At 56.2% G+C, this 68,764-nt stretch overlaps 4 protein-coding genes across 5 annotated transcripts in view; 2 read left to right on the top strand and 2 right to left on the bottom strand.

Annotated features, from left to right (window-relative positions):
- INAFM2 (InaF motif containing 2) overlaps window positions 1-351 on the bottom strand; it is a 2,956-nt gene extending 2,605 nt beyond the window's left edge. The window contains exon 1 of the mRNA XM_082648825.1: window positions 1-351. This exon is cut by the window's left edge and continues 2,605 nt beyond it. Coding sequence (XP_082504951.1) covers window positions 1-67 — 67 coding nt within the window. The 5' untranslated portion in view covers window positions 68-351.
- A 12,850-nt stretch (window positions 352-13,201) lies between these two features.
- On the top strand, window positions 13,202-32,420 carry PLCB2 (phospholipase C beta 2). Its single transcript, XM_082648280.1, is given in 34 exon segments — window positions 13,202-13,305; window positions 16,582-16,659; window positions 17,307-17,375; window positions 17,965-18,105; window positions 18,231-18,310; window positions 18,393-18,446; window positions 18,553-18,628; window positions 21,001-21,101; window positions 21,282-21,448; window positions 21,528-21,674; window positions 21,842-21,999; window positions 22,280-22,362; window positions 22,634-22,718; window positions 23,320-23,482; window positions 23,621-23,730; window positions 23,853-23,949; window positions 24,919-25,003; window positions 25,137-25,261; window positions 25,777-25,931; window positions 26,480-26,644; window positions 27,224-27,323; window positions 27,738-27,842; window positions 28,011-28,105; window positions 28,234-28,309; window positions 28,571-28,615; window positions 28,725-28,956; window positions 29,043-29,208; window positions 29,319-29,395; window positions 29,486-29,581; window positions 30,143-30,200; window positions 30,875-30,961; window positions 31,329-31,505; window positions 32,051-32,129; window positions 32,132-32,420. Coding segments are annotated over 34 exon segments (3,771 nt in total). The 5' UTR covers window positions 13,202-13,221; the 3' UTR covers window positions 32,287-32,420.
- Window positions 32,421-37,726: 5,306 nt separating this feature from the next.
- Window positions 37,727-38,881, top strand: ANKRD63 (ankyrin repeat domain 63; the record flags this gene model as incomplete). Its single annotated transcript, XM_082649636.1, has 1 exon — window positions 37,727-38,881. One exon carries the CDS (start codon window positions 37,727-37,729, stop codon window positions 38,879-38,881), a length of 1,155 nt encoding a protein of 384 aa, XP_082505762.1.
- A 5,400-nt stretch (window positions 38,882-44,281) lies between these two features.
- LOC309818908 (serine/threonine-protein kinase PAK 6) lies at window positions 44,282-55,184 on the bottom strand (the record flags this gene model as incomplete). 2 transcript variants are annotated; one of them, XM_082648890.1, is made up of 8 exons in its annotated part: window positions 44,282-44,449; window positions 45,863-45,997; window positions 46,479-46,604; window positions 46,705-46,831; window positions 47,198-47,331; window positions 47,454-47,951; window positions 53,477-54,112; window positions 54,981-55,184. In XM_082648890.1, the coding sequence occupies 8 exons, from the start codon at window positions 55,182-55,184 to the stop codon at window positions 44,282-44,284; spliced, it is 2,028 nt and encodes a 675-aa protein (XP_082505016.1). The 2 variants fall into 2 exon arrangements, with proteins under 2 accessions (XP_082505016.1, XP_082505017.1); XM_082648891.1 differs by lacking the exon at window positions 45,863-45,997.
- Between the last annotated feature and the right edge of the window lie 13,580 nt (window positions 55,185-68,764).

Below are 68,764 nucleotides of genomic sequence, written 5' to 3'. Positions count from 1 at the left end.
CCTTCTTGTCCCCGGTGTAGGTGGCCGGCTTGCCCCGCTCGGCCGGGGCCGCGTCGCGCTCCTTCATGGGAGGGCCCCGGCCTTTGCCCCGGTGCTCCACGGCCCCGGCTGGAGGGGGCCTGGCGGCCTGCAAGGACTGGGCAAGGGGCGGCCCGGTGCCCTCGGTTCCCGGCCACTCGGCTCTCCGCCGCCGCTCCTCACGCCGCCAGCCCGCAGCCCGCCACCGTGTCGCTGCAGCCGCCGCCGGGGCCTGGACCAGTCACCGCCGCCAGCGCCGCCGCCGCCGCCGGCCCGTCAGCTGCTTCCCCGCCGCCGCCACAGCCACAGCCGCCACAGTCGCCCGGCTCCGAGTCCCCATCCGCCGCCGCCGCCGCCTGCCCGGCCGCCGGCCGCCCGGTCTCCAGTGGCCGCGCGGACAGCGCTCTCTTCTCCTGCCCGGCTCCCCCGCCTCTCGCGCCGGCAACAAGGGGCGGGAGAGGGCGCTGCTGGGGGCTGCCTCTTAAAAGGGCGACGGCGGGGTCCGGAAGTACCGCACGGGGAGGCGGTCTGCAGGCGGGCGCCGCGAGCCCCGCCGGGACGCCCCGTTAAGAGAGAGTTAACGGAGGCTGGCTCTTAAAAGGGCAACGTCGCCGCAGCCCCTTACGGGCTGGCGCGGCGACGGTGGGAGCCCGGGGCGCTTCTTTAAAAGGGGAACGGCACCGTTTGGGGCGGAGTGGTGAACTGGAATGGGGGCGGGGAGGGGCGGTCGGAGCGCAGAGCTGTCAACTCTGGCGCCTCCCCTCTGTGTCCAGACTGTCCGAAGTGACAGGTGGTATAGCAGCAACGGCTTCCGCTCCCAGGCCCCAGGCCTCAGTTTACCCCCAGAAGTGGGAGTGATTTCACGTTGGTGCTCTCGACTCGCGCCCCGTTCCACGTACCCGCCGGGCGGGGCTTTCAGACCCCTTTACACCTAGCGAGTCTGGACCATGTCGTCTGGCGTAGGCAGCCAAGGAAGCTGGAGCGTGCACTGTGGTTACAGCTGGTCGCGCCCTTTCCCAGCCCTCACCCCCCACCCGCCGCCAGATCCCGCCTGTGCTTCAGGCTCTCCCGATTCTCTGTCCTCGGAGATCCCCGAGTCGGCTGCCCAGACCTTCCAGAGCTTTCGGGACAGTACAAGTGCTGAGCTGTTTCTCCTCCCACCTTAGTCCTGAAGTTTGCAACAGGTCCCAGGTCCCGCTTTGGGGGGATTCCGACTCCCGGGTTTGGGCTTGATTCATGGACTCAAGAGGCTGCCCTTGAACCGGTGGAGCGGCTTACAGTACAGGGCTTTTGCCTTCTCTGATCCTCTCCGGGTCTCAGAGCCTGGGCGGCTGTTGCCCTGCCATCCTTCCCAAGTGAGGCTTGTCATCCCTCGTTTAGGTGCTGACGAACTCCTCCAAGCTCGGACTCTCAGTAGCCGCTTACCCTGTGCCTTCCCCCTCCTTCAGCCCTCCTCTCTTTTGGCTTCTATCCTCCCCATTCCCTGTCTATGAGGTTTTCTAGAATTTCTGGTTCTCTCCTCCTTGAGTTCTACTTCCTGTGTTCCCACAGCTGGGTGTGTGGACCTCCTGGGTATCTCAGTGGGTGTGGGAGACTGCCTTGGTGGGGGGGAGAGAGCCCAATTAGGTCGATCCTAATTGGGTTCTGTGGGCGAACCACCCCTCCTGACTCCTGGCTTCAGACTCTGTGGGGCTGGACCATCTCTGCCTTTTCCATTTCCCCTCCTCCACAGGAACTCTTAGCTTCCAGACACCATGCCCCCTGATGAAGAAGCCCTACCCCATCACTGCTGCCCTGCCTCCCCCACTGCACAGAAGTCAAGTGGCTACCAGAGCTGAGTGTGTTGATCAGGGCTGGAACTCCAGGCCCATAGCCCAGCCCCTGACTCCTGAAGCTCAGGTGCGAGTCTGCCACTAGCAATGGCCAACTGGATGCTTATTTCCAAGAACAGGCTGCCTTTTTACTTTCTGAGAGATTTTAAGGACATTGAAAGTTTGGAGTGCTTATTGCCTTCTGGAGTCTGATGGGGAAAAGACAACCACTCCTTCCCCAACCTGCTGCCAGGGTGGCCAGAGCCTGTCTAGCAGGGCGACCTGTTAAGTCAAAATCCCTGAATTGCCTCTGGATGTTGAACTCTCTCTCCACCTTACTCTCTGGCCTTCCTGGCAGGACTGATCATACCAGCTGTACCAAGGTGAATTATTCTTAAAAGATTACAGGTGAGGCCAACCCAAAGCCTCCTTCCACCTGCTTCCTTGAATGCACTCTGAATTTCTTCTGTTGCAAATTAAACTTCTTTCTTCTTGCTTGGCTCCCAGCGGAGTAGGAAAACAGCCTGTCACTTTTTTCAATACTGAAGAATAGATATACTTGAAGCCCCTATTCAATTCCTCTCACCCTATTCTTCTCCAAACTTAACAGTGCCAGATTCTTTAAACTGTCATCAATAAGCCGTATTTATTATCTGGATTTACATAGTGTCTTTTACCCTAGGAACTCAAAATGCTTTCAGATATAATTGAGGCTGTTCTCCCTGGTGCCTGAGCCATTAAGAAACCATTAGTGTATTCCTGTTGCAGGCAACTAAACGGCCCCCTGGTGGCCTGAAAGTGAATGTGCTTCTCTAAGTGCCTCTCCGGGACTAAGGGTAGGCAGAGTCAGAGCAGAGAATCAAGGCAGCTTGGGGATAGAATGGGCCCAAAAGGTCCTCTTTTGTAAATACCCTCATGGACCCTAGAACCTTCCCCACAGCATCCCTATGGAGCACTCTCCAGCGTTAGCTAAAAGACCTTCCATGTTGGTGTACGTTATTGTCTGCTCCCTAAGGCAGCCCTTTCAGGCTTCGGAAAGTTCTGACCAATTGTAACAGCAGCAGTTCTGACCAATTGTAACAGCATCCACACCTTTATTATGTGCTAGGCACCATGCTAAGCACTTACATTCCTTGTCTCATTTGTCTTACAACAATCTATCAGGTAGTTACTATTTATCTTCATTTTAGAGATGAAGAAATTGCCTCAAAAAAGTTCAGTAGGGCTTCCCTGGTGGCGCAGTGGTTGAGAGTCCGCCTGCCGATGCAGGGGACGCGGGTTCGTGCCCTGGTCCGTGCCCACATGCCGCGGAGCGGCTAGGCCCGTGAGCCATGGCCGCTGAGGCTGTGCGTCCGGAGCCTGTGCTCCGCAACGGGAGAGACCACACAGTGAGAGGCCCACGTACCGCAAAAAAAAAAAAAAAAAAAAGTTCAGTAACTTGCCCAAGGTCACATAGCTAGATAGAATTCAAACCTGAGTCTTTATGACTCTAGAGCATTAGATACCGATCCCTGTTCTACTCTGCCTCACTGGCAGAGCTGAACTTTGTCTCTGTAGTGGATATTGGGAATACCACGCACATCACCCTCAGGATGGAGGTTCTCATTCCTCCAGCTGCTAGGAATGTTGGCTACTAATGGCTCACAGCTTGCCACTGTCCCTGAGAATTGCCCTCAGGCACCAAAGGAAGCTGTAACTCTCTCTTGGCCTACAAGACCAATAAATAGGGCCAAGTTGCAACACAACCCAGCCAGAGATGTGCAGGGTTCCTGCTAGGGAAGGAGGAGGGCTCTATCCCCAAGGAGCTGCGGAAGTAGCCAGTATGTACTGGCAGGAGCAGGAGAGGATGTATTGGCTGGATCGAGGGGGAGGTGAATACTAAGTTGAATGAGGGGGAGTTTATTGATATGGGAACACTCTCCCATGAAACAGGATTTAACATCCTGACAAGGATCCTGGGAGACAGGCTCACCAAGTGAAATGGAAATGCCAGAAGTACCATGGCAGAAGATGGAAGAAGGGTTCAAAACGCTCAGAGAAGTGGGCATGCTCTAGTGGGTATTCTATGTAAGATCAGAAACCCACTTAAGTTCTGCAGGAAGTCCCAGAGGATACTCTGGTTATCAAAGCCAAGAGGAGTGCATTGGTGAGAAGCTGAGTTTTGGCTATCCTACGCAGGCCAGGGCTGACAGCAAGAGGCCAAAACAGAACTGGCTCCCTAATAGCAATGGGGATGTTAGGACTGCAAAATGATAGAAGCCAGAGATTGGCATACTATTGTAATAAGCAGCAAGTCGCAGTGTCAGTGGGAGGGTCCTGACAGTAGAGCTATGCAGATGGTTAAAAGGTCATAGCACCTCTGGGGCAAATTAGTGGGAAGAGTGCCTTTTTTTTCACATTTTCGCAAGTCACTTAAATGTGGCTTTATAGACAACAGCTGGATCCTCATATCTGCTTTGGGTGGCAATATGTTGTTTTGGTTAAAATATGTGAAGAAAATCCAGCCTCATGAATATATGTATTAACAGTTGGAAAAGAGAGGAGCATTTTAATAGACTTTTCAGCTAACTGTGGGCATTTTCCTTTGATACTACACCAAAATTCAACAAGGAGTATTTTCTTAAATGGTAGTTGTAATGTAGAATATGAAACTATGTCAGTGAACTTTTTGTACTCAATCATATTAAAATCTATTGATCTACCTTGCATTCTGAACAGCTCTTCTACCTATGCATGATTTTGTAACATCCTTTGGTCATTTGGAAAATATTGGTTCATTGAATTATACAGATCTTTCAAATATTGATACAATTCATTATACAATACTAAAAATCATATTTGTTAGTATCATCAGGAAAAGTTTTAAGTATTGGGAATCTGTCAAGTTCATGATAGTGCATACAAGTTTCCTAAAATTCTAATTTTCATTTGAAAGCTCAAATTGTATCATTGGCAAAAAATACTATCAGTTGCTTTCCTCAAAGTCACAGGCCTACTTGGTTTGAATCTGAGAAAATACCTGCCAGATAACCAAGTCTGAATGACCATAGTTTACCTGTCAGTTATTTTGTCGAGTGAAAAAAATGGCTAGTTTAGCTCATACTCAATTGCACAATTGCTTTTTCTTGAGAGAACCATTATATTTCTGGGTGCAGTACGGTACTTTCTAATTAATTACAGAGAGTATTAAAAAGACATGTTTTTAAGGGTTATGATTTAATAAAATTTAACAAATTTTAAATTTTGTTAAATTCATTAAGGACATTCTTAAGTGAAACTGACTCCTCCCTTTCTTCCTCCCTCCCTTCCTCCCTTTGTTCCTTCCTTCCTTCCTACCTTCCTGCCTTCCCGCCTTCCCCTTTCCTCCCTCTCTCTGTCCTGTCTTTCTTTTTTCTTTTTCCTTCCTTCTTTTTTTACAATGAACTACCAGAACAGTTTAGTGCCATGGCCTTGGTTTGATAAGGTGCCAGAAATTTTATCCAACATTGTGTTTGCACCATCAGTGCAAATGTCAACACAATTTAAAAGGCATATAATGTCTTAGTATTACTATGCAAAGATTTGACATTGTGAAATACCTGAAATGGTCTCAGGGCCCCCCAGCGATCTGCAGACCACACACAGAATTGCTGAGCTGTACAATGAAAAGAAATCAGGAATGAAAGATCAGGAGGTTGGTGACAGTTGCTCAAATAAAAAGTCACGATACCTTGTCTGGTTTCCAGACCTGACTCAATTTTCAGATCTAGAACACTTTTTTTTTTAAATTTACTTACTTTATTTTTATGTATTTTTGGCTGCGTTGGGTCTTTATTGCTGTGCATGAGCTTTCTCTAGTTGCAGCGAGTGGGGGGCTACTCTTTTTTTTTTGCGGTACGCGGGCCTCTCACTGTTGTGGCCTCTCCCGTTGCGGAGCACAGGCTCAGGACGCGCAGGCTCAGCAGCCATGGCTCACGGGCCCAGCCGCTCCGCGGCATGTGGGATCTTCCCGGACCGGGGCACGAACCTGTGTCCCCTGCATCAGCAGGCGGACTCTCAACCACTGCGCCACCAGGGAAGCCCCGGGGGCTACTCTTCATTGCGGTGTGCTGGCTTCTCATTATGGTGGCTTCTCTTGCTGTGGAGCACGGGCTCTAGGCACATGGGCTTCAGCAGTTGTGGCACGCAGGCTCAGTAGTTGTGGCTCATGGGCTGTAGAGCACAGGCTCAGTAGTTGTGGTGCACGGGCTTAGTTGCTCCGCGGCATGTGGAATCTTCCCGGACCAGGGCTCAAACCCGTGTCCCCTGCATTGGCAAGTGGCAGATCCAGAACCCTTTGACTGAAGGAGAGGTTGGGTCTCCAGGAGGAAGGCTTCCGTAATACTATGGCAATACAGTAATGATTTTCTACTCCTTCCCCAAAGGGACCTATGGCCATTTACTTGGGTAACTGTACAGTGGGGAAAGTGGAATAGCCAAACATTTTAAGGTCATGCCGTGTCTGAGTTGACACTGATATCTGGAGACCTGACTCATCATCATGGCTGCCTGGTCGAGTGGCCCTACATAAAAATATGTACAGGCTCATGGGCTGTAGAAAACGGCTTGATGAGTTGGTTAGAGGCCTAGAAAGGGAAACAGTGGGAAATTGGGAAGAAGAAGAGGCACGTGGATGTATCTACGGGAGTGGATACAAAGTGTGAAGATCTATACATTGCATGTTAATGTCCACCCGAGAGTATCCACCATGGAGGAGAGGCTAAATAGCCACGTAGATAGAATGACTTGGCCAGTTGACATTAGCCAGCCTCTGTCATCTACCACTTGTGCTGGCCCAACTGGCACATGGAAAAGTGGTCATGTTGCCACAGATGGAGGCTACACATAGGCATATAGTGTATGGCGGCAGGGGTGCACCCAGCAGAATGGGCTCCCGCTCACCAAGGCTGCCAAATCTCCAACCTACCAACATCTGATGGTACTTGGTAACAAGGTGACTACATTGCACCTGTTCTAATCGGGAAGGCTCGATGATTCATCTTGACTTGAATCAGCATGTATTCTGGACGGCTTTTTCTTTCCTGCTAAAGGCCTCAACCAGCACCACTCTCTGAGAGCTTAAAGAGTGTTTGATTCACAGATATGGGATCTCACATAACATTACGTCAGACCAAAAGTCCCACTTTACAGCAAAAGAATGGGCACACGGTCGTAGAATCTTCTGGGCCTATCAAATTCATCGCTATCCACTGGTGAATAGAGCTGATAGAGTGAAAGAAAAGCCTTTCAAAGGTGCAGCTGAAGCACTGTTTTAGAGATGATGGGACACCGTGCTCCAGGATGAAGTATGTACCCTATTCAATAACTATAATATGGTGCTATGGACCAACAGGTAGAATATAAAAGCCTAATAAACAAGGGGTTGAAGTAGGAATAACCCCACTCACCATCTCTCCCAGTGATCCTCTGGGGGGAACTCATGGTTCCTATTCCTACAGTTCTAGGATCTCTGGGTTTAGAGAATCTAGTTCCCAGAGGTGGAGCACTTCCACGAGGGCACAGAAAAAGGATCCCATCAACTTTAAGTGTGGCTGCTTCCTGCCTTTTAGATTCCTTGTACCAAGACACCAGCAGGCAAAAAAAAAAAAAAAAAAAAAAAAAAAAAGAGTCGCTTCCTGCCAGGGGTACTTGACCCTGATCCTTGGGAAGAGATAGGGCTGCTGCTATATAATGGGGTCAGGGAAGATGTTTGGCACCCAGGCGATCCTCTAGGGTGTCTCTTGGTACTCCCTTGCCCAATTTTGATAGTAAGTGGACAAATTCAGCAGCATGGCTTGAAAAGGGCATGGTGGTTAGGAGCTCAGACTCCTTGGGGAATGAGGATCTGAGTCACCCCACCAGGTGAGCCACCTAGACCAGGAGAGGTATAAACTGAAGGTAAAGAGAATCTAGAATGGGTAATGGAGGGATGCTGAATATCAGTGTGACACCAAGACAAGCTTCAGTAGTGAGGGCTAAGTTCAACCTACTTACCTTCCTATAAGTTTCTCAGAGGAAACAATCACTAGAATTCTGGAGGGGCTATTCCCAGGCAGAGGGTGCTTACCATATGATGCAAAGAGTTCCAGGCTGTGCAAAGGGGGTACTGTCATGGTTGCTATGGTGCACCACCCAGATCCTGCCTCTGGGACCAAGAAGCTTATCCCCAAGTTGCTAGGAGTATTGGCTGCTGAACGCTCACAGCTGAGTCTCTCCCTGGGCATTTCCGTCAGCTTTCAAAGGGAGCTGCCTTGCCTGACTTCATGAGGGATAATCTGCCTAGTCAATGTTGCCGGATGGGGGTGGGGCGTTCAACTTCAGTTGGGGCAGCTCTGAAGTGTCATCCCAACCCCCGAGCTCCCTGTGGAGGCGTCCTTTGTTGTGACTGCATCCTTGATCAATTTCTTCCTCTGCTCAGTCTTGATTCCTTCACTCCCTCAGATGTGTTGTTTCTGAGAGCACTTCCCAATAAACTTCCCACAAGAAGCAAATCTCTGTTTCATAACGTTTCATGAGAAACCTGACCTAAGACAGTCACCTCAGTCACCTAAGATTCCAACCTTTAGGACCCACGTGAACAAGTCTCATCCATTTGAAGGTGGACCGCCGGACCACCTTTATGTCCATGCTGTGGTTCCCTCCACCAGCCCTCACAGAATGTCAGGTGCATCCTACATCCTGGCCACCTTCCACCAAATGCCCTCCAGCTTGTGCGTTTCCCCATGATAAAGCCACCGAGACCGAAGTCCCCGAGTGCATTAGATGTGGTCTGACACGCCAAGAATGAGAATGCGACTGACTCCTCCTTGGTTCTAGAGCCCTGGCTGCACACTGGAACCAAGACTGAAGCTCTTTGGAAATCCAAACACCTCACTTCCTTCCCCTCTCCCCACCCACCCATCCCAGGTCCTGAATCACAGGGTCTGGGAACAGCAAGGAGCATCCAGTGTTACCAGAGCTTCCCAGGCGATTCTGATTGATATCAAGATGGACAGTCACTGGGCTCAGTACTTCGCTTTAATTCAGCAGCCTAAGAGTCTGTCCGTTTCTTTGGCAGCCTTCTCGTTTGACTCACATGAAGCTGGCTGTCGGTGAAAACCCTCAGTTTTATTCACACATGCTTCTGCTAAGCCGCTACTTCCCCACCCTGTCCTTGTACAGTCGGTGCCTTGGAGCCAAGCCCGGATCTCTCAGTTAAGCCCTGTTCATTTTACCTTGTGAAGTTCAGGCTGTTGCTCCAGCAGGTTAGGATGTTTTGGGATCCTGAGTCTGTCTCTCAACACCTCCCCTATCCTCACTGGCTTCCTGCTATTCACAAAGTTGAGGGGCCGGTTCACTGTGGCTTTGCCCCGGTCCTGATAAACAGATGGACCAGGACGGGAGTAAGGAGGGAAGCGATCAATCAATTCTGAGGGCACTCCTTATGTGCAATGCACCATGCCCACCTGGAGAAGGATGTTGTCTAACTTATTTCCATCACACTTATGAAAATGGGTCCATTTCACAGACAGATAAACAGAGGCAGAGAAGACGAGTAATGTGTCCAAGAACACCCGGTAGGGGGAAGAGCCGATCCTTTTCCTGCCATCTTCAGCTCTCATCTCTAGGTTTGTCATCTCTCAGAGAAAGTGACAAGGCTGGTCCTTCTGATGGGACAGAGATTTTTAGAGCTGGAAGGAATCTTGGAAATGATCAAAAACTTAACAGATCAGGGAGCTCAGGTAACTTGCCAAGATCTCACAGCTAAACTTTGCTCTGGTTGAGAGTAAAATCTAGGTCTCTTGAGGACGGATCCAGTGTTCCCCTAGTTACACCTCCAGGTAAGTTTGATCCAAAATGATACTTCAAAGGGAAACACATATGGGACTGATTCTTTTCCACTTCTAAGTCCAGGATGGTTCCTTCTATGATTCTAGGAGGGGTTGGCATGGGAGGACAGGCAACGTCTTCCTCCTGGGTTTCTGCAGAGAACTCTTGATCGCCTGTCCTTTTCCCCTAAGGGATTACAGCCTCAGCACCTGCTACCCAGCCTTGTCCTTGCCTGCATTCACACTCAGCTCTCAGCATGCAGAGGGTGGCTGGATCTGGAGCTGCAGCTGAACATACAGCCGGACTGATGGACACCTCCTGGTCTTCACTGTCACGCCCGCCTCATCAGCTGTGATGGTGTGGAGGTGGTGGGAGGTTGGCGTTTGCCCGTGATGTGACTTCACGAGTTCAGGCTGCTTGGGGGACAGCCTGCTTCAGGAGCACCCCTAGTTCAGCCTGCCCTGGGAAGGTGGGTCCAGGCCCTGATCCACACAAACTGCTGGAAAAAACCCCACAAAAAACCCAAAGAGCAAGTCAGTGAAGATAGTTGTGGAAAGAATAGCAATATACACCGAGGAGGAAGTAATAAGAAACTGCTTTTCTCCTGTCAGCGTCTGCTAACAAGTAATAATAATATTGAGCTCATGTGCAGGCTGGGTATTAAGTACTTTACATCCATTATAGTATTTAATTCTTATAGAGTCCTGTGAGGCATAATTATCCCCACCTTACAGGTAAGAAAGTTGAGGCACGGGACCGTTACAAGATAAACCAGCTAGTAAGTGGCTGGGTTCATAGAGTAGTGAGCCCAGCCTGGCTCCCTGTGCCCGACTAGGAAACAGATCTTTGAGGATGCAACATCTGAGCCAATCTTCATTCCAGAAGTAAACTAGCCACTGGCCTAAGACACTCAACAGGCCTCCGGGCTTCTGAACCCCACTGCTGGCATCAGGTAAGAAACCCACCTCATTTGACTCTCTTGTTTGTCTGGTAACTGGGCCACCCAAAGATCTGAGTTCAACTTCCACCGCTAAACTTCTCTGATGAACAGGTTGAGAAACCAAAAAGCAAGAGGTGCCAAGTGAGCAAGTGACTTCGGGACCTGCCCCCGGGGCTCCAGGCCACCAGTATCTCCCTGGGAGACAGCACGACCTTCTTGGCCCAAAGCTCGGATGTGCCAAACTCTCCAGCATACCCATCTTCACAACTGATCCAGACCCAGCGGCAACTTCCCTAAGGGTCTGCCTTCGGGGTTCCCAGCCTTTCCCCAGGAGGCACGTGCTCTCCAGTGCGCCCAGCAGGGGGCATCCTCGCCCTTCACCTTCTGCCTCGGGGGTGGGGGGGGATGAGATTGGCAGACTGTCTGAGGCGCCCTCTTTTCAGCTCAGCCCAGGAGCCAGTCTCCCAAACTGTGTGTTCATGTGATCTCTCTGATTTTCTCTGTATCCAGTCTACCATTATTTACACAATATTTTTGTCAATTCACATTTAAAAAAACCTAAATGTATTTTTAAAAGAAAAATATCCCTGTTGGATGAAGGTTTTCCCAGCTCCCTTTGCTGCTTGGATTTCTTGCATTCTGAGGGCTGCTTTGCAGGATGTGGGCAGGCGAGGACAGACGAAGCTACAGTTGGGGGTCTCAAGAACAGGGTCCAGGCAGTGTCATCACTGGGTAAAGATGGGTGAGGCTTTATTCTGTGGATTCAGAGCCTCAAACTTCAAAGCCGGAGATAGAAAGGGTAAAAGAGTAAAGAGCCCTGAAATCCTTGCCTTCCTTGTGGCGCCCCCAATCCTGTGAAATGAGAGCGCCTCCACCTACCGCGCCCCCAATCCTGTGAAATGAGAGCGCCTCCACCTACCCCATCCCCATGCCGAGGGAGAGAGAGGGGATTGTCTTTCCAGGCCCAAAGTAGAGAGAAGGTTGCAGGGTGGACCAGAGGGAGGAATTGGGTACAGGAGCAGGGCCGGCTGCAGGTGACAGGTGCAGGGGCTTTGGGAAGGGACAGGGATTTCCCTTGCAAAATGCATTCAAACAGACAGAGAGGGAACCTGATCCCAGGAAGGGAATCGGAAGAGCAGGAGATGCCAGAGGGGCCCCCAGAGGGGTCCAAGGCTGGAGGGATGAGGGAGGAGAGATGAGAGACAGCAGGGCTTGGAGGGAGGGGAGGGCGGCTGAGTCCTGAGGGCACAGGGCATGGCAGCATGGAGGATTCCCAAGCTGTTTCCACAGGTTCAGTCAGGCCTTGCTCCAGGATCCACCCCAGTGGTCTTAGAATCATTTTTCCAGGGCTTATTTTTGTGCTAGGAACCCCCTCAGCTCCAACCCCTAGAGGCCCCCATCCTCCTGCCTTGGGTCGGACTGGCCATCAGAGGCAGTTCTAGGGCCTGGGTGAGGGTCCCGTTGTTGTCAGGGGGTGGCACAAATGTCCACGGTGGGACCTGGAACAGAAAGCCGGGCCCTGAGAGGGGAAGGAAGTCCGGGGCAGAGCTCTCGGCTCCCCCAGCTGGTTAAGAAGGGTGATGAGAGCAGATTAGGCAAGAGGAAGTGGGCTGGGCTGGACTGGGCTGTGACTGAGCTCCCGGGCTGGGCCCTGGGCCGGAGCAGAGTTAGGGCCATAAGTCCTGAGCAGCACTGCAAGCTGAGGCCCCTGCGAGCAGCCCTCCTGCCCCAAGCATTCTCTCCCACAGGCCCCGGCACAGGGCAGAGGAGGGAGCCTGGCAGGACAGCAAGGTGGAGGCTGGTGGCTGAGGGGTGCTTGAAGCAGCGGTGTGTGGAGTGGCGGCTGGTCAGTGAGGTTTCAGGCCTCGTCCAGGTCCGGAAGGCCAAGAGGAGGGAGTCACGTGTGACGCGGGTGAGGGGCGCGATTGCCTCACTTGCACCTCATTTTCATGGGGAGGAAGCACCGAAAAGGAGGGGCTGGGTGTTCAGCAAACTTTGCTTATTCAAAATGCTCAGTCCCAGCTGGACCCTGCTTCTCCCTCAACTCCCACCTCCAGGGTGGTCCCAGGCTCCTCGGCCTCTGAGAGTGACCCCTGTGCTCCGGACCCCACCTCTGTGGGTGTCCCTTCCCCTCGTGAGCTCCTTGCTCGCACCCCTCAGTGTCCACCTGGGCAGCAGTATCCCCAGCTGGCCCCTTCCCACATCTGACCAGGGATGACCCCTGGGACGGAGAGGCCCCTGCTCGGGGCGGCCAGGCCTCGGGACCTGCTTCTTGAGCAGCACAGAGAAGGAAGCCCTGAGCAGGAAGTGCTGAGGCACCGGGTGAGGGCGGGGGGCTTTGCGGAGGGGAGCCCGGCCTCCCTGGGCAGGAGCAGTGACCACAGCCCCCCACTGCGGGCGGGCGGGATGAGGTTGATTTGAAAGGCAGATGGGCCTCTGGCCGAAGCATTCAGCTCTGCACCCAGCTACTGCCCCCCGCGGGCTGTAAGAGCGCCCAGACTTCCGGACTAGCTGGGGCGGGTGCCATGTGAGCCCAGCTAGTCTCCCCCCAGCCCCGCCCGCCCTCCTTCCTCCCCTCTGCGCGCTGTGCCTGCCCAGCCTCTCCTAAGACGGACGCTTGGCACTATGTCTCTGCTTAACCCTGTCCTGCAACCCCCCGGGGTGAAGGCCTATCTGAGCCAAGGGGAGCGCTTCATCAGATGGGATGATGTGAGTGGGGCTGGGCGGAGGGCTGCAGGGGTGGCGGCCGCCCTGCTTGGGGCTTTGCCGGGGTGGGGGGGGGCTGGCTTGGTTTATGTCTGCCAGGACTCAGGCGCCTGTGTTGCTTGGCCAGGCAGCTGACACAACTACACAGATAAACAAACCTGGGCGGGAGGGTGTGTGCCCCCAGTCTGTGTCCCTGGGCTGCTGGGGCTAAGGCTCTGTCTGGATGTGGGAAGACGATGGCTGCCTGGGTGGTCATAGGAGGAAATTTCTCTGGGTCTGGGTCTGTCTTTCCCCAAAGCCCCCAAGAAGAGAAGGGTGTGTTGCTCCCGGTCTGGGCAGTGGGAGGAAAGGTGTCCCAGAGCTGAGGCAGGGCCAGCAGCAGAGGTGAGCCAGGCCCCTACTCCCAGCACAGACAGCCCATTCCAGCCCCAGACGGACGCCTGGACTGGAATCCTCACCCCTCCCCACCTGGCCCCGGCCCTGTCCCTGGGATGCCCTGCTCTCCCCCAGCTGCTGTGAGGTGGCCACGAAAGGCTCCTGGACCCCAAGGGAGAACTGGAGGCTCTCCTCCCAGGGGCCTGGGAGGGAACGGATAGACTTCTGCTTCCGCCAGCTGCTCTCGGCCTGGCTCCCTGACGCCGGCCCGTCTGCAGGGAAGGGGAAACCACACTTTGCCCTGCACCTCTGTCTCCACTGTGTCTGCTGCTCCCCAAACTGGGCCTGCTTCCCAGCCTCTGGTCCTCCCGGAGCCTGAAGATGTGTGTGTTGCCATAGGCCAGGGATTCTCCTGGGCGGGTGAGAGGAACAACTTGGGGCCCCTCCTTCAGGGAGGTAAGACTGCTGGGCTGGCCCAGCGTGAGAGTCAGCACTGGCTGCTCCCAGGAAGGGAACCTGAAGTTTCTGGACTGGCTGCGGGGGGGAGGAAGGGCCCTTAGGGCTGGTTCCTCCTCCTTACAGGTGGGATGAGGGGGCTCTGAGTCTGTGAGTTAAGGCTCTCAGGCCTTTGGGGCTGGGCTAGGCTGAGTAATCTGGTTGCCATGGCTATGGGAGCGGGCCTGTGGTGAGAGACTTTCTGCTTCCCCACGAGTGGTGTGGTCACTGCGGCATGGTGGAGCCACGTCCCAGGAGCCTGTGGAATGAGGGAAGTGGCTCAGAATGAAAAGCGAAGCGGCCTCTCTCCCTTCCTCTGGGAAGTACGTGTAACCTGACTGGGCAGAGGGTCATCAGGGATGGGGACGTGCTATGTGGCCTTCTCTGCAAGCCAGCATCCGTGTACCTGGCAGGCCCGCTGCCCTCCCCAAGGCAGGGCACTGCAGGGTCCTGGATCCTGCCTCCCACGAGCAGGAACCTTCCCCGTCACGGGGCACACGCACCTGCCAGACGAGGCTCTGCTCTCAGACTGCCTTTGGCCCTGTAGGCAGATGACCTGGGTACTGGATAAGCACAATGTACAGGATGTAATCAAATCCCAGCTCACTGTCGTGTCCCACAGCCCGTTGCCAATGTATTCTGTGGGAGAAGCTCCCCTATGACGCATGGAAGGAAACTGAGCCCGTCATGAGACGTTCCATTTTCTCCTGGGGAATAGACAAGCCTAGGACACTTTTCCTCACAAAGCCCAGTCTACCTTCAGAAACTAGTTATAACTCAAAACTCCAGTCTTAATTTAGAATGACATCTTCTGCCCCACCTCCAAGAATGGTTTCAGGTGGGCTGCAGGCCCTGCGGAAAGGCCTGTGGGAGGATTCCCTGATCTTCCTCTATGCCCACCAGGGGTGGGGTACAGTGAGGAAGGAGGGAAAGAGGTACCAAAGTTCTTCACGGAGCAGTTGCTATCACGAAGTGGGCCTGGCGGAAGTGTAAGTCTTCTTCTTTCTCTCAGGCGCATATTTGAGGGTCCTTAGGAGACCCTCCCCCTGAGCTGGGGAATCCCTTATTCAGGGTCCTCCTGCCATCTCTGTTTCAGGAGCTCACTTCAAATTACTTCTTTAGCCCCGGAGAATCCAGTTACCACCCTCAGCTTCCTGCACCTTTGGCTTTGCCCCTTTCTCCCACAGGCCCACTCTGGACCCAGAAAATACTCACGGGTTCACTGCCCCACAGACTCCGGGGGTTCGGGCTCACCTAGCACACCAGCATCTCTCTCACCCGCTCAGTTTCCTGGGCAGGAGTCAGACCCCAGTTTGTCATGCACCACAACGGCAGGGGTGACGACAGCTCTCCAAGTGCGAGCTTAAGGTGAGGGGTCAGGTACCCCAACCCTCCCTTCGGGGAAGGAAGGGAAGGGAGCTCACAACACAGCTCTCTCCAAAATTAGGTTCCTCACACAGTATTCTCTTTTCCCCCATATCCTAACTGCCCCTAATCTGGGAACCTTTTTCTGGGCCATTTCCTTTGTAAATTCTGCATTTGGTCTGGTCTGGTGTGCAGTCAACTACCATGCCTTGTGGGAAACTTCGATTTTAGTATCTTGTTATTTGTGCCTACAAAGACCCTTAAAATAAAAGGTAGGCTGTGTGCTCTGTGAGTGGAGCAGGAACGCAGAAGCGAGTTCATTTTTCGTTCACCTGCTCCTTCGGCAAACATGGCACATGCAGCTCACGGTCTAGTACAGGCTCGTTTCCCGGGAGTCCGTGAGCCCCTTGGGGATTTCCTGGAGGGGCTTCCAGGTCTGAGAACCAGCCTCCGCCCTGTTGTTGCAGCATGCTTCAGGAAAGGCTCTGCAGAAGCTAGTCTTTGATGGTATTTTAGGCAAGAGGGGCTGGGTGCTGAGGCTGGGAGGTGGGAAGGCACTTGGGACAGCTGGGGGGTGGGGCAGTGGGGTTCATGGATGGAAGGGCTGGGCAGGCAGGAAGCTTAGGCAGCTCTGTGGGAGTTGGGCTCTCAGCTCTCACCGCGTTCAGCTCTCCTGGGGGTAGCGTGGAGTCTTGGTGAGGGACATTCTACCTCTTTGGCTGAGCTGTGGCCCTTGAAAATAGGGTGAGGTGGGGGCCAAGACCCTGCTTGGGGTCTAGAGGGAGATCTTCTATTTGGGATTTAGAGGGGAAACCCTCTTCTCCTCCAGAAATGCCATCTCCAATCCTCTACCCCTCCCCACCCCTGGTTCAGAGCTTTTAAGGCTTACACCCAGGCCTTAGCTCTGGAGAACAAAGAGAAATGCCTGCAGATCCCTGGGATGGCCACCTCCTAGGCAGATGGTGAGCTCTGAAACCCCTGGCCCGGGCCACGAAAGCTCGGCCTGAAGTCTCAGAGCAGGGAGCTGACTCCTTCTCCCTGCAGGAAACAACAATAGCCTCCCCGGTTATCCTCCGTGTGGATCCCAAGGGCTACTACTTGTACTGGACGTATCAGAATAAGGTAAGGCAGCCCCTACCTACCGTGGCCCTGAGCTCCCGCTGTTCCATTGAGTCCAAGCAGCCTCTCGATGACACAGGGGTGGAGGTGTGGATGCCAGGAGTATAGAATGACTGGGAAGGGTGGCTCTGGGGGCATCTCCTGTGGGCAGGGGCTCTCTGCTTTGGGAGGGAGGATGCAGTCGCTCCGACCATGGCTGCCTTGGGCCCAGATGCTTCAGCTTTCGCATCCCTTGGAGAGAGAGAGAGAGAAAGGAATTAGAGCTACTGCTGAAGGCTGATTCCCTGCCTGTGGTTCTGGGTAAACTTGAGGGCTCAGAGAGATCAGAGAAGGTCCTCGGCACCTGGGCGGAAGGAAGGGAGGGGGAACATGGGGAGAGTCCAGGATGGTGGAGGGGAGGCTGGAGGTCACAGCTCCCAAGTAACTCCAGCGGCCAGGGGAGGAGTGGCCAGAGAGGAAGGGAGGAGGGTCAGCATGAGGAAGGAGAGCCCGATCGCTGAGGAGGGAAGGCTGGGGTCTGGGAAGCCCCACAGTCTTGGCATCTAGAGAAGGCAGCTGGCCAAGATGTGAAGGGGTGTGAAGCTCCCTCCTCGCTGCCCTTCATTCTTGACCTGAGGTCTTTGTCCGCATCCTGTCTTTGCTCCTACCAGGAGATGGAGTTTCTGGATATCACCAGCATCCGGGACACCCGCTTTGGGAAGTTTGCCAAGATGCCCAAGGTAAGTGGGCCCAGTAGCAGCCCAGGATCAGCACGGCCACCAGCTCCACGGGGCTGGGGCAGGAGTCCCTGTGGGGGCAGGGAGCCTGATCCCTGGAGCCAGGGAAGGGTCCGTGGGCTGAGCAGAGGGTCTCTCCCTGAGCTGAGCAAGGGGCTTTGGTATCAGGGCACAGTGGATGGAGATGTTGCGTGGCCAGCTACTGCCCCTAGAGCACCCCAGGCTGTCTGGGAGGTGTTGCTTGCATCCTCTCCCCCTCCACCCCGACTGCTTTGCCTATATTTGCCTAATGCTGGTAGGAAAATTGGAGGAAGGGATTGGTGGAAAGCAGGATTCCCTGAGACTGGGGACTAAGAATCTGTCTTCAAATGAAAAATGGCAAACAAAATACACAGAACTCCCAGGCCCCAAAGTCTTGGTTAATCTCTTCCTGTGGGCCTCTCCCTCCCGTGGCTCCTAAGATGGGCATGGATGGGATGCCACCCCCGTGGGCCAGATTTCAAGTGGCTGAGAGGGAAAGACAGGGAGAGCCACAGTGGGCAGGGACGGGGGCACACACCTCTGATCCTAACCTTGTCACGACCTGCTACAGAGCCAGAAGCTCCGGGATGTCTTCAACATGGACTTTCCTGACAACAACTTCCTGCTGAAGACGCTCACCGTGGTGTCTGGCCCCGACATGGTGGACCTCACCTTCCATAACTTCGTCTCCTACAAAGAGAACGTGGGCAAGGTGCACCGGGGGCGCCTGGCCTGGGGCTGGGCACCTGGGACAGCCTGAGAGACGGGCCTGGGCCACGGCGTGGGGCGGCACCTTTGTGGTTGGGGGCCTGACTGCTGTGCCCTGGGGTCCTGCAGGACTGGGCTGAAGATGTCCTGGCTCTGGCCAAGCACCCGCTGATGGCCAACGCCTCCCGCAGCACCTTCCTGGACAAGAGGTAAGTGCCTGCCTGCCTGGCCTGAGCGCGTGGGGCTAAGGGTGTCAGCCCGGGCCTTGACGGGCTGCCCTCTGCCCACCAGCCTGGTGAAACTCAAGATGCAGCTCAACCCTGAAGGAAAGATTCCTGTGAAGAAGTGAGTCTCCCCTCCTCCCTCCCCACATGTCCTCTGAGCTCCCCAAGGCCTTCCCTCTCCAGGCCTGACCCCTCTCTTGGCCTGGTGCTTTTCTCTGCTTCTTCAGTTTTTTCCAGATGTTTCCTGCTGACCGCAAGCGGGTGGAAGCTGCCCTCAGCGCCTGCCACCTCCCAAAAGGCAAGGTGAGTGGTTGCCCCCACTCCAGCCCACGCCCAGCATTCTCCTTCTCATCTGAGTTGCCTTGGACTAGAGGGCACCCTGGGCAGGCCTGGTGGGGATGGGGAGGGCAGGAATGACAGTTCAGTCCCAGCCAACAGCCCGAAAAGTCAGTTCACTCTAAAGCCACCGGTTCCTGATACAAGGCACAGTGACAGAACCAGGGCAGGGGGTTGAGGTGCCCGGGTTCAGAGCAGGTTGGTCTATACCCCTTCAGTTCCAATAGGAAAACATTTTTCCTTTCTTTTTACTCAAGTAATTTTTAATTACAAGTCGTATGCGGGGTCACCCCATGAGATGCCTTATGTGACTTACAAAAAGGAGCCCTCTGGGCAGATGCAGCCCTGAGCCAGGGTTCCTGCCTGGCGGGGGTAGATCTCAGGCCCCTGTCCTCCCTTGGCCAGTGCCTTTGTGGATTCCACGGAGTCTTTTCTCCTGGTAAGAATTTGGAATGTTATAAATAAATAAAACTAAGGCCTCATGGATCACTTGTCCACGTGAATCTCAGAAGGAATACTTCCCCCACACTCAACTCTATGGAGCTGGTGACCCCTCGGTGCAATGAGTCACAGGGGATGCAAGCTTGGGGTTGGGGAGAGGGTGGGAATGGGCTCCTGCTGAGGGCACAACTTGGGCTGTCACATCCACCCTCCTTTTCTCCTGCCTCCCGAGTTCCCACCTTGGCTAAGTCCTCCTTATTTATCAGCTCTCCTGCATCCCGGCAGGAGCCGTTGAGCCATCTCTGCTTGCAGCTGATGGGTCCAAGATTCGGTCTAGCTATCCTGCTCAGAGCCTCTGCTCCAAACTAAGACTGATGTTGGCTTTCCAGAATGACCCTGGAAAACATTTGATGGGTTTTTCTGGAATGGAATGCAAAGGCACAGAAACCCCGAATGCCACCAAATCTACTTTCTGTTTCTGTTTCTATGGATTTGTCTCTTCCGGACATTTCTTGTAAATGGAGTCATACAATATGATGTCAGCCTTCATTCATTTAGCACAGTGTTTTCAAGCTTCATCCATGTTGTATCATGTATCAGTAGTTCATTCCTTTTTTATTGTGGAATGCTATTCCATTGTGTGGATATACCACATTTTGTTTAACTGTTCAACAGTTGATGGACATTTGGGTTGTTTCCACTTTGGGGCTATTATGAATAATGCTGCTATGAACGATTCTGTCCGGACGTATGTTTTCAAGTCACTTGAGGACATAGCTAGGGGTGGAATTCTTCTGTCATATTGTAACCGTATACTTAACATTTTGAGGAAATTCCACACTGTTTTCCAAAATGACTATACCATTTTACAATCCCACCAGCGTTGTATGAGGGTTCCAATTTCTCCACATCTTCATCAACACCTGTTATTGTCTGTCTTCTTTTTCTTCTTTTTACTTTAGTCATCCTGTGAGTGCGATGTGGTATCTCATTGTGGTTTTATGTTATTTATTCATTTATTTTGGCCACGCCACCCGCCTTGCTGGATCTTAGTCCCCCAACAAGGGATCAGACCCGTGCCCCCTGCAGTGGAAGTTCAGAGTCCTAACCACTGGACCGCCAGGGAATTCCCCTCATTGTGGGTTTGATTTGCATTTCCCTAAGGACTAATGATGCTGAGCATCTCTTCATGTGCTGATTGGTCATTTGCATATCGCCTTTGGAGAGATATCTATTCAAGTTCATTGCCCATCGTTCAGTTGGGTTTTCTTTTAGTGTGAAGTCGTCTACTACTGGATATCTGATTTGCAAATATTTTCTCCCATTCTTTTTACTTTATTGACAGTATCCTTTGGAACACCAACATTTTTAATTTGGATGAAGTCCAATCTGTCTATTTTTTGTTATCGTTCCTTGTGCTTTTTGGTGTCTCCAACTGTTGTTGTTGAATTGTCTATTTCTCCCTTCAGTTTTGTCAGTTTTGCTTCGTGCATCTTGGGGTTCCGTTGTTAGGTGCATTGTTTGTATGCAAATTGCTCCTTTTTGAAAATTTATCCTCCATTAAAAAGAAAAAGATAGCCCACAGCTCTGGCAAACAGCGTAAAGTAGCTTGCTTCTGAGCTCTTTTCTTCCCAGTTCTGGTCATTCTTAGTTTGAATCCTGTCCCAGCCAAGAGATTAGCCGGTATCAATCCAGGGGCAAAGCAAACCAGCTAAGATGCTCTCTGCTCAGCAACCAGGGCCTTGAAAAGTGGGGGCTTAGGGTGCCCCTGATGCTCTTCTGTCTGCCCTGAGCCCTCCCTCTCCCCAAGCCGCCTCGCGCAGGGCTGGGCCTAGTCTGTGGTTCTTAGTGCTGGAAGGTGGGGGCAGGAGTCATCAGGTGACTCTCTATCCCCCCAGAATGATGCCATCAATCCCGAGGACTTCCCAGAATCCGTCTACAAGAGTTTCCTCATGAGCCTTTGTCCTCGGCCAGAAATAGATGAGATCTTCACTTCCTAGTGAGCTTCTTGGGTTGGGCTGGTCTTGGGGAAGGGGTGGTGGCTAAAATTCCCACCTGCCATGCTGACAATTAGGTAGCGTCGCTGGAGAAGGGGGTTGTCCCAGCTGCCACCACACACACCCCCGCCCCCAGCCCAGGGGATATAGAGGAGACCTGTGCTCCTCTCTTTGGCCTGCAGCCACGCCAAGGCCAAACCCTACATGACTAAGGAGCACCTGGCCAAATTCATCAACCAGAAACAGCGCGACTCCAGGCTCAACTCCCTGCTGTTCCCGCTTGCGCGGCCTGACCAGGTGCAGGGCCTCATCGACAAGTACGAGCCCAGAGGCATCAACGTGCAGAGGGGTGAGGACTAAGGGAACTTCTGACCCTCCATGGTCCTGGCAGCTGGGCTGCTGCCCTGACAACCACCCCTGTCCCCCAGGCCAGCTGTCCCCCGAGGGCATGGTATGGTTACTCTGCGGGCCAGAGAACAGCGTGCTGGCCCAGGACAAGTTGCTGCTGCACCACGACATGACGCAGCCGCTCAACCATTACTTCATCAACTCCTCCCACAACACCTACCTGACAGGTGGGCCCTGGCGACCTCACCGCCAGCCTCTCCTTTTACGGGGGCTGTTCCTGCTCCCTGAATCCCCTGCAGGGGTTGCCCACGGGCTGCCCACGACGGAGTGGGGCGGGGCAGAGCTGGACTGCCCTTGAGTGAAGTCCCCGCCCCTCGCCCCTCCTCTGGCTCAGCTGGCCAGTTCTCAGGCCTCTCCTCCGCCGAGATGTACCGCCAGGTGCTGCTGGCGGGCTGCCGCTGCGTGGAGCTGGACTGCTGGAAGGGGAAGCCCCCTGACGAGGAGCCCATTATCACCCACGGCTTCACCATGACCACAGACATCTATTTCAAGGCGAGACTCGTCATGTGGAGGCTGGTGGCAGTGGCACTAGGGGAGGGCCCTGGGCCATGAGCTTTTTGGGGTTGGGGGGAGTGAGGCCAGAGAGGAGGGATGGCTGGGAGGCCTTGGACCAGTGTGGGTACTAGAGAGGACCAGAAGAGACACAGGGCCAAGAGTGGCCCTCCAATTCTACGTGTGTGTTGAAACTGGGGAGTGGGGAAGGATGCCGTTGAGGGAGGCGAAGCCTGGAGGCACAGCACTGACCTCCCCATGGGGTCCCCTTCTCCTCCAGGAAGCAATTGAAGCTATTGCAGAAAGTGCCTTTAAGACCTCCCCTTATCCGGTCATCCTGTCGTTTGAAAACCACGTGGACTCGTGCGTATCCAGGCCATCCAGCCTCATTCTCTACCCTGGCCCCATCTCCCGCCTGCAGCTGCCCTCCCCACAACTGTCTCCAGCCTCTAGCCATGCCTTCTGGCTCTCTCCCGGGTCTCAACACAATCTCCTTGGGACCCCAGGCTCTCCTGCCTGTGTCCCTGCCTCCCCAACATCTTGAGCCCCTGATCTGGGTCATCAGGGGGCACAAAAAGATGGACAAGAGGGTGGAGTGGAGCTGCTGAAGCACACCCACTTCTGCTCCCTGCAGACCCCGCCAACAGGCTAAGATGGCCGAGTACTGCCGAACGATATTTGGGGATATGCTGCTCACAGAGCCACTGGAAAAGTTCCCAGTGAGTGGACTTCACTGTGGGGCATCTGGGTCTGAGGGCTGGGGAGCCAGGGCAGGGTGCCAGATTAACGAGGCAGATGTCCCCAGAGGATGCTGGGGTTTATTTGGGAGGACGTGGGGCTAGGGTCCTACCATCTACCACGTGTCAGGCACTATGCTGGGCTTGGGGGGTATGTCAGTAGCAGAGGGGCAGTCCCAGCCTTCAGATCACTTACCCTCTAGTCAGGAGGCAGACAGGTAACCAGGCCATTACAACCAGTGGCTTCTATGAGAGCACCTGAGGCTCCAGATCTGGTCTTGAGGATCAGGGAAGGCTTCCTGGAGGAGGTGATGGCTAAGCTGAAACCTGAGGGAAAGAATGGATTTATCCTGGTGAGAGTGGGGAAGGGTGTTCTAGGCAGGCTGAGTACTTGAGAAAAGATCACTGAGGAGCTGGGATAAGTTGGGTCAGGCAGGGGTTTAGCGCACGAGGTGGGAGTGATGAGAGGAGAGGCTGGAGAGTTAGGCCGGGGGCAGCTGGAGCGTAGCTTGCCATGCGGGAGCTTGGGCTACTCCCTGAAGGTGAGGAGATAGTGCTGAGGACCCTGTCTCCTCTCCCACAGCTGAAACCAGGCATCCCCCTGCCCAGCCCTGAGGATCTCCGAGGCAAGATCCTCATCAAGAACAAGAAGAACCAGTTTGCTGGTCCCCCAGCCCCCAGCCAGGAGCCGGGTGGGGAGGCTGAGGGGAGCGGCCCACCCAATGTCCCTGTGGGTGAGGACACAGGTGAGGCGGCCTGGGAGGAGTGGGGGTGGCCGAGGAGGAGCATCTGGAATGGGAGAGAGGGGCTGGGACTGGAGGGGAGAGCCAGCCTGGTGCTGGGGTCTCCCCCGCCCCCAGTGCTGATGGAGCTGTATGTGGCAGCGTGGGCTGGTGAGGAAGGGGCTGAGCTGGAGGAGGAGGAGGTGGAAGAGGAAGAGGAGGAGTCGGGAAACCTGGATGAAGAAGGGATGAAGAAGATGCAGTCAGATGAGGTGTGTGGGGAGCCACGAGGCCCTTCTGCCAGCTCCACTGCAGAGCCCTCCAGGCGGGGGTGTGGGACCGGGCCCCTGGGCTCTGAGCTGGCCTCTTCCCCATCCTCCCCCCTTCTCCCTAGGGCACAGCGGGCCTGGAGGTGACGGCTTACAAGGAGATGTCCAGCCTAGTCAATTACGTCCAACCCACCAAGTTCATCTCCTTCGAGTCCTCTGCCCGTGAGTTAGCATGCGGTGGTGGTAAGCTGGAAGTTAGGCTAGATTCGGGAGAAGGCCCTTAGGAAGCGTGTCCTGACGCCAGAGCAGCCTGATGGGTGGGGGTGAGAGTGAGGCGGGTCCTCCCTCTCCTTGGGCTGGGGGCCCTGTTTATAAATACCCAGCAGAGGAGCCAGGCAGAGGCATGTTTAAGTGGCAGTGGCTCCCAGTGTCCCATCACTGTACTGAGAACTTGGCACCAAGCAGAATGCTCTGGAGTGTGTCGGTGACAGGCAGGTCATTTACCAAGGGCCACCTCGGCCGGGCGGCCTGGGGCTCCTCCAGCTTCCTTCTGTGGCTGCCTGGGCATGAGAACTCCTGGGAGGGGGAGGAAGGCAAAGAAACCAGCCAGCGCACATCTGCCCCTTGTTCCCTTCCCTTTCTGAGCGCGTCCACGCTGTTTACCTTTATCTTCTCTGGACATGCGCGCAATGAGTTCCTCTCACCTTCTGTGCACAGCCCCAACACGAACACCTTTTTCTGCATGCACTCTGCAGCACTGGCTCGTCATCCCTGAAGCCCCAGCCTGCACCCCCTCCTGTGCACCACCCTTGCTGTGTGCCTCTCACCCCTGCACCCTGTTCCCTGTGCATCACAGCGTGTTCCTGACCCCGCGGGCTCATCGCTGCGTGTTTCCCACACCCTCTGCGTCCACCCAGGGCATGTACCCCACTTTTTAGGACTCTGGCACGCAACCCCATCCCTGTGCGTATGTATCCACTGTGCGTACCCTTTACCTCCAGCACACACTGCTACCCACACAGATCTGCATATTCCCCACCCCCGGGGGTGGCCCCTCAACCCTCAGCCCTCGGTGGAAACGCTAGGTTGGAGGCATCTCTGTGCTGGAGGGAGCCGCGCCACAGGGGAGGGCAAGTCTGTGGGAGGGGACAGGCTGACGCGGACTCTCCTTCCTCTTTCTCCCCTACACAGAGAAGAACCGAAGTTATGTCATTTCCTCCTTCACGGAGCTCAAGGCTTACGACCTGCTCTCCAAGTCCTCAGTGCAGTTTGTGGAGTATCCTTGAGACCTCACTAGCCAGGGTCCCTGGTGGGGTGGAGGGAAGGGGGAGGCCTGGGACGGGGCTCGCAGGGGGTCTGTGGGTCTTCCCGGTGCAGGTGGCTTTGCTGGCTCCTATACCCTGCGGCAGCTACAACAAGCGCCAGATGAGCCGCATCTACCCCAAGGGCACCCGCATGGACTCCTCCAACTACATGCCCCAGATGTTCTGGAATGCTGGTTGCCAGATGGTTGCCCTCAACTTCCAGACGATGGGTGAGGGCATGCTCAGGCCCTTAAGAACCTTCCCCTGCCCCTCCCACCTTTACCCCTTCCCTGGGGGGGGGGGTCTTTGGAACAGACCTGGGGGCAGGGGGGCTGATGTTCATTTAGGCTCTGGGCGCATGTGCATGTGCGTGAGCGTTTAGTGCATCAGCTCATGCCTATGTGACTGCACGTATACGAGTATGTCTGTGATGATGCCAGGGTGCTGGCATGGGTTCTGGCTGCTCGGCCCGAGTGGGTCTGTGGGAACACCTGCTCCACTGGCCTCAACTCCCACTGTGAGCTTGAGGTCCGGTTGTGGCTTTGCTCCTGCTGACTCCAGGTTGCGGGCCCTTCCTGAGAGATGAGACCCTAAGGAACCGGGCTGGGACATGAGAAACCCTCATCCTCACGGTCCACCCAACCTCCCCATTTGCGAGACGGGAAAGGCTGGGAAATGTGGAAAGAGAGGCTGCGTGCAGACCCAGAGCCGGGCCGCCCTTCCTGAGTGCCCTTGTGCCCCCCAGACCTGCCCATGCAGCAGAACATGGCGCTCTTTGAGTTCAACGGGCAGAGTGGCTACCTCCTCAAGCATGAGTTCATGCGCCGGTTGGACAAGCAGTTCAACCCCTTCTCGGTGGACCGCATCGACGTGGTGGTAGCCACCACCCTTTCCATTACGGCAAGGCCCTGAGGTGGACAAGTGGCCGGGAGGGCTGGGGTCTTGAGGAGAAAGACACAGGAGCCCCACTCCTCCATTCCCAACCCCCTCCCCTGATATCCCGAAAACTTCAGCCCGAGCCAGTTCGTGAAGTAGCAAGTTGCCTTGGAAACTGCCTCCTCCTCAGCACTGGAGGCTGCCTCTTGGTCCCCATGGAAACCAAGGGGAAGGGCTGAGGCTGGGGTGGGGGAGGGGAAAAGAGTGGGGCAGCAGGAGCCCCAGGCCCCGGGCCGGGGGGGCGGGGGGGGGGAGGGCCCTGTTCCTTCCTCGCTGGGGAGGGAGGTGGGGAGGCCCACACCTCTTCCCTAAATGCTGGAAGCACCCTGGGTGCCAGAGCTTAGCTGTAACCCTTAAGCCACACAGCCTCTACTCTGTGGCCAGAATTGAATGGGGCTCTTCACAGTACCCAAGAATGGATGTTTCAGCTAGGGGGGCTGGAGGCCCTCAGTTCTGGGGAATGGCCTGGGTGGGGGAGCTGATGCTGGTCTCCCATGGGCCCCAACCTCCAGGTGATCTCTGGGCAGTTCCTGTCAGAACGCAGTGTGCGCACCTATGTGGAAGTGGAGCTGTTTGGCCTTCCTGGGGACCCCAAGAGGCGCTATCGCACCAAGCTGTCACCCAGTACCAATTCCATCAATCCTGTCTGGAAGGAGGAGCCCTTTGTCTTTGAAAAGGTGGGGTGGCTAGATCAGGGCAGGGGCTGGGATCTGTCCCTAGTTCTTGGTCTCTACTTGTAGAAGAGAAAATACATAAAGGGATTTCCTCGATCCTCCTCCTCTTCCCACCCCTCATCTGTGCCCTCCTGAGTTTCAAGAGTCCAAAAACCAAGTTTACAGAAACTTACTTTGTGGGCAAGTTTTGTATGCGTGTGTACATGTGTGTAGGTGCATGCTTGTCCATGTTACGATTAGAGGCAGAAATGTGAACTCCCAGACCAGGGTGCAGGGACCCAAGGAATCACGGGGCCTTTTGCTCCCATTGGATACTTGTTGACAAAGCTTCCAAGGGCTGTCTGCACCAGGCCCCCTGGAGCCCTGGGCTGCATATCCAGCTCTCTGCCCTGTGTGGACCAGCCATGACCTGAGCTGTTAGGATGTCTATGTGTGTGGCTTAGAGTGGGCCCTCTGTCCTCACCAGATCCAGTAAAGCCTGCCATGTTCTCACACTGACCCTAGATTTCTGGAATCAGGGAAGGGGGGCAGCTTGGCCACTCTCTCCCCTCTCCAGCTTGTCCTGTCCTGAACTCTCCCCAGATCTTGATGCCTGAGCTGGCCTCCCTCAGGGTGGCTGTGATGGAGGACGGCAACAAGTTTCTTGGACACCGCATCATCCCCATCAATGCCCTGAATTCTGGTAAGGATAGGGGTTCTTCTTTGCTGTTCCCAGTGGGTCTGAGACCAAGACCAGCATCAGGATCCCGTCCAGAGTGTGCGGCAGCTTCAGGGAGGTGGCCTTATCATTTTATCAGCCTGGGAAAGTGGGGCAGGAATAGTACCTCTCCAGGAAACTGACAGAGGTGGGGACTCTGCCCACCCAACACAATGTCTCTAATTCTCTGAAACTACTGGGGCAGTTTCCCAAGTAGCTGACACTTATTGGGCACTTAAAATGCTTTACAGGCTTATAACACTTTCTCACTTAATCCTAACAGTAACCACATGAGGTAGAACCAGACTAAAGCCAGAAGTGTCGAGCACTGGGCTGCTGGTGAGCAGTGCTGGGCAGCAGTGGGCTCTGGCTCACCGGCCACCCGGTCATGTCCCACAGGATACCACCACCTGTGCCTGCACAGCGAGAGCAACATGCCGCTCACCATGCCTGCACTCTTTGTCTTCCTGGAGATGAAGGACTATGTACCTGACACCTGGGCAGGTGGGAGGCCCCTGGAATGTTGGAAGCCCCAGGGCGTCCATCCCCCCTCCTCTCTCCGCAAGCCAGCCTCCAGAGGGGGGCAGGACAGGGTATTCTGGCGTAGGTGAGGCTGGGGGAGGCTCCCAGGTACATCTCCTTATCAGGCCCATCATGTCCCTGTGCACCCAGATCTCACGGTGGCCCTCGCCAATCCCATCAAGTTCTTCAGTGCTCATGATAAGAAGTCTGTGAAGCTCAAGGAAGCCATGGGAGGCCTGCCTGAGGTCTGTGTTGTCAGGTCCACTGCCAGGGGCCCCCATGAGCTGCACCCTCTCTGTGGGAAGATGAGGGAGGGGGCAGAGTCCAGGGCTCAGGGAGAGAGACACCTTCCTAACACGCTCTCCCTACACAGAATCCCTTCCCTCTCGGGAGTCCAGTTGCCCGCCAGGTCAATGGGGCATCAGCTTTACCGAGCAACGGGTCAGCAGGTACGCACTGCGGGGTCCCCGCACCTACCGGAAGGGTCTCGATCTCTCCGCTGCACCGGTAGGCACATCCCAGACGGGCGGCAGTTCTCTATAAAAACAAAAACAAAAACAACCCCGAAAACTTTCACCTGGGGAGGGAACGGCTGCATGTGAAGCCTCGGGCTGGGCAGCGCGCAGCAGGGGGCCCACACCGCCAGCCCCGGGAGGCGCGGGAGCGGCCGAGCCGAGGGCACCGGAGAGCCTCTCCTTTGGTTCTTGCAGCAGCCCAGGCCAAGGCCAGGGAGGAGGCCACGAAAGACGCTGCGGGTAAGGCCTGCTGAGACCGAGTCACGTTGGGGTCGAGCCCGGGGAGGGTCCGGGACTCGGGGTGGGGGGCGGTTCCCGGGGGGCGCGCGCCTCACGCCTGCCCCAGCAGAGCCGCGGACCGCTAGCCTGGAGGAGCTGCGGGAGCTGAAGAGCGTCGTGAAGCTGCAGCGGCGGCACGAGAAGGAGCTGCGGGAGCTGGAGCGGCGCGGCGCGCGGCGCTGGGAGGAGCTGCTGCAGAGGGGCGCGGCGCAGCGGGCCGAGCTCCGGCCGCCGGGCGCTGGGGGCGGCGGCGAGGGCCGGGGCCGCAAGCTCGGCCCGGGGAAAGGCTCCCGCAAAAACAGGTAAGGGCGGCGGAGGCATCCTGACCCCCGCGGCTCGGGCGCGGGCGGCCTGGGGCTCACGGCTTGTCCCCACATGGCCTCCGCAGGACCCCGCCGGGCGAGGACCCCGCCGGGTCGGCGCCGGCCGAAGGCCCCGAGGGCGCGGGCGCGCATCTGCGAGAGCTGAGGGACAGGCTGGAGCTGGAGCTGCTGCAGCAGGGCGAGGAGCAGTGCGAGTGTGTCCGGAGGTGCAGGGCGCAGCAAGTGGCCGAGGTGCCAGCGTCGGGGAGGGGAGGGAGCGAGGGCCCGATCGACCCCACACCCTCTGCACAGCCAAGGGCATCTCCTCGGTCTTAGCTTAGCCGGTCCTTCCTCTCCCTCAGCAAATGACCAAGATGATGGAGCTGGCCAGAGAGAAACAGGCTGCAGAGCTGAAGACCCTCAAGGAGACTTTGGAGACGTAAGACTGCCTCCCTTCTACGCCTGACTCTTACCTCCCAGGAGGGCCCAAGCCGCAGGAAGCATCTTCCTGATGCCTGTTTCTCTGCAGTGACACCAAAGAGGTGAAGAAAAAGCTGGAGGCCAAGAGGCTGGATCGGATCCAGGCCATGATGAAGGTCACCACAGACAAGATGGCTCAGGAGAGGTGAGCCCTGGAGGGGAGGCGCAGGACTCAAACTCCAGGCCCAGTGCTGAGCAAGAACCACACTGGGTGGGAAGGGGCCTTCCTACGAGTGGGTCCTGACTTGCTTCCCAGAGATGTGCCTGTCTCCTGGTGCTGGAAAGTTAATTCTACTTCCGTCACCTCTGATCAGAGAATGTCCTCCCTAGGCAAAACACAGATGCCACCACTATTTGAGGAAAGAGGAGAATTTAAGGGAAAATCAAGTGTGTAAAGAGGGAGGTGAAACCTTGGGAGAGCTGATTCCCACCTACACTTTCCCATGCATGCCTTGAAGAACAGTGCGTTTTAGTGAGGAAGCCCTTCCCTCAAAGGGCCCCCAGGGCTCCCAATATCTCCTTAGATCCTCCTTGGGTCCCCATGCTTACCTCTCTGGCTGGTTCCCAGACCAGACATAGATGCATGCCAGCCACAGAGGGTTCTACGATGGAGTTCTCATGTTGCCTACACCCTGTGGAGAATTTGTCTCATCCAGCTCTTCCCGGGGGCCTCCTGCCCTCTCTGAAACTCTGATCACCCCAACAGGTTGAAGAGAGAGATTAACAACTCCCACATCCAGGAGGTGGTGCAGGTCCTCAAGCAGGTGTGTAAGAGCTGTGCCCTTCCCAAACACACTCTCTCTCTCTGAGGGAAGGAGTGGCCCCAAGGCCTTTACTTTGCCCTTAGGAGATGCACTGTTTGGAGTGGCCCACCAGCTAGGGATCGGGGGGAGAGGCAGTAGAGGGGAGGGGCTTCCCTTAGGCCATCCAGGGTTCTGACCTTTGTGCAGAGGTTGGGATACCAGCCTAAAGGAGTCTGTCTTTGGCCAGCTGCCCTCGATGGAAATGATATGGGCCAGCTGGCCAAGGGGAGGTGGGATTGGGGTGGGTGGGTGAGAGGGAGCAAGGGAGCTTCCAGAGTTAGGCTTCCAGGGAGTCAGAAGAGGAAGGAAAGCCCTGTGGAGAATGGCCCTAAAGCTCCCTGGGGATTACTAACAACAGTAACAGAGCTGCCAGCTCCTGAGTCCTGACCTTGTGCAGGCACTAAGCCGGGTGCTTCACGTGAACTGTCTCATATAATCCTTCACAATCCAGCAAGACAGGTACTATTATCCTCATTTTACAAATTAAAAAACAAAACAAAACAAAAAACCCAACTTTTCAAAGGTTAAGGAATTTGTCCAAAGGCTCCCAGCTCGTTGACTGGGATTGTAGCTGGATTTCACCCCAGACTGCCTGCCTATGCTGTCCTGATTCTCTGTCTCTCACTCCTGCCCAGATGACGGAGAACCTGGAGAGGCACCAGGAGAAGCTGGAAGAGAAGCAGGCAGCCTGCCTGGAACAGATCCGGGAGATGGAAAAGCAGGTGACGGGGGGGGGGGGGGACCACTACCCTGGCCCACAGCAGAGCTGGCCTGGCTCCAGGGTGTAAAGGGACCCAGCTCCGGGGAGCTGCGAGTCAAGAGGTGGGTGGCCGTGGGGGACTTGCCCCTCTCCAGGGGGTCAGGGCTCTGATTCCCAGGGAATCATGAGGCAGCTCTGCAGATCTCTTTGCTTGGTTGGTATTCCCTCTCCTGAAAGACCCCCTGATGGGCTCCACTACCCCCACCTCCCACCCTGATCTCCTGGGAGGTCTGAACAAACCAGGCATCTCCTGGTTCCACTGTTCAGGCGAGGAAGAGTGGGCAGGTGGCCCATCCTGAGCCAGAGGGTGGTCCTTGCTGTCCTCACAGTTCCAGCAGGAGGCGCTGGCACAGTACGAGGCCAAGATGAAGGGCCTGGAGGTGGAAGTGAAGGAGTCGGTGAGGACCTGCCTCAGGGCCTGCTTGCCCTCTGCGGAGGAGGACAAGCCTGAGAGGCCCTGCAGGGTCTCCAGGGAGCTGTGTGAGCAGGATGCACTCACAGAGAAGACAGACGCCGAGGAGACCCTCCTCTGATGCCCCCATGCCCTTGGGACGTTCTGCAAGGACATTCACCCTTCTCTGGGACGTGAGTCCATTCCCCCTCGAGGAAAGGGCCCCAGCACCGTGAAGCTGCGGGAAGCTGGAGCTCCTTTGGACACTGGAGCCCCTTTCTCAACAGCCAGGCTAAGTAGGAGGCAGGAAGCAGGCCAGCTGGGGCCCATCTGGGGTCTGAGGTCCTCTCCGTCCAACACCCTGCCCCTCCTGCTTCCGCTTCCCCTCTGAACAAGCGTCTGTCACATGTTTGTTGAGGGCAAAAGAATATGAACTTGGAGGCATGAAATGGGGCCCTGGCCCCACTCTGCATTTCCTAGTGTGCCACTCTAGACTCAGTTTCCTCACCTGGAGGGTTAGGCCTGGCCACCTGGAACCTCTACTCCATCACCTGTAGTTCAAGCAGGTCCAAATTCCAAACTCTCCTGCCATAAGGCGGGCAGCTCACCCTGGCTTCTAGGCCCCATCTCGGGCTTGCCCTGAGTTGGCCTCATTGTCAGCTCCCTGATACAGAGTCCAGCACTTCCTTCCAGCTCCCTGGGGACAGCTGCTCCCAGGATCCCAGGCTAAGGTGCCTTCCCTGCCTCCTGCCTTTGGGGGATGGGAGGCTGATGTGGAAAAGCTGCCTCAGCTGTGTGGCCCTCAGGCCACTGAGACAACTGGGGCTGGGGGTGAGGGGAGAAGGACGGCCTTTTGTGCACTCTCCCACCCAGAGCCCAGCCACCACTTTTCCTAGGCCTGGGGGGTACTTCCCAGCATGTGCCCCAGCTCAGGCTGTCCTGACAAGGTCAGCACCATTTTCTCTCCTGACTTTATGAGGTTTATTTATTTTTCTCTTTCTTACTCCTACTAAAGAACCCTGTCTCAAGATTTCCTGCCTAAGCCTGGCCTCTGTTCTACAGCTAAGAAAGGCGGGTGGGGATGGGCAGGGCTTCCCAGGTGGCGCAGTGGTTAAGAATCCACCTGCCAATGCAGGGGACACGGGTATGAGCCTTGGTCCGGGAAGATCCCACATGCCGCGGAGCAGCTAAGCCCGTGCGCCACAACTACTGAGCCTGTGCTCTAGATCCCGCGAGTGACAACTACTGAAGCCTGAGCACCTACAGCCTGTGCTCTGCAACAAGAGAAGCCACTGCAATGAGCAGCCCGCGCACCGCAACTAGAGAAAGCCCGCGCGCAGCAACGAAGACCTAACGCAGCCAAAAATAAATAAAAGAAATGGGGAGCGGCAGCGGAGTAGAGTGCCCCCCAAATGAAGTGGGCTGGGGAAAAAGTCCATGAGAATTGACCTGGGCACGAGGTCCCTTCTAGAGCTCAGTGGAATGGCCCTGCCTCTGGGCTTGAAGAGGATTCACTTCCCCATCTGCCGGCCCTGATGCCACAACCACTGGAAAATGATGTCACCCTTCTGTTCCACTCCTCACCAGATGTGGCCCTTCCTTGTCTCCACCCTCAGGGCTGGAGCAGAAGAGCCTCCTGCAGAGGTGCCCCCCACCCTCTTGGGGAGTCGCAAGCTGTCAGGCCACCTGGGCCCCTTTAGGCAGACTTAGCCCGGTCGCATTCTCAGGCTCCTGTGGCCGTTATGGTTGACCCAGACACAGGCTGTAGAGAGGCCTCTGAGCAGCTATTCACTGCACCTATTGACATAGTCCCAAATCGCAAATGAAAACAGACACTGGCTTTGGAGAGGCAGGGTGGGTGTTGATTCTGGGCTGTTTTCTTATCAGAGAGTTATAGCAAATGCCATTAGCCCCTCCCCCCATCCCTCTGGGGGCTTGATCTCTGTGATGCTAGCAGTCCCTGGCTGCAGGGTGAGGCTAGGGGGCCTGCGCATTCAGAGGAGTAAGGCCTGTCATTAGTCAGCCTGCATACACACTGGAGACAGCGGAGGGCGGGACACCGCCACCCCAGGGCAGTGCCCTGTCTTCAGCACTCCAGCTGAGCACTCAGCTGCCCCATCTCCTCCCCAACCCAGGGGTAGAACCTCACAGGGATGAGGATCCAGGCCTAGAGGAACTCACTGACCTGGGCATGGGGCATAAGCCGGAACCAGTGCCAAATAGGGCCCACTGGGCAGTCCCCAGCTTTGACCAATGACCGCTCAGGGGAAGAAGACTGCCTTCTCTGCCCCTCAGTCAGGCCGGGCAGAGTCTCTAGGCCTCCAGTCTGGGGCTGAGAAGCCCAGGAATGGGGAAGGGGATGCAATCCTCCCTCCTGGAGAGGCCTCTGCACAGCAGGCTGGGGGCTTCCCAGGAGGGCAGGGCAAATACCCACCTCCCTGCTTTCTGTCCTCTGGAAAAAGGGCAGGGTGCCCCTGGGAAAATGCCACAGTCCTTGGGCCCTGGACGTGAATTTATCTCTGGCCTCAGGGGATGTGCAGAGGAAGAACTGATGCCGTCCCTCACTGGCTTCCACTCCTGCTGCAGATCTGTGGGGCTGGGGCCAGCTTCCCTATCCACTTGGCATGCCTCAGTTTCACCTTTTGCATCAAGAGAAGGGTCCCTACCCCCTTCCCAATCCCACTGCTGACTCAGACGCCAGAGTCCCCTGCTGACTCACACCCCACCCCCCCCCCCCCAGCTCTCTGGATCTCCCAGCCACGTGCCACCAGGCCCAACCCTGCTGAGCTGGTGCAACGTGACAGGGTGAGGGGGCTGGTGACACTTGAGGAAGAAAGAAGGGGGCCTGGGAAGGGGGGCAGCTGCAGACAGAGTGACAGACTGCAGGCCTGAGCCGCCTCTGGGAGGAAGCCCTTTTGCCAGCCTGGGGCCTGCAAGGGGGAGGCTCAGCAGGTGGGAGGGAAGGAGAATGTGGCGTGCCTGCCTGCCTGCCCCCTGCCTGCCTCAGCTCCATCGCCTGTCAGCCTTCAGCTCCCTAAGCGACAGCTTCTAATTCCGGCTGTTGGTGCCTCGATGCTCCTCAGCAGAGTCTCAGCTTTTTTTCATCGTTGCTATTTCTTTTCTGCTCAGAACATGCTGAGCCCACTGGGAAGTCAGAGCAAAGGCTTTAGGGCATGAGACGTGGCGGCACTGCCCCCCCCCATCCCACCTCAGGCCTGGCTGGGTTGGTAGTACCAGCTGGGGCAATGGAACGGCCGCTCCTTCCAGAGAGTACCCAGCACAGCACACTCTGACGGGCCAGGGTGAGGCCCTGATTCAGCTCCTGTTCTTCCCTGGCACTCTCTCCATCCACCACAGAGAAAAAGGACAAAAATGAGGCTGAGCTGGCTCAGGGAGGAGGGGCAGGGCTCTTTGGGACCAGTGCCCCTTCTGTGTTCCTGCTGCTTCTCTCCTCCACCTGGGGGTGTCACTGCCTGGATTGTTGGGCTGGCCTGCCACACAGATTCCTGGGATACCCCCTCCCCTAACCCTGGAAACAGAGAAAGAAGAGAAGAAAGCAATTCTCTTCATGCTGCAGAAAAGGGAAATTGAGTCATGAAGAGAAGAAAACCTTTCTTCTGCTACCTGAGTAAACAGGGGGAGCATTCCTGCGTCCTTACTAGGCTTGACGAGTCTATTCCTACTCCAGGTGGGGCCCGCAGGTCTGTGGGTGGGATTGGGCTTTCTGCACTCTGAATAACTGTGCAGCTCTTTCCCTGACACTCCCTAGCTTGCTGTTGTTTGCAGCAGGCAGGGTTGGTGTTCTTGGCTTCCTTTTGCAGAAGAGAGTATGCAGGCCTGGAGCCACACTGCTAGTAAACGCCTTCAAGCTGGGACTTTGCTGTCAAATGCCCTTTCTGTGACACCATGAGAGAAAAGTGGCAGATCTCAGAGTAGGGGGATTAAAAAATGCAAAAAGTCAGAAGAGGGGCGCTTCACGGTGTGCACAGGCATACATCACGTGCTCCGCCCAGGAGAGAGGGAAGTGGGAGTCCCTGCTTCACGGCTGGCCCCGATGCCATGTGGGCATCTCTGAAGCCTGGGAGCTGGAGAGAGGTGAGAAGCTCAGGGTGCAGAGCTATGTGCCCACTTTGCCACTCCCCCATCTGGGCCCACGGGCTTTTCCCGCAGGCAAATCCTCTCCTTGCCCATACCCTTCCCCAAGCAGAGCCTGCTGCGAAGCTTCTGGTCACTGCTTTGCCCAGGCTGAAGACATCTTTATTCTTCCCTTAATTTCCTGTCTTTCATATAAAGGGACCCCTTAAAGCAGCCCTCAGCACTAAAGGTGTTTTTCCTGCTTACGTGCCCTTGCTTCTTAGCAGCCAGCTCCCACACATCCTTGAAGACCATCTCAGAAGCCCTATTCTCAGAAGACTCTAGAGTCCGCCTTTCCCCACATTTTCTCCTCCAGGGACTGTCTCCGTTTTGTATTTAACATACGTATTCAGCCCCTAGGCGACAAACTCGACTTTTTATGTCCCGATCTTGTTTTCCCGCTTGAGAGGGGAGGTTTCTTCCATCCAGAACCGAATTTCCGCCTCTGTATTTCCCACGGCTGGGAACACACAATACCTAGCTCACAAAAAGTCTCAGTAAATTCTGTAGTCGATACCTGACTCACTTCTTTTTTCACAAATATCCATTCCAACCCTACGCACTTTCCCACCCTCTGCAGCTCTTAGGTGCTCTGACTCCCCTCCTCCGAGGCCTGCTCCTCCCCCCCCCCCCCCCCCCCGCCCAGGGCGGAGCAGCGGGCCGGAGGGAGAGGGGATTCGGTAGTTTTCTCACACTCTGTTGACTCGTGCTCTCTTCTTATCTCGGAAGGGTTCAGCTAGTGGTCAAGGTCAGAGCCCTGTGGTCTGGGGGTGGTTTTGTGCTCAAGAGGGAGATGGGGACCCTGCGGGAGGTTTGCATGTCCCTCGCTCTTTCCGGGGTGGCGATGGGTCCTGAAACAGCGGGGAGGCGGCGCCGAGGAGTTGCTAACGCGGCTGCAGTACTCCCGGATCTTAAGGCGCCCGCTCCAGTCGCCGCGTCTCCGCACCGCCAGCTTCTCAGCCGCCGGGAGCTGGCAGGCGGGCGCGTTGTCTCGGTTGGAGACGTCCGAGATACGAGAGCGCACTCCCCCACCGCCACCCCCGCGCCGAATCAGCGTGTGCGGGAGGAACAATTGTGTGTGCGTGCGTGATTCGCTACACTTCCAGTGGCGGTTCCCAGCCAGACTGAGGGCCCCCAACCCCGCGCAGCGTAGGTACTACCCCCCCCCCCCGATTTGGGGAGTGATTTACTCCCCGCCTGCCTTTCGCCACCACCCCCAGTGCGCTTATGGTCCAGTTCTGCCCTCATGGGGTCCCACTTCCTTCCAGCCGCACCGATGGGGGCAGCCCTCGTCTTCTTCGACGGGCTCAGGGTCCCGCCAGTTTCTATGGAGCCCCGGGCACCGACTCCGGTGGGGGCGGAGGGTGGGGAGAGAAGACTGTGACTTTGGGATTGGCCCGGTCGGGTGCATGTGGCCCCCTGCGAGCAGCCCCCGCCCCGCCCCCGCTGCCGCAGCCCCAGGGAAGCGCGGAGGAGAAGCTGCTCCCCGACGTCGTGGCCCACCGAGAGGTGGGTGAAGGTCAGGGGCGGTCTCCGCCGCCCCGTCAGTTTCGGCCCTGACGGCTCAGCCCGCTTCCTGAGTAGCCATTGCCATGCAGACCCCCGAGACTATAAAACCAGGTATCCATGCGGGCGGCGACTCCCGCGCCGCCAAGCCCCCCAAGTAAGGAGCAAGCGCCCTGGCGTGGCCCGGCCCCCGCGAGAGGGGAGGAGGCGGAGGAGCGGCGCCGGGAGATTGAGGAGCGGCGCGCCCCGCCAGGGCTAGAGGCAGGCGCGCACGGCGGGCGCCACCGTCTCAGCAGGGGAGCGGTGCTGCCCCGGGTGTGGGTGAGTGGCGCGGCTCCCAGCCACGACGGACTGAGGGGCGCCGGACACTGGGAAAGCAGCGGGAGAGTCAGGAGGGGCCCGAGCTTCGGCTCCCGTCGTCTTGTGGCGGGCCAGGCGCGGAGCCCGGAGTAGCGAGCAACCTACACCATCAGGCGGGAAGCCCAGGGAAGGAGCAGCGAGACGCCGGGCGTGCGGCCCAGGAGCGGCGGGGCAGCTGGAGGACAGAGTGGGAACCTCAGGACCCTCGGCCGCAGGCGCCCACGCGCGGAGGGAGCCATACCCGAGCGTCGGCGGGGGCCGGAGCCCGGTGGGGCTCAGAAACAGGGGCGCCCCCGTGCGGAGCTGCCGGGCCGCCTGGGCGCGGCGGCCGAGGCCATGCTCAAGCCCAAGGACCTGTGCCCCCGAGCGGGTACGCGTACCTTCCTGGAGGCCATGCAGGCGGGCAAAGTGCACCTGGCCCGCTTTGTGCTGGATGCGCTGGACCGCAGCATCATCGACTGCCGCGCGGAGCAGGGCCGCACGCCGCTCATGGTGGCCGTGAGCTTGCCAGACCCCGCGCTGCGCGCGCGTTTTGTGCGACTACTGCTGGAGCAGGGTGCAGCAGTGAACCTGCGGGACGAGCGCGGCCGCACGGCGCTCAGCCTGGCGTGCGAGCGCGGCCACCTGGACGCCGTGCAACTGCTGGTGCAGTTCAGCGGCGACCCCGAGGCGGCCGACTCGGCGGGCAATAGCCCGGTGATGTGGGCGGCAGCGTGCGGCCACGGGGCGGTGCTCGAGTTCCTGGTGCGCTCTTTCCGCCGCCTCGGCCTGCGCCTCGACCGCACCAACCGGGCGGGCCACACGGCGTTGCAACTGGCCGCCGCCCGCGGCCACGGGACCTGTGTGCAGGCCCTCACCGGGCCCTGGGGCCGCGCAGCCGCCGCCGCCGCCGCCGCGGCTCGGGGCTCCAACTCCGACAGCCCCCCTGGCCGTCCGGCTCCCGCGCCCAGCCCGGAGCGCCGAAGACCCAGTCCCCGCCGCCTACCGCGGCCGCTTCTGGCGCGCTTTGCTCGAGCGGCCGGCGGCCATGGTCACGGCGGCGAGGCTGGCTCAGGGGGTAAGGGCTTCGGTCGGCACCGGGTGCAGGGCAGCGAGCGGCCGGAGCTGGGCCGGAGCATGAGCCTGGCGTTGGGTGCCGTGACCGAGGAGGAGGCGGCTCGACTGCGGGCGGGAGCCCTGATGGCACAACCACACTCGCCTCAGTCTTCAGGCGTTGGGCGGTGGCGTTCGCAGGAGGTGCTGGAGGGAGCGCCCCCAACCTTAGTGCAAGCCCCTGTCGGCCTTAGCCCCCACCCCGAGGGCGGCCCCGGCTCTGGCCGCTCGGGTTTGCGCCGACGCTCTACAGCTCCAGACATCCCCAGCCTGGTCGGGGAAGCACCTGGGCCCGAGAGCGGCTCAGAATTAGAGCCCAACGCTCTGCCCCATTCGGTGCCTGGGCCTCAGCCTTGGCAGGCGGGCACGGAGGCCGTGGTGCTGCACGCTCAGCAGTAAACAGCCTCGAGGCCGAGCCCTGCTCCCCCCACCTTCCCCTCTCTGCTCCACTGGGATTTCTTTTTCCCAGGTCCCTCACCTTCCTGGCAGTTTCCCACCCCCAGATCCTAGCACCTGTCCCTGCTGCCAAGATGAGAGCTCCCTCAGCCCTCTCTCCGAAACGTACCCCTATCTTATTTCTTTTTTGTGCTTGTTGGTATTCCTTGCCCGAGTCGCTCACCTTTGCTAAAGGCCTGCCGTTCCAGTCCCGGAGGCGAGGAGTAGAAGACTGGATCCGTAGGCTACAGCTTTCCAGCTGGACCCCCTTCCCTGAGCGCTAAGGCGCACTCCCGCGTCTTTCAGGCTCCTGCCGGGTTTCCTTCCCCTTGCCGGGTTTTCCCACACCCTAGTCAGCCAGCCAGGCAGAAGAGTTGTCCTGTAGAACAAAGGCCTAGCCTCCCCACCCCCCCACTCCCCCTCCCCCACCCCTCAACCCCTGCCCCCCCTACCCCAGTGTTGCTGACAGTAGTGCCCCACATGACCTAAGTATCCCTTCCCCTTGTGCTGGAGTGATGGAGAAGGGGAGCCTGGAGATGGGCCTCGGAGCCTTTCTGAACGGGAGGGAAGGAGTCTGGAGGTTACATTTTTAGGGGGAGAAACTCCTGCCTCAAGACATTGAAAGCATAGTTTGGGGGTGGGAGGAATGCTAGTTGTCCCTTGAACCAGCTTCTTCTGCCTCAGCCGGAGGCAGACCCAAGATTCAACTTCATCGACAATGTGGGGTCATTCCCCCCATCCCGCTCACGCGCCCCCCTCGCCCCCCCCTTGCCCAGCCCAGCTCTGGGCTCTTGAGCCTGTTTCCTCTCACTCTCAGAGGCCTGAAATGGAAAGGACTTAGCACTTCCCCCGCCCCCACCGCCTCGCAGCTCCCGGTCTTGCACGTGGGTGCTCCCGCAGGGGGGAACGGTTGCGAAGGCTTTGATTAATTGTATTTCTTCCAATCCTCAAAGAACTCGTGTTTTGAGTCTTTGTATGTGAAGCAGAAAGCAGCGGGTCTGATCCGAGGCTTAAGAACCTGACAATGTCTCTTTAAATAGAAGCTCCGCGAGGGGGATAATTGACTGAAGTGTTTGCCACGTTAAAGGCGGCGGCGCGCGGGAGTCTGAAGCCCACACGAACGGCAGGTCCGGGTTTAAATTATATCAAACTCCTTTGAGAGCTGGAAGAGGGCTGTTAAACGGTTCCTGCTTCTCTCTGGGCCGTTAATAGAGGGCAGGGTGGATAATGGATGCTAGAGCTCGAGACCAAGGACCCCTGCCTCTGTCCCAAAGCGTGGGATGCAGGCCCGGCTCAGCTTCAGTACTGGGCAGATTAGTGAGTCAGAGGCAATTGCGGAGAGGTGGTTAAAGGCCTTTTCCTAGCCCGGCCCTTCGTCCCCATCCCTCCCCGCCCCCGCCCTCATCTTTGTGCCGGCCTAGCGAGAAGGGTCTGGAGGGTCTGGCGAATCGCGTGCCCTAGGATCCTGCTGAAGCGCCAGCACACGAACCTGTGTGCCCAGCCCGTGGGGTGGCAGCACGTGGGGAGTTTTTTGTGAACCCCGAAGGTTGAGCGTGCAGCCCTTCAGCTGCCGGCCGTGGGGTCTTTTCAAGACGTCGATCTATTCATCTTTGCAGAACGGAAGGTTTCTCACCAATAACTCTAGGGGAACTGCCCAGAGCGAGAATGACCTGTGATGAGAAATTGGGCCTGGGGTGAGGGATGGGTGATCAGGGTCCGGCCTCGTGTAAGTGTCAGACACCTCCCCAGTGCTTCCACCGCTCCGGGGTCCGCGAGGCCGCGAGGGCCCAGACACTGGACGTGATCTCTGGTGCCCCCTGGTGGCAAAGTTGCGCTCTCGCTGCGCCCAGGCTCGGAGTTCAGCCTTGTGGTTTTATTTGGAGCCACCGCTGTGTACTTCTCCCTCCCTGTGCACTTACCCATGGAATCCTCTTCCTCTTGTAGTGTATTAAATCCGGATACTTGAAGTCATTTCACAGCAGTGAAGTGAGGGACAATGAACAAAAAACTCGCATTTGGAGTAGCAGGAGGCCAGACCCTTTACTTAGGACACCAAGATCTTCCAGCTTAAGGCTCCATATAGAGAGCTCCTGCTGTCTTCTGAGAAACTGGAGCTTCCAACCCGTCCCTTACGATTTCTGAACCTTGAGACCTGCTGATTATGCACTGTTTTCTTCTGATGTGATTTGCTTTCGTTTCTGGGGTGTTTTGCCCTTCCCCCATTTTTCTCTCCCCACATATCTGCCTCTCCTCAGTCCCACTGTCTGGGTGGCGGCTGAACTGAAAAGTTCTGAAAAACGCCTGAAAAGCCAGAAGGAGAGAATCTGGGGTGGGATGGGTGGTAATTGGACGCCCCAAGTGCAAACTCCTTTTTTCTGATCCTTGCTTGTTCACTTATCCTTTTCCAACTGTGTTTAATTTTTATGAAGTTTACTTTTAATGGTGTAAGAATACAAGTATTTTGGCTTCTTCAGAATACCACATTGAAGACATGGGTCTGGGTTGCACATTGTGTTGAAGGTGCTGTCATGTTTCAAGTGTTGCCGACATGGGGATTTCTGGTTGAACGTCACCTTGGGCCCTTTATTGGATAAACAAACAACTATGAGGGCTTCTCTCTGGAATTGCCAAGGGTTTGGCGGTTGAAAGTGATGTTTCTAAAAAACCACAGCAGATCTTTCCTGTCTGAACTGAATTGTGTGTTTGACTGCCTTGCTGTTCTTGCAGATTTCTTACCAGGCCCAGCTCTGTGCAGAACTTAGATGTTTCACCACATTTCGCTATCCTGAACTTCCCCTTATTGTCAGCCCCAAGGCATTGAGGCTGGGGTCCCCTCGAGCTCAATCTGGTTTAGAAGAGACTGTTCTAAACATTTTGTTTTTCCAATTCTTGTTGCTTTCGTCATTGTGAAGTCACCTGTGCCACTGGAGCTGGTACTCTCGGGTCAAGCTCAGAACCGGTCTGTGTGTGAGGCTAAATGACATACGCACATGCTTTTGGAATGACACTGTGCAGTGGAAGGACTCTTAGAGCTCAAAAGAATAGTTAATAAATCCAGTGTTATTCAGTTGCAAGAACTGGCCTCTTTTTGCCTTGCCAACCACTCGTGACCGTGGGCTTCGGTTGGGAGGTAGGTTCCGCCTTCCCTCAGCCTCCATCTCTGCCCAGCCCACTGTGGCTGCTTCCTGGAGGTAAGACTCAGGTGCTGCTTCTGGCTGAGCTGGTGGGACAGGGGCCCTTAGACCAGGGCAGCTGTCTAGGTGGGGAACTGTGGGGAGGAGGTCTGCAGGACTCCTTGCTCCTGGGTAGAAGGTTTCAGTGACCCTGACAGAGAGGGGGTAGAATGAGACCTCAGGAAGTAAGTGCTGGAATCAGTGTCAGAGCTGGAAGTTTAAAGACCCAGGTTTCCTGATTTCCAGTTGCGCTCTTTCACAGCTCCTAACGGTCACTCTCTGTTGTGAGAACCGAAGCAGAGACTGCTTTCTCACTGGAAGCAGTTCCAGGCCACTTCCTATGGACAGTTTGAGGGGAGCAGCCTCTGACTTTCTGGGGAGGTGGCGTGGGGGAAGCAAACGGGGGAAGGGAGATGCTGCTGCAGAAAGTGGCCGTCAGCCCTGGTGGCTGCCCCAGAGCCCCTGTGGCACCAGCAAGCACAGCCCACGGCCCTGGCTTTCCGGGTTGGGTTCCTCTCCTCTGGGAAGGAGCCCTGTCTATTTCTCAGCTCTTTCAGTCCCGAGGGCCTTTCACTTCCTGTTTCCCTTCTTCTCTGCCCTCATTTCAGGCCCACATGCCACCAGGGAGTAGGATTTTCTGCGGATCAGAATGACCGTCGGGGGGCTCACAGCAGGGAGGAGGGAGGGCCACCCTGGACACCCACTACAGCGTGTCCAGTTTGAAGACAGCCTGGCTCTATTCCCAGGGACGACAGGAAGGCCAGAGGTTTTGAACACTCCGTTTAATTTAAAACAGGCACAAGTGCAAACAATTCACAAAAGGGACAATGCTTTTGTTTTTAAAACTCTGACCCTTAAAAAAAGTCCTTGCAATTTTTTTTTTTTTTTTTTTTTTTTTGCCCCAAAGCAGGCCACTAGGGATAGAGGAATCTAAAAATATTATCTAGATAGGGTCCAGACACCTGGAGTTCTTCCCTGGGATTCCCTGTCTCACAACAGCCCTGAAGGTGGGGAGGGGAGGGGGACAAGGAGACAGGTGTCTGAGGAGGCAGCTAGGGGCACGTGGTTCGCACAAATGGGCTGCCCATTCCAGTGACATGATGGAATTGGGAGCTGGTTCACCTCTCCCAGACCGGGATTTTGAAAACAGGTCCCCCAAGCACACAAAAGAAGAATGGGTCCCCGATGACCTGGTTGTTGAGATGAAGCTCACAGGTAAAACAAGTTTGTTCCCTCACCATTCTGGTCCCTGGCTCTCAGATCCCACAGTACAGGAGAAACTCAGAAACCGGCCAGGCCCCCAGGATGTGTTCGACTCAATACAGACCTCTTCGCTGGTCAGGCAGAACCCCGGGACTTAAGAGGTGGGAAACCGGGCCAAGGAAGCAGGTCACCTTCAGAGCAGAGTTTAGTGGGAGAGAAGATGGAGAAGCCTAACCGAAGACAGTCGTGGGTGACCTTCCTCCACACCACACACACACACACACACACACACGTGTGTGCGCACCCGCATCCTGTGAAGTGAGACCACTTTACCACCAGCTGCCTTCTTCCTCTTTCACCCAGAAAATTCCCCTCCCCGTCACGGCCTCCGAGCAGGCTGTTCACAGTTGGGCGCGGGCTGTGCAGGGAGTGTGTTGTCAGCTCAGGTGGGTCGGGAAGCAGGTGCAGGTGGGACTGTGCCTTCAGGAAGTCAGACACAAGGGAGGAAGATGGAGTCAGGCAATAAACACCTTCCAGACCCCAGGATTTGGAATTGGAGCTGAGAACAGCAAGTATCCTGATGAAGACAGGCAGTCTGCCTCTTGGGTGACCTGGGATGCTTGTGTCCTACTACTTTAAAAAAAAAAACCTCAGCAGCCTTTTCTGCTGTGTTGGCCACAGTGGCCAGAAGCACTGGTCTCCATGTTTCATAGAAATATCCCTGTGCAGATAACAAAGGGTCATCCTGCAGAAGAGGTCTCCATCATCCCAGAGGCAACTGGGGACTCTTGGGAGGGAAAGTGACTGAGGGGCAGGTCCGGCCTGGCCCAGTGGGCTGAGGGGCAGGAGGGCAGGGTCGGGGCTTCACATTCAATCTTTGGAGAGAATACTGAGAGAATGAGGCAGGCAGCCAGGCCCTGTTGGCAAGTTGGTGGCCCAGTGTCCCCTGCCTGTGGGCACAGGTGGCAGGCGCACTCTGGGGCTGGGCTCAGCAGGCGGAGGTCTGCTTGCGGTAGAGCTGGATCAAGGGCACCAGGCACTCGGGCAGCCCCGTCTGCAGCAGGAAGGGGTGGTCCAGGAGTTCCTGGGCCGTGGCTCTCTCCTGGGGGTCTCGCACCAGCATCTGTTCCAGGAAGTCTCGCAGCACTGGGGAGACCTGTGGAGGCAGGGCAGTGAGAGGAAGCCACGGTTTGCAGCCACTTTGGGGTGACCCAATCTGCCTGGCCCCACTGTCATTTGAAAGTCTTAAATTCTCGCTTCTTACTTCCTGGTTCCTCCCAGGCTCAGTACTTTCTGGACTATCAGGTAGGTAAAGAAAGTCAGCATCAGTCCAGGAAAGGTGGCCAGTTCACCTATAGTGGGTGCTGGTGAGCAATGGAATTAGGATACCAGGAGAGCTGGGGAGCTGGGCTCCAAATACAGCCCAGGCACCACGCTGCTTCTCAGGGCGCTCAGTGTTCAGGCTCTGTGGAAAGGGGCACGGGATTGGTACCCAGTGATCCAGTCCTGGGTCTATCCCTAATCTCCAGCAAGTTGTACATTTCTCTAGAGCTCAGTTTTGTCATCTGTAAAATGGGCTAATGATAAAATGTGCTTTCCCTGTCTGCTACATAGGTCTTTAGTGAAGATAAAAAAAAAGAGGTCAGCGAGGAAGGAGTGTTTTGAAAAATAGAAAAGAACAAAGTGGGACCTGAAAAAGGAAGATTCCTTTATTTCTCTAAGCCTTAGAGTCTAAGTCAAGGGCTTACCCTGGTTCATTTTGAGTCAATATTTTGGGATAAGGCTGTCTTAGGCTGTAATGGAAGGCTGCATCCTCTGGGGAATTAGCCAGTTAGAAATATCTGCTAGTCTAGGGGGTCAGGAGTGCGGGTTCCAAGGACCAGCTGTCTCAGAAAGTGTTTCCTGTCTCTCCTCGCATCCAGCAGGGCTACGGAACTATTTCGTATTTAGAGACTGAGCTTCAACCCTCTGGGACATTTCTCACTCTGGCCACCAGATGGCAGTGCCACTCTGCAGCCCTGTGCTGAGCTGGCTACCAGCAGGGGGTGCCCACAAGTAAGGACTGTGGGTTTGGGTGGATTTGCCAGAAAAGCGTTACATACCCCCCCCCCCCCCCACACACACACACTGGTTTTAAGGGAAAAGCTGGCTCAGATGTGGTTAGGATGTACATTGATGGAGGGCAAGCCAATTCTCTGTGATGGAGACTGGGAACACTGTATGCCTTGGCATGCCTCCCCTGACAGATGGGGTAGAGGCATTACTGCTCAGTTAACTTCTCTAGATTCTTTCCCAGGGCATCAGGGACTCCCGCTGGCCTTGCTTTCCCTTCTTTCAGGCTCCGGTCAGTTGTCCGCAGGTGGAAACTTGTTGGAGTGACCACGGGAGTTTGTGACTAGGCTCCACACCAAGGTGCGGGATTTGTGTGGAGAAAGACGAGCCTCTTCTGGGAGCCCGGGCCCTCTGGTTTCTGTGGGAGGGAGAGGCTGGGCCTCACAGCCCGGACTCTGATCCCTGAAGCCTCAGGAAGAATGGGGCCTGCAGGGTCACACCCTGTGTACCGACTGACCTTGTGAGAGTTCTTCAGCTTGGGTGGGGGGCTGTCCCGGAGCCTCTTCATGGCTTGCACTGGGGAGTCACTGAAGTAGGGTGGCTCTCCATCTACCATCTCAATCACCATGATGCCCAGAGACCAGATATCCACCTGCAGGAGGAGAATGTCCCTGACTCCACTGGCCAGAGTCTGGCCCCTTGGTAGCAACATGCTGCAGGGGGAGGGGAGCAGCTGGTCCCAGGTTTCCTTGGTGAGTCGGCCCCCTTCCTGGTCACCTTCCCTGTGGTCAGTTACCACCTGCGTGAGTGACCACTGACTGCAGGGACACAGCTGTCAGCCACTCTCTTAGAAAGGTCACCACACATGGGGAAGCCCGGCCATACCCCAACCTGCCCTTGCGCTTGGGGGAGAGCATTCTGGGGACCAGTTTGTGGCAGCAAAGTCACAGGCCAGAGAAGATACAACCAAGAGTGGGAAGGGGGCAGTGGACGTTGGGGTAGGGTATTGACTAAGTGGGAACCCGACAACCGGGGCTATTCGGGGTGGGGGGCTCTGGAGGAGACCACAAGTAGAAGAGCTATGTGTCCCCAAGCCTCTTCTGGGAGGGCTGGGTGGTGGAGGGAGCCGTTACCTCAGTCGCATACAGACACCTGCAGATCACTTCGGGAGCCATCCAGTAGGGGGTTCCCACCAGGGACTTCCTCTTAGGGACATCTTTGCTGATCTGTGCACAGAATCCGAAGTCCGAGAGTTTCACCTGGGGTTGGAGTGAGAGGGAGAAAGGGGAGTGATGGTGAACTAGGGAGGAGGAGCCATGAAGTGGGGTCGTGGGTGCGCCAGGGTGGGAAGGGCCCTACCCTGCCATCGAGGGTCAGCAGTATGGAGTCGCTCTTGATGTCCCGGTGGATGACACCCTGGGCATGCAGGTAAGCCAGGGCCTGCAGCACGGCCTCGCACACGGTGGCAATCTGTTCCTCATTCAGCCTGGACGGGGAAGGCAGAGCCATCAGCAGAAGAGCATGTTAGCTTTGGCGGGGCTGCAGGGAAGACGGGTTGGGCAGAGTAGGTGCCCCTGGTACGGGGCCCCACAGCTCCTGGACGATGTGTGTGGGAGCCCAGTCAGGCCAGAGCCCTGGTGGAAACGGGCCTGGGCCTAGGCTGGAGCCCTCGTGTCTTCCCCACTGCCCTGAGACCCCTGGGTCTGTTAACCCGAACAGATGGCGGTGGGCAGGGTGGCTCGGGACCACGTGCCGGGCACCCCAATCATCCGGGCCTGAGGCTGCCTAACATCCCTGCCAGGGCAGTGGCGGGAGCAGCCAGCGCTGGGTCCCAGCCCTCCCAGCTGCCCACCTGACTTGGGAGATGATGTCCGTGAGGGCCCCGCCCTGCAGGAACTCCATAAGCACCCACAGCTCCTCGCCCACCAGGTAGCTCTTGTACATCTCCACCACGTTGAGGTGCTGGTAGTCCCGCATGATCACCACCTGGGGGCAGGAGGGGATGCCTGAGTGCCAGGCACCCTCCCCACTGCCCCTGCTTGCAGACGTCCAGGCTGCCTCCACCATCACTGCCCGTCCCAAATGCCCGCCACGCCCTCTCCTCCCACCTCATTAAAGAGCAGCTCCCTGCGCTGCTGCTTCCTGAGGTCCATCATCTTGACGGCCACCTGGCGGCCCGAGTGCTTCTCCCGGGCCAGGCAGACGATGCCCGTGGAGCCCTCGCCAATCTTCATGTAGCTGTCCAGCAGTAGCCGGGGGTCACCCTGGTCCACCACCATCCTGAGTGCAGCCTTGAACTGCTCGTGTGTCACAACGCCCGTTTCCTCACCAGCCAGGGCACCCTTGGCCACTGCGGGGTCCTGGGGCAGGTGAAGGTTGCTGGTGCTGATCTGGGCATGCCAGGTGCGGGGGGAGCCCGCCGGGGAAGACCGTCCTGGAGGGGGGCCGGCAGCTGGGGCTGTGCGGAGGGACTTCTGGGGGCTGCTGGTATCTGAGGTGGCCAGAGGGCTGAAGGTCCCCACGGGCTGGTCTGAGGGCAAGGACTGGGCCTTGGCCACCAGGCTTGGGGGGAGGTCTTTCTGCAGCGGTCTGAAAGAGGCGTTGGGCTGCAAGGAGAAAGGAAGAAACAGAAAGGGGTTTGGCTGTGGGAGCATTTGGAGTACCCTTCCCAGAGGCAGGGGGTGGCTGCCGTGACCTCTGGACACTGGCAGGGTTGGGCAGAGCCGGGATGGGCATCAGACTCATGTGGGAGGTGCCGCAAGCAAAGATTTTCAAATGGAGCTGAAGCCAAACCATAGTCCTGCTTGAGAAGTCAACCCCCAGTGTTCCCAGGTGAGCAGACAAAACAACAGCTCTTTATATCCACACTGTCCTTCCTGCGAAGACAAAGCCGAGTCCCTGGGGTGTCCTGGGCCGGTATTTCTTCCTTGGGTGACTGACAGCCAGACCCCAGGGAGGCCACCAGGAGGCAATCTGGGTCAGAGGCGTTCACGACCGTGGCTACCCTACCCAAGGGCCCATGCAGGCAGAAGAGGCCCTGGGCGTAGGGGCAGGGGCTGCAGCGAGGCAGCTGTGACTGACTCCCAGGACACACGGCTGCCGTCTAATAGTCCCGATTGTTCCTGACAACGGGGAGTCTGCATGTCTGTGCGGTGAGATTAAGTCCCCAACAGAGGACCACAGAGCCATGTTACCATCTTGGGGGGTCCTCAGGTGTCTCCTGGGCTGGGGATCTGGTGCTACAGAGATCTGGAATCAGGAGGGTAGGTCCAGCCAAACCCAAGCCTTGGGGCCAGGGGTGGGGGGGTTTCCTCAGGGCTCCCCAGAGGAGCTCCTCCACTAGCCACATGGAACTCCTGGCTGATGACCCCCCAAGAAGGAAGAGAAGACAGGGGGCCTATCTTTCTGGTCTCTGGCAGGGAGGGAGGGAGGGAGGGAGGGAAATGGAATCGAGCAGCAGGCTGGGCCCCCAGTGAGTCTTGCTCAGGCCCAGCCTTCTGGGCAGCCCCAGCAGGAAAGGGTCCCATCCCTGGGTGTCCCCAAGGAGCTGGCGAAGTGCAGCAGGACCCTTCCCAGGGATTGTGTATGCTTAAAAGGGCCACCTGGAGACGGCCATATGCGACCTAACGGGGGACACCTGAGGAGCTGCAGAGGGGCCTTCCCGGAACATCTCAGAGCCCATCTCATAGGCGGTTGTCTAGGTGCCCAGAGGGTGCTGGTCTTCATCCTCAAAACTGAATCAGCTTCCAGGGAATCTACTCAAGCACTCAGCTTGGGCTGGGCTGCTTGAATCTGGGCCTTGGGCGCTACCAGGCTCAGCCAGGGCCTTTACAACCTCTTCAGCACCCCTCCCACCTAGACTTCAGGGCTCTCATCCCAGTCCCTGGCCTTGCCTTGTATCAGGCATGTGCACGGTGCCTCTTCTGGCGACAGCCACGCTGTGGGGCTCTGCCACCCCCAGCCCCTCAGGCGCACTGAGTTTGCTCCAGCCTCTGCCAGGCCGTGCCTGACTCGTGCTCAGCCCTCGAGGTGAAGGAGCCAGGTAAACCTCCCGGGACTGCCGTGACTACTCCACCCCCGCCCGGCAAGCACATGTGTGCAGTAAATGGATTGTCCCCGCCAGCACCAGCACCCGACCTCACCCCCCTTTCCCTACTCTGTTGTGGCGGAGCAGTGGGAACTCCAGACTGGGGGGTCAGGACCTGGGTTCCAGTCCTGCTCCGCTCTGACTTGGGATGAATCTTAGGCCATTCCCCCTCTCTGAGCCCCAGTCTCCTCTGTGAAGGCACGGTGATCTGGGGAGCTGGATAAAATGCAGATTCCCTGGCCTTGGTAACGGCTTCAGCAGGTCCCTAGAGCAGGGACTCCGCAGTTTAACAAGGCCCGTGGCTTTGGATGTGAGAGGAACCTTGGCCCACAATTTGAGCAGCTCTGCAATTCCATGGCCTTGGGGAGCCTGTGGGAGGGCTGGGACTCGGGGTGGAGGGAGCACGGCCACCACAAAGGCTGTGGGGCCACAACCAGGAGCAGAAGGACCATGAGATGTCACCCGGTAGCAGCCTCCAAGGCTCTGTGAAAAGGCTGCCCGCTGGCCTGTGAGGCACGGACCTAACACAGAAAATGTGCTCTCTGAGCATCTGTGTGGGGCTGGGCAGAGATTGGGGATCCGAAAAGCTCCTAAAGCTGCTCCTGAGATTGCTCTCACGGCCCCTGACCTCTCTGCACTCTGGATTTCTAAGGAAGGCGGTAAAACCGTTTCCCTCTCCTTCTGGCCTCCCGGCCTCCCGCATGAGCTCTCTGCTCTGAGGATGAGTGGACACGGGAGGGTGGGGACAAGTCAGGCAGAGGGGCTGAGGAGGTGGGTTCGCTTCCCCCCCTGCTGTCGAGGCCCCTGTGGAGACCCTGCCGCAGGTGCTGGCTGAGCTCAGGGGCCGAGGAGGCAGCAGGTGGATGGAAGCAGCAGACGGATCTGGGGGAGGCGGCCAGCTCTGACGTGGCCTGGGACATGGGACATAGGACACGGGGGTGGTCGGGCCAGGATTGGTCTTCACCTCAGCAGGGTCTGGTCCCAAGTGTCCCTTTGTGGCCCTTGCTGCCTGTCTCCACAAGGAGGGAGATTTTACTTAACGTAACCACAAGAAAGGACCAGATGAAATGTGTTAAACCGCTCCAAGAAAGGGAAAGGGGGACAAAAGGTGGAATCAATTGTTAGGGGCTCTGGATTAATTCTGGAGTTACTTGTGTGACTGAGGCCTCTTCTTGCGCAGGAAGCCACTAGAAAGAAGAGTTGTACATGGAGTTACAATGATGCCTCATGTTCCCTTCCCAGGCTAAGAAGACAGGGCCAGGCTCTCCAGCTGTGGGCTCAGGGGGCTGTTCTGTTAGTGCCGCCCAGGCAGAGGCCATTTCATAATATTTAAGAAATACTGGAGCCATTTTATTGAGGGCTTACCACTTTGACAAGGGCCTTAAATGCATTATCTCATTTAATTCTCATAGCCCTGTGGACTGTTTTATTAGCCCATGGGTAATATTATTATCTAAATTGGTAGATGAGGAAACAGGCTCAGAGAGGTTAAGTAACTTGCCTAGAGTCACTAAGCCGTAAGGGACAAGGCCAGACTTCAGCCCTGGTCAGCTTAACCTCTGATCCCTATGCAGTGGTCCTATTGGGGGTCCTTGGCATGTAACCGAGTACATGGTACACAGTAGGTGCTCAACCAAGGTTTGCTGATTGTTGAGGTCTTTCTGACGAGGCCTTTCTGCCGCTAGGTGGGACCACTTCTAAATCTCCCAAGCTCCTAACTGTCTTACCTCTTTGGCCTCTCTGTCCCCACTTGAGGCCTCCTGTTGCTCTTTAGCCAAAGCGAGTGAGTGCAGGCCAAGCTGCCTGGGGCTGAGTACAAGAGCTCTAGGGTCACAGACCCTCCTGCAGCCACACCTGGCACGCTGTGGCTATTGGTGGCCTGCCCTCCCAGGGCACTAGTGCATGGACTGCTGCTTTAGGTGTTGCTGTGAGTGTCCAGGGCCAACCTCTGGGATGTGCTGAGTGCGGAGGGCTGGCTGCTGGCTTGGTCTGGGTTCCCAGGGCCCAGGCCTTGGGGGAGGAGGAGGAAACTGAATGCTTCCCAACCATATGGTAATTTGCTGAGAGCAGTGGTTCTCAACTGGGGGTGATTTTTTTTTCCCTCAAGGAACATTTGGCAATGTCTGGAGGGATCTGGGGTTGTCCCCTCTGAGGGGTGCTACTAGCATCTAGTGCATAGAGGCCAGAGATGCTTCTAAATATCCTTCAACACCCAGAAGAGCCCCTGCAATACTGATCCAAACGTCAATAGTACAGGGTTGAGAAGCCCTGGCCCAGAGCGGTTGTGGGGCGGTCTCGGCCCTGCCTTTTGGAGGCCTGGCTTGAGAACATCCATCTAGAAAGGTGTGCCCAGGGGGCCAAGAAGGAAACCACTCCCCTGGATTTGGAACTGTGGTGTTTCTGAGCCCCGGATGAGCACCACCTGCTTCCTCAGGGGCAGGGGAGACCTCGTACAGCTTGCAGCAGTGGCCCACAGTAGGTGCTTTGTGGCTGTGCGGGGATGGGGGCGGTTGGCCTGCCCCCTGCTGTGGGGTGCTGGCAGGAGCCCAGGACCATGCATACCAGTTTTGACACCCCCTTTCTCCAAGTCCCTGAAACCACCCCCCCACCCCAGCAGGACTCTCGAAGTGCACTTCCTGGCAGGGTGCACTGTCCTGCTCCCACCTTAGTTTTCTGGGGAACGTCTCCCCAGGGGTACAGCCTTCCAGAGACCCCTCGGCTCATCTGCTCCTCCCTGAAGCCCCCGCCCCGCAGGGGATCCCAGCCTACCGTCCTTTGTCCCAGTGGGGACTGGAGGGCACAAAGCCCAGAACCTTCCCTGGGTGCCTTGGGCTGGCAGTGACCTATATGGGGTTGAGGGTCCAGGCCACCCCTCAACTCCCCACCACCCCTCCACGATTGGGCTGGACACACTGACGCCATCCCGGGAGGGGGGACTCCATTACTCATGCCGCTGTCAGTGGTGGTTTCTTAGGTGAGACTTAACAACCCTTGTGCTGCAGCCTAAGCTCATTTCTGCCTGACCCTCAGGGAGGAGCTAAAAGATGCCTTCACGGAAAAGCCTTCCCTCCCACCTTCGGCTGACTCGTTCGCGACACCAGGGGGTTGTCCCACGCTCTCTGAGTCAGTCTTCTCATCTGCCAAATGGGAAAGGATGTCACTGTCACCACGGACAGGATGTCACAGGGCACGTAAGAAGCAAAAATTCTCGGCCTGCCCAAAGATGTCACCATTAGGGCTCCCTTCACTGTTTCCTTTTTTACAAGAAAAATATGTGCATTTGAGGCTGTCACACGCCAAAAGTCAGCTCTCCTGTTGCTCCCAGACCCAGGCAAATTCAATCCTCTAGCTTTTCATATGACACACAGTATGAGAATAAATAACTACAGGAATGTCACACAAAGCAAGAACTACTAGAAAAAGGGAAGGAAGGAAGGAAGGAAGGAAGGGAGGGAGGGAGGAAGGGAGGGAGGGAGGGAAGAATCCTCACTAGAGAAGGGGTAACATAAACCTCTGGGAGAAGCAGCACAGAGAGGCTGTGTATGACCTCAGGCGAGCACTGGGACAAGCTGGGGGTCCAGGCAGAAAAAAGATCAGAAAAGGGAGCCAGAGAGACCCTGTCCCCCCTCCCCGCCCCCCGAGGCTGGAGCCTGGGTGGGGTCGCTGGGCACTGGGGGCAGGGGAGGGTCTGGGCTTGTGGTTAAAGGTGCTGCTTTTTCAGGGGTGCCTGCCTCCCCGTGTGGTCCGCCTAGATACACCCCAGAGGGCAGGAATGTCAGCTGAGGCGTACCACAGCCCCGCAGAGGCCCCCGGAAAATGACCTGGCTTGCAACATCTGACTCACACGTGCCAAGCCTTCGGAGCGCTAGGGCTCAGCTGGTTCAGGGTAGAATCCTCAGCTGACGATCTGTTTACCTCACGCTTTCCCCAGTCCGACCGTGTAGGTGGGGAAGGCCGGGCAGGGCCTGTGTCCCCAGTGGATGCTGCCGGGCCAGGCCCCCTGCCCTGTCGAGTGGCCCCAGCGGAGGCCGCGACCTGACCTACCTTGCTCTGTGGTGGAGGGCCTGGCTTGCTGCTGCTTGGAGGGGCGGCGGCAGGAGCGGACAGGAACATGCTTCGGAACAGCCTGCGCTTCAGGCTGCTCTCCGGGGTCTTGGGGCTGGGGCTGCCCTCCCCCCCCGGCCTGCCTGCAGCCGAGCCCACCAGGCAGGACTGTGGCCGGGCCTCCTCAGAGCCATGCCCGGCAGTCTTGGGCCCCCGCCTGCCCGCAGCCGTGGAGGCCGAGGTGCCGGTTGGGGAGCTCTGCAGGCAGCGCTGCGGGGCGCCCTGGAACTCGGTGGGGCCCAGGGACTGTGCCTTGGTGGCCAGCCCACTGGGCAGGACCCGCGGGCTCTGTGGCTCGGGCCATGGCACATGCCTGCGCCCTGCTGGTGCGGCCCCGTTGCAGCTGAGGTAGAGGCCATGGGGGTCCCTGTGCTCAGACTGGGGGCTCTGCAAGTACATGTCCGAGTTGGCGGCCCACTGCTCATCCCCTAGCAGCCCCAGGGACTGTGCCCGCCGCCGGCTGGTGGGGCTGCGGCCGCGCAGGGTGTTGGAGCTGATGACTGACAACTTCTGGATATCGTTGAGCAGCCCCGAGATGTAGCCGTCCATGGGCGCCGCGCTGCCCCGCACCACTGTCTGCAGGGGAGGGGGAAGAGCGTGGTGAGCCTCCTGTCATGGCAGGGAGGGGGCGCTGGGCGGGGACCAGGTCAGAGAGCCTCCCTGGGGGGCCTTGGGGAGGAGCACCATGGACCTCCCTTGCTGTGTTATCCATCTATTCTTAATTTTTCAGCCCCTACCCAGGGCCCACGGTGGGCCAGCCCTGTGCTGGCGGACGGATACAGGGAGAAGCCTCATTTTCACCGGCCCACAGTCTAGCAGGGCAGACAGGTGAGTAGCCATGGCGTTCAATCCAGCGTGCCTGATGGTGCCGGCAGCTGAGCTTCGGGAGCTGGGGAGACTGCAGGCCCTGCCTCGGGCCCGCTGCCGTTCTCCAGCTCTGTCTGTGTGTGGCCTTCCAGGGGACATGCACCAGTCCAGGGCTCTCCTCCACACATAATGGCTTTGTGGCCTCCAAACCCTGACAGGGCCCTGACCCCAACCCCTATCAGGCTCTTGCATCAACCCCTCCTGACCCACACAACTTAATCCCCTGGGTCTGTGACAGCCCCCAGCCCCACAGGGGCTGCAGGTCCAAATTTTTCATGGGACATACTTAAAGATTATTTGTTATCTGAAACTCACATTGTATTGGGCATCCTGTATTTTTATTTGCTAAATCTGGCAACCCTACCACCCTGTGGAGAGGAACTCCCCAGGATCCTCCTCCCTGGGTCACCCAGGGAGAGAACGAGAGGCTGATTAGCAGGGAATGAAGACATCCTGGCTAACTGATAGCTGATAAATCAGGTGGTTCTTCAGGTGCCTGTGTGGTCTTGCCAGCAGCCCTCTGTGAAGGGGGATGGTCTGAATCCTCCCCCACCGCCATCCCTGATGCCCGCCTCACCTTCATGGGCTGGAGCTGCACCCGGGTGATGCGTGAAGGGTCCACCACGGGCTTGGGTCGCCGCAGTGTGTCCAGGATGTTCTGCCATTGTGGGGGGAGGCCCACGAACTTGCCTTCTTTGGGGTCGAAGGAGGTGTGGACGCGGTGCTGGAAATTCTGTGGGGCCGAGATCTCAGGGCGTTTCTTTTTTTTCTTGCGGAACATGGTGCCTGCATGGGGAGGGTCAGACTGAGTTCCAGAGGGGGCTTCACAGGAGCCTGGCCCCGGGAAGGACAGGTGGCCGCAGTGGGTACTGGGGCCCCAGACTCCCTCCCCCACTTCAACCCCCTGCACCGGCCCACCTCTCAGGCCTACTCCCTCAGGGAAATGGCTAGCTCCCCGCAGAGCAGTCCCAGAAGCAGCAAAAGCCCCATAAATAAGCCAACACAGACTACAAAGGAGGAAAAGAGGTGTCTGTCTTCTCATCTGCGCTAAGTCCCCTGCTGAGGAGGCAGACCCGGGGGGTGTGTATTTATAAGATCCAAAGCCCATGACAAATAACATTCCACCGTCGAAGAATTAAAAGGGGGGTGGGGAAGAGGGAGGAAAGCTGACAAACTCATTTTATGAAGTATGATCTTGATTCTTAAACCAGATAAGAATAGTACAAGGAAGCCCCCTGGTGGCACAGTGGTTAAGAATCTGCCTGCCAATGCAGGGGACATGGGTTCGATCCCTGGCCCGGGAAGATCCCACATGCCGCGGAGCAACTAAGCCCGTGCGCCACAGCTACTGAGCCTGCGCTCTAGAGTCCGCGAGCAACAACTACTGAAGCCTGCGCACCTAGAGCCCGTGCTCTGCAACAAGAGAAGCCGCTGCAATGAGAAGCCCGCGCACCGCAACAGAGCAGCCCCCGCTTGCCGCAACTAGAGAAAGCCCACGTGCAGCAACGAAGACCCAACGCAGCCAAAAATAAATAAATTTAGAAAAATAGTAAAAGGAAAGGAAAATTTGAACCAATTTCAATTCTGAACATAAATGAAAATCCTAAACACAATTAGCAAATTGAATCCAATTTTTCGTTAAAGGGTTTTTTTTTGTTTGTTTGTTTGTTTCTTTTATAACACAGTCAACTCGGGTTTGTCCCAGGATGGTTCAAAACCAAAAACTGCTAATGTGACATACAACTTCATAAAAAGTCAAGCTGCGGATTCAGAGACATGGTGCCCCATCAGGGACCAAACTAAAAGGGCCCTTATGGTCCCCAGGTGCTCGGCCCTAATTCTGGAAAGGCCCTGAACTAAGGGCACTGCTGGGGTGGGTGAGGGCAGCTATCTTAGGGGAAAAGCTCTCCAGGAAGAGAGAGCCCACCTCCCTCTGGGTCCCCTTCTCTCTGGTCTCAGAACTCTGATTGTACAAAACATCACCTGCAGTCAAATCTCCATCCCTTGTCTTGCTGGTTTGGGTTTGCCTTAGGCCCTATTAAGCTCTAACAACAGCTCTGAGTGACACCAGCATGCAGATCTGAGAGAGGGAGACTGGAGACCCAGGAGGCAAAGTGACTCTTAAAGTGCTGCTCTGGCCTCACCTTTAGGGAGCCCTGGGCTGGGACCACATGGAAGACAGGGTTGGGGGTACCCACTAGAATGCTATTGTATTTGAAGTGGCTCAGAATAGCTCAGTGCATTTGTGTGGGGCGATGGGTGCTAAGGACACTCAGTGGGCTCTTGTGTCAGCTGGAAAAGTCACTTCTAGGTTTGTTTCAACAAGACATGTGTGTTTCTTGAATTGAATGCTTGGATCATTCATCTATCTACAGAACTGGATAGATCTGTGCCATGGCACTCTCTTTTTTTTCCTGCTCCAGAGGGAGAATTTTCCTGGTCACATTCACAGGTTCTGGAGCAGGTCACAGATCTGGGAGGCGGCTGGTGCCACTCGGGAAGGCAGGGGGCTCAAACAGCCAAGTCTCTCCACTAGGCATCCACCAAGCATGAATCAATCTGAATCCATGTCATACCTCTTGGAATGGCAGCCACTTTTGGGGACCTTGAGGTTCAGGAAATCTACCAAACATTCCCACCAGGCAAAGCCACATGTGCAGGAGCCCCAAGGACCAAGGACTTTGGAATGAAATATAACTGTTTGAGTTACAGGTGAGTTGCAGGGAGTCTTCCACTAATTTGGGGAGACTTTGAGCGAGCTACCTTAATGATTTGAGCCTCAGTGTTCTTCATCTATAGAATGGGGTTAATAAAAAATAATGCACAGAGTTTAGGGAGTGTTAAGTGAGCGAATTCCCAGGAAAAAGGGGCTGTTTCTCTTGCTATGTTACCTCTCCGTGCATCCTGTCTCTCAGCTCAGGTCCCTGCAGACATCAGAACATGAGCAGATCCAAGCCTGGGAGTGATGCCCAACTCCTGTCCTCTCGGAGTCACCTGGCAGTGGTCATGCCTGATTTCTTGTTCTGGGGCCCTCGTCACCGCTCCACGACATAGACTCTTCATGGCTTGGTAAAGCCTGACCTCCTCCCTGTAGTCTTTGGCTACAGAAGAGTCTCAGTTCTGCAATTCTGTCCTGACAGACCCTCTATCTCTGGATTAGCTCAGCTGATGGTTTTACTCTCCTCCCCACTCTGTAAACCCTTCTGGAGGTGTAGGGACACAGCCTAGAGTTGCAAAACAGGTGGCTAATACTTCCCTCTCTCCCCACCAGAACATCCCTGGCCCCAACTCCCCAGCCGCACCCAAAGGCCCAGCATTTGCTGCAGGAATGCACGGGGAAAGCATCTTTTTTGTTTTTGTTTTTTTTTTCGTTTTTTTGTTTTTGGCTGTACCGCAGCATGCGGGATCTTAGTTCTCCGACCAGGGATCAGTGGAACCCTCGCCCCCTGCAGTGGAAGCATGGAATCTTAACCATTGGACTGCCAGGGAAGTTCCTGCAAAGCATCTTTAGCAAATGGTCTACATGACTCTGGGATGCCCCTCCTGAGTCCACCCTAACAGCAATTCCAGAATAAGTTCTTCCCACAGGCAGCAGGAAGGGCCTGAGGAGAAAGAAGGACAGTGCAGAGTCCTAGGATCCAGGGGTTACAGGGGAGGTAGGGAGCTGACAGAAGCAATGAACTGAGCTCAGCCTTTGGGGGAGGGGGAGTAGAGATTTAGAAATCAGAGCCAGCCACTTAGCTAGCGGGAAATCCACACCTAAAGGGAGGCTGCCAGGACGCCCAAAACCATGGTGAGGCCAACACTGCCTGGGACAATATGACTGTGTACATAGAAAAATCTACATACAAACTTCTGGGATTAAGTGTGAATTTTAGAAGTCCCCAATTCAAGGTCAATATAAAAAAAAATTGTGTTCTTGCATACCAGCAACAAACAAATAGAAAATGAAATTTAAAAAAAGATGCTGTGGTACAATGGGAAATAGACGTTTGGTCTTTGTACACCCCACACCCTGCCCCCTATTCCTGGCACAGAGCTCTTAAACCTCTTGGAATCCCCAGAGTGACAAGAGTGTCGGAACTTTCAGCCTCCCCATTCCCACCTCTGGGGAGGGAAGAGGGGCTGGAGATTGAGTTAATCATCAATAACCAATGATTTAATCAATTGTGCCTACTTAATGAAACCTCCATAAAAACCCCTCAGAGATAGGATTCAGGGCTGGTGCACGCCTCAGGGTCCTGAGAGGGCGACGCGTCTGGGGAGGGCATGGAAGCTCTGCACCCTTCCCCCATACCCTGCCCTAGGCGTTATGCATCTCTTCCATGTGGCTGTTCCTAAGTTGCATCTTAATGAACTGGTAACAGTCAAGTGCCTTCCTGACTTCCACCAGCCGTCCTAGCAAATTATCAGATGTGAGGAGGGGGTCGTGGGAACCTCAATTATTAGCCAGCTGGTCAGAGGTACGGGGACCTGGGCCTTGGAACCTGAGTCCCAAGTGGGGGGCAGTTTGTGGGGCTGAGCCTGAGGAGTCTGTGCTAATCCAGGTAGTTAGTGTCAGAATCAAACTGAATTGTTGAACACCCGGTTGGTGTCAGAGAATTGGATAAATGATCTCAGGAGGAGAAAAACCCTCTCATTTGCTGTCAGAAGTGTTATTAGGGAAAAACCCCTCAGACACCCTTTCCCACTTTACATGAAAAATATCAGATACCTAGGAATAAATCGAATCAAAGATGCGCAAGGTCTCTACGTTGAAAAATATCAAACATTAAAGATGATAAAGAATGTTCATAGATTGGAAGCCTCAATATTATAAAGATATCAATTATTCCCTAATTAACCTACAGAGTTATGGCAATCAAAATCCCAGCATACTTCTTTTGGTAGAAATTGACAAACTGATTCCAAAATGTACAGAGAAACATAAAGAATCAGGAAGAGTCAAATCAATCTTGAAGAACAAAGTTGGAGGGTTACACTACTAGATATCAAGATTATAAAGCAACCACAATTAATACAGTGTGAAATTGGCACAAAGACTGATGAGGAGGCCAGTGGAACAGAAGAGAATCTAGAAATAGACCCACTCGCGTAAGGTCACTTAATTTATGACAAGGTGACACTGCAGTATGGTAGGGAACAGATGATCTTTTCCATAAATGTAGGTGAAGCAATTAGATATCCATATGAAAAAAAAAAGGAGTCTGGAAAAATGAATTCATATCCTATCCTCAAACTAACTGGATCTAAATGTGAAAGGTAAAAATAATGAAGCTGGTGGGAGTGATGGTGGGGGGCAGGAGAGAGGGTAACCCCTGGTCTGGCCATCCCCTGCCCCAGGTCTGCTGTGAGTGACTGTGGTGAGCCCAAATTTGATGGGCTTTCCTGGAGCCCGTGACCTGCTGGGGCCCAAACCTATCCACACCCATGGGTCCCGAGGACAAATTAAACTATCAAGGTTTTCTTTGTCCAAAGCAGGCCTAGGTTAGGAGTAGGAAATTCTTTCTAAAGATTTCACCTAGACTAATTTGTAAATGCAGTATGAATATAATGAATATTTGAAGGAAATACAGCAACATATTCATTGTTGTTGTGTCTGACTGGTGGGGTTCCAGGTGACTTCCTCCTACCCTATCTTCCTACTCTTCTGAACTTTCCATAAAGATGATGGGCTGCCTTTCTAAAGAAAACAAAATATTTTTAAAGAAAGAGAAGAGTGATCCACGAGCACTGAGTTTCCTAAGAGATACTCACCCGCTTAAGTATCCGATGTTGCCAGGTCACTGGGTGTCAATCACCTGAGACCCAAGCATCCCCTGCATCTCTCCAGCTCCATGTCCTGGACATACACACGAATGCCCAGAGAGGGGCCCTCACTTGCCATTCCTAGGTCTCCATCTTTCACCCAGTTTCCCGCCTTCTGACAAGCCCAAGGACCTCGGGGCTGAGGGAGAGGGGGTGCTGAGTCAGCCGTGAGGTTAAATCACATCAGGCCATGCCCGCCTTTAAAACTGCCATCCGAGAAGCACCACCTCTTTGCATCCACACTCCACTCACCTAGTGAAAGAGCTTTCCCTAAAGAAGGTACTCTGGAGGAGGAAGGAGGATGCTGTTCCTTCAGAGAGCCAGTCCCTGCCTTTCCTTCTGCCTAGCCTGACAGAAATGATGTGGGCCTTGGCCACTGAAGTAGAAATGGGCAGAGGCAGGGCGCCAGCTCTGGCTCAGGGGGACCTCTGCTTCCCGAGTCCCTCCAGTGCCGTGGGGGGAGGTGCTGAGGAGTCTTTCTCAGGCTGGGATGCACCTTTACGACCCAGGAATGCTTTGAACATTCCTCTTCTGAGAATGGCCGAGGACATCACCTTCCAGCCAGCAGGCTGGCCCATGACTGGACCAGAGAAGGATGCCCATCACTGGGGAGGGGAGGGGAGGGGAGGGGAGGGGAGAGCCCTGCCCCAACCAGCTTTAGAAGAAAGCCCCCCCCACCCCCACCCCCTCACCCCCACCCCGCGGCCCAGCTCCTGCTGAGGCTGCTTCCTCCAGCCAGAGCCTGGCAGATGGGGCAGGTCAGTTCCTGGCAGAGGCTTCTGGAGGAAATGCTGTCACACCCAGTAAAACTGAGGGTGGAGGTGGTGGGAGAGTTCAGGGAGCCACAGGCCTGGGGTCACTGAGGGGTGGGACTATCATGTCAGAGGAGCAGGAGACTCCAGAGAGAAAGGGAAGTAACTTTTCTTGAGCTACATGCTACCTGCTAGGCCCTTTCCAAGCACCAACTAATTTAATCCTCACAACAAGCCTGGGAGGTAGGAGCTATTATTATTATCCACAAATCCAGATGAGGCTCAGGGAGGCTGAATAACTTACCCAGGGTCACAGAACCAGGAAATGACCGAGTTGGTGTTTAAACCCAGATCTGGTTCCAAAGCCCTGCTCCGTCCACCATGCCCACTCAGAGGGACTCGGGCTATTGTTAATCTCCTTCCCAGGGGTCTCTGTGAACAGGAAGGGGGCTGGGCAGTCTGTGTAGAAGGGGATGGGCCCGGGCCAGCTCCCTCAATCAAGATTACTAGGTTCTTTCCTGGGCTGATCTGTGAGTCAGAGGCCAAGGGAGACTGGCGCTGTCTTGACTTGCAGTCTGACCCTTACTTTGTTTGGAACCAGGGCTTGTCTGTCTGTTTTTTTTTGCCCTGCAGTGGTGGTGGTGGGGTGTTCTAAGGAGCTCGCCTTGGCAGCTGTGATGTCAGGGCCTGGCACACATGGAAAGAGCCGCAGAAACAGCAGGAGGGTATTTTCTCCAGCACAGGTCCACGTCCCCTCAGTAGGGTCTCAGCCTCAAGTCAGGCAACCGGCAGGCCTGTGCTAGTGTCCCACCGTACCATGGGGTCTGGGTGGTGAGGGCCCCCAGACCAGGCACTGTGGCTCAGCTGGTCCAGGGTCTACAACAGGGACAGCAGATAGCTGTGCTGGGTGGGTCACCCCCTCAAACTGCTTTTCCTCTTGGGGAGGAGACATCCGTCCGCCAGGGCCTGGGGCTCCAGGGCCACCAAGCTGTTGGTTCCCCAGCCAGAACCATGGAGAAATGAGTCTGCACTTAAACCTCAAACCAGAGCACAGACTTTCCAGTGAGCACTGCCATTTGAGGCAGACCCTTGGAAGTGAAACCGCCTGTTATAGATGTGCTCCAGGACTTTCAGAAGTCCTCCTGGGAATCAACTTTGGGGCCCATCTTGGGCCAGCATCAAGTGTTTTCCTAACCTGTGGCCTCTGCTTTTCACCAGAAGAGCTGGTGTCCAACGAGGTTGCCTTGCCGCCTAGATCCGGCTTCCAGTGAGTTTTGGCTGTTCCCACACATCGAATTCCTTTCAAGGAAAGGACACTCGGCCCACTGAAGGGATTCACAAGAACGCCCTACAGGCTGGGAAGGTGGTTTCCAGACAGCAAGTCTGAAGGAGCTTGCAGCCACTCTGAGGGGAGGAGGATTTGGTCGGCTGTGTGAGTTCTGGGATGTAAACTGTCTGTTAGGATGAGGCTGGTGGGATTCCCCTCCATTTCCAGACGAGTGGGAAGAGAGAAGGCAGCTGCACCTGGGGCCCTGCTCCCTCTGAGGGCCAGAGAGTGAGAGTGGGGTGCATGCCTATGCCCCCCTTGAGGGAGGCACCGTCGGCTTGTCAGGGCTGAGTGCGGGCTCAGCGTGGACCTGGGGCGCGGCGTTCCTGAGTTCCGCTTGTGATCCTGGCCCACTCTTCCTTTCTAAGCCTCAGCGTTTCCGGGGCCAACAGGGGCATGGACTTATTCACTTCTGCCAGCGTCTCCAGGTACAGTGAGGAAAGAAACAGCATCTGTCCTAGTTGGAGGGGCTGTTTTGGGTATTTTTTGTAATTGTCACTCAGGGAGTGCCTAGTATAAGCACCAGGCTCTGGGCTGAGCATTTCACGCACAGAATCCTCGCTGCAAGCCGGGGAGGTGGGCCTATGACTGTACCCATTATGCAGATGAGAAAACCCTTGTTCAGAGAGATTAAGTGATTGGCCCAAGTGGAGCAGCAAAGAAGGGGAAGACCCCTGTTAGTCTGATCCAGATGTGAACAAGGCTGCAGTTAGCTGTCACCTTCCACCACCCCAGCCTGTCATTCTCAGACCCACGCAAGACGCTCTGTGACATCGAGATAGAGGTAAGCCCCTGAGTCCTAGAGCACTTACAAAGGTAACCCCACTACTGCCACCATCCAGTCACAGAGGGGCTGATGGAGGACCCTGCCACCTCCAGAGCTGGGCCCTTCCACCCCGAGGTCTGCTGCCCAACCTCTTCATAACGCCCTTTGGGAACTGACATCCCACACCTTTCCGTGAAAAGGAATGTGCCTCGAAGGCCCCTGGTTGAGAATATCCTGGACAGAAGCCAGTCTTTCATTGGAATATTCTCATCAGCCAGGAAGATCTTTCTCAAATTTTAGTTTCTGGAGTTAGTTTAAATATGAAATTATATTATTCATTCACTTATTTGATAAATTAATTTGCTGTGCATCTGCTCTGCTCCAGGCTCTGGGGACCATGGTGAACAAAACAAAATCCTTGCTCTCGTGCAGTTTAGCTGGCTTTTCCAAATAGATGTTGCCAGACCCCATCCTGACCTGCACCACCCACCTGTGGGACTTACTGATGGGGTATGGCCTCCCCTTCGCCCCTGCCCAATTTTCAATCCCTCGGTGGCATTCCCGACAGGAGCTGGTCCACGCCCTTCTCACCTTGCTCCAATGAATTCAGTGATGGGGGGGCTCCTCCCCCTTTCGGAGGCCCCTGCCCTCTGTCTCTCTGTCCCCTCACAGCTCATCCTTCATGTGGGGCTGAGCTCTGTCCTCCCTCAGCTTCCACCAGGGGTCCAGGCCTGCCATCTGCCCTCTTCACGTGACATGAGAGGTGGCACCCCAGCACTCTTCCTGTCCCCTAGAAATATACCAGGGGAAGGGCCTGAAGAGAATTTCGTTTGCTCTTCTGCCCAGTTGTCCCCTGTAGGGTGGATGGGGCCTAGACCCAGGCTGTGGCCCTTACTGCCACTGCCCACAGGCACTATTTAAGACCTTCCCAGGGCCGCTGTGTGGAAGTGTGGAGCATCCCCGGGATGTAGAGCAGTACCCTGAGGTCCTTCTGACGTACTCGAGTGGCCCAGAGAGAAGCTGAGTGTGCAGGGCCGGGGGCACTGTGCACAGAACACGCCAAAATGTCCGGGCTCCCCACCCTTGTTGTCATTCCTACACTACAGGTCCCCGTGAATCCCCAGGGGAAAGATAATGGGGCTGTTGTTGAAAAGAATATGATAATAAGTCTCGTTCAATCACTTGTGTCAACACTCCAGCTGAATGAGAGGCCGAAGAGCTAGGCTGGCCAGCCAGGGAAGGTCAATGTTGACTCAGGCCTGCCTTTTGGGCCCAGCTCCAGCCTGCAAGTGCTGTGCTGCCGCCGCCCGGCAGCGGCTCAAGCCAGAGCAGCCCTCTGACCTCTGTTCACTGTACTTGGAATCCTAACCGCTTCCCCAGTCCGCAGCACTGGGGTTTCCTGGGCATGGCATAATCTCCAAGGGAGGAGTGAAGACTGGGAGAGCTGCAGGCCAGCCACCTCTTCACTACCCCAGATTTTCTTTTTTTTTTTCTTTTTTTTTGCGGTACGCGGGCCTCTCACTGTTGTGGCCTCTCCCATTGCAGAGCAGAGGCTCTGGACGCGCAGGCTCAGCGGCCATGGCTCACGGGCCCAGCCGCTCCGCGGCATGTGGGATCTTCCCGGACCGGGGCACAAACCCGCGTACCCTGCATCGGCAGGTGGACTCCCAACCACTGCGCCACCAGGGAAGCCTACCCCAGATTTTCAACAGCTTCCACATATAGAGGCTCGAGACCTCATCACAGAGCCCTCAGTGCCTAGCCAGAAAGAATCTCCAGAGTCCCCAAGTCACAGGATTAAGTCCCCTAGTCACAAAAAGATTATGTTTTCACAGCCCTTAACCTTCTGTATCACTATATTGTTCCCCTCCTCACTCCAAGTTCACAATACTGCAGTGACATGGGTCAAACCTGTTTTACTGGGTGCGTTTTAAGAATGGCAAGTGACTGGGGAGAGGAAGGAGGAGCTGAGAAAGGGAAGCTACACATACACGTGTATAAAGTGCCTCGCATGTGTCAGACACTGTACTAGGCGCTTTTCATTACTGCATTTAATGGTCACGACTCTACGAGGTAGGTTTTATGAGCTTAATTTTACAGGTGAAGAAACTGAGGCTGAGAGAGAAGTAATTGTCTGATATGGTGAGTGTGCAGCTGGGAATCAAATCCAAGCTCCAAGCTCTTGCACCATGCCTAGCGCACCCAGAGAAGTCAAATGACCTGCCCCAGGTCACACAACTACTCTGGGCAGAGATAGGACTGGAAGCCTCAAGCCAGAGTCTCTCTCTCTGCCCCAGGCTGCACCGGTGGTAACAGTGTGTCCAGGGTCACCTATGGACAGATGAAGCTGTGTGATGTGTCCAGAGCACGCTGCTGTTTCTGCTTCCAAAGTGGGATTCCCTTCCAGAAATGGCCCCTTCTCTGGGGCCACCTTACTACCCACCCTGCACAGACCCTCTGCCGTTACTTTATTCCCATTGCTTTGCTCTAATGTCCTCCACAATCTCTTGCCACACAGCCAGACCATTCTCAAAGTTCTCCCAGAGAGGAGGGCTCGGGGAGCTTAACCTTTCCCAAAACTGGAGGCTAGGCAGATAGCCTCCTGCTGGGGCTGTTCTCCTTTATCAGTTATCATTGTGACTTCTCACAACTGCCCTATGAGGAAGGCATGATCACCCCCATGTTATAGATAAGGACATTAAAGTTGGGAGAGAAGTAAAGAAACTTGCTTAAGGAATCAAAGGCAAAATGTCAGAATTCGAACCCAGCTCTTTCTGGTTCCAAATGTGTTCTCTACCCCTGTCCTATATATGGCCTGAGGAGAGCTCGTACCAGAATGGGGCAAGATACAGAAAACACAGACTACACCCTGGGAACTCCTCATGTCTTAGCCCTTGGTGCTCCCAGCAGCATCTCCCTCCCGGGGTGGATGCCACTCACTGGGTGTGGGCAAAGCTGGAGAGATTTTAGCAGGTTGGGCAGCTGGGGAATGAGCTGACGGCAGGCTGGGATCTGCCCAGCAGCACCTCTGGCTGGGGCTGCCTCCTGGTCTGCTCAGCACGGACGCTGGGCCCGCTCCTGCCCTTCCTGTTTGGGAGCCTCTTTCCGAAACAAGAATTTAGTGCACTGGCCTTGGTGACACTGCCTCGCCCCTGACCGGCAGCGGACGGGAGGACAGGCGGAGGCTAGGCCAGGAGCCAGGGCGGGGCATTTGAAGTCGTGCGCGCCTCCAGTGGGCCGAGGCGGGTGAAGTAACCAGGCACATCCACTAAGCACTGAGAAATGGCACCTAGTAGGGACCACTGCCTAACAGTACCGAGAACGGGGCAGCCCAGGAGGGCCACCTGCCCGCCCACTGTCCCGGCCTGTCCTTCACGGAGGTCCCGAGAGGCCCCTGGACACCCTCCCAGGGCTACTCACCTCCGGGCCGCCTTCCCTGCCTCCTCTTTCTCCGGACTCCTCACTCTTCAGTGGGCAGAGTTCTCAGGCACCGAGGAGAGGGAACTGGGGACCTTCGCGGGCCGGTCCTCCGAGGCCTGGGTGGAAACAGGTCAGAAATTCATTGTGGCCGATGTAGTAAGTGTCCCCGCGGATTTCGCGACTGGCCGGAATCCAGAGCATTGGGAACCCGCTCCCCCCCCGGCCGCCCGCCTCCGGCTGAGCCACCTTCTCAGGTGCGAGCGAGCAGCGGAGGCGGCGGGCTCCCCGCAGGGCGCACGGGGACGAGGGGACAGCGGGCTCAGCGCGTCCGGCCACTCTGCTCTCCTAGCTCCGACCCAGCGCGGCCACCGGCCCCGCCTCGGCCGCCCGAGTGAGGCGCCCTCTGGGACGAAGCCCCCCGCCAGCCTGGGCGCGAGGGCCGGGCGCCCACGCGGAGCGAGGTCCGCTGCCGGCGCCGCCGACTCCCCTCGGCCCGCGCCGGCGGCCCCGCACTTCGGGGAATTAACACCCGAGAACCGGGAGCCGCGCGTGAGGGGAGGCCTGTTCCCCGCCCCGGCCCCTACCCGGGCAGGGCTTGCAGCACCCCGGTGGTCGGGGCACCCACCTGCCGAGCGGGAAGCGCCCGGAGCTCTGGGAGAGGCCGCGGGAGCCCGGCCCGCCCTCCGCCGGGAGGCGCCGGGAACGACGGGGGAAGGCCGCGCTTACATGTTTGTGCAGCGCCGGCTTCACCTGCCGCGAGTTTGATTTCGGGGTGTGGCCTCAGGTAGGACGCCGCGAACGCAGGGCCCGGGAAAAGCCGCCGAGGGGCGCAGGGGCCGCGGCCAGGAGCCTCCCTGCCCGAGGGGCACCCTCTTTCTCAACCCTTTCCCCCTACCCGCTCGGCTCCGGCTCCCGCCGGCCCTTTGCCTTCCGGTGCTGGCCCCAGCCGCCCGCTGTGACGTACACGTGGCCCCTCGGACCCTGGGCTGCGGCCTAGAGGCCTGACCTGGACTGTCCGCCGAGCGTCTCTGTGTAATTAGCTCCTTAATTTGCACTGCCGACGCACACTCGGGCGGCGCGTCCCGCCCGCCCACCCTGGAGAGCCCGGCTGGAATCCTGAAACCTATCACCTTGGCCTGTCCTGTCCCATCGCGCGACAAGGCCCTACGGCTGTCTTGGGTTAGCCCCCTTGTGCAGGCAGAAAAGTGGGATTTAAAGAGATTCCAATGCCCTTGTCAGACCCTGATCAGTACTGAGAGCCCTCGGGCCTCAGGATTGTAAGGGACCTCTAGGAAAAGAAAGCTTCCAGGAGCCCTGCACCCGCAAACAGAGGATAACGCACGGTTCCAGAGTCAGCATCTCCTAGCTGTCCCCAGCAGTGTCCTGGCCTAGGGTTAGGATGGCTGTCCCAAGTGGCTCACTCTGGGCTGCCCTTTGCCCTGCTTCTGGATTGGAGGGTGGTTTCTCCTGTGTTTATATGTTGTGGAGGAGGGCAGGGGCCATCTGTCTCTTCCCCAAACAAGGAAGTGGGAAGACTTCCAGGTCCCCAGGGAGGGCTGTGTCCACCCGAGTGCTGAGGGGAGTCTGGCATGGAAATTCAGTATATCTAGACCTCAGATGGCTGCCCCGAAGGAGGAAGTGGAGGAATTTCTGTCATTGTTGGTCACCTCAAACTTTAGGTACTGAGGTCACTATTGCCATGTATTGTTTTTATTCACTGATTCTTTAGACATATCAGTGCAATTTATGGATAAAGAATTTGCATTATAGGCTCAATTGCTTATGCACAGTTTACTCTAGGCTCCCACCAAACAGAGCTGAGGTGGCCAGTGGGAATTCACTACCCCAAACAGGCCTGCACCCTGTCTGGCTGCATCCAAAGCCCTGATGTCCTCAGCCTCCCAGGGAAGGCATGATGATGCCAGGTGGAGACGCGCTGGCTATGGGAAGGAGGTTGTGCTGGGTTGGGGGGTGGGTATGGGAATTGGCTGCTGAGGATTTGAAATGAACCAAGAACCAAAGCTAGAATGAAATGCATTACTTTATTGAACCTAGAATCAACACCCTCAATTATTTTTTACCGACACACATGAATTATTTCCTTTCGATACAAATACCTTATATACCAAAACCACGGCTCCAAGCAGTACTTTTGAACTGTTACACTACAATAAAGTGTGAACATTAGAATATTATCAGAAATGAACTGGTATTTAATTTGGTTTAATTCAGGCTTGGGTATCCCAAAAAGGCTACACACCCAGTCCCCTCCTTACCCCAAAGGGAGA

The sequence above is a fragment of the Grampus griseus genome, assembly GCF_964374135.1.
Source record: "Grampus griseus genome assembly, chromosome: 2".
Classification (NCBI taxonomy): domain Eukaryota; kingdom Metazoa; phylum Chordata; class Mammalia; order Artiodactyla; family Delphinidae; genus Grampus; species Grampus griseus.
The sequence above is the reverse complement of the archived record's forward strand: the minus strand, read 5'-3'. Positions and strand labels throughout refer to the sequence as shown.